The sequence below is a fragment of the Misgurnus anguillicaudatus genome, unplaced genomic scaffold, assembly GCF_027580225.2.
Source record: "Misgurnus anguillicaudatus unplaced genomic scaffold, ASM2758022v2 HiC_scaffold_33, whole genome shotgun sequence".
Classification (NCBI taxonomy): Eukaryota; Metazoa; Chordata; class Actinopteri; order Cypriniformes; family Cobitidae; genus Misgurnus; species Misgurnus anguillicaudatus.
The window spans coordinates 4,900,585-4,972,673 of record NW_027395283.1 but is presented as its reverse complement, the minus strand read 5'-3'; the positions used below and the strand labels follow the sequence as shown (position 1 = coordinate 4,972,673).

At 39.0% G+C, this 72,089-nt stretch overlaps 1 protein-coding gene, 2 long non-coding RNA genes and 1 other non-coding gene across 4 annotated transcripts; 1 reads left to right on the top strand and 3 right to left on the bottom strand.

Moving 5' to 3' along the window:
- Positions 1–11,150: 11,150 nt before the first annotated feature.
- On the bottom strand, positions 11,151–22,012 carry LOC141363159 (protein NLRC3-like). The gene is made up of 2 exons (XM_073865734.1): positions 21,951–22,012; positions 11,151–12,930 (listed from the first exon to the last, which is right to left on the bottom strand). Exons 1-2 carry the CDS (start codon positions 22,010–22,012, stop codon positions 11,151–11,153), a joined length of 1,842 nt encoding a protein of 613 aa, XP_073721835.1.
- An 11,379-nt stretch (positions 22,013–33,391) lies between these two features.
- On the bottom strand, positions 33,392–34,318 carry LOC129439019 (uncharacterized). Its single transcript, XR_012368643.1, has 3 exons — positions 34,220–34,318; positions 33,978–34,091; positions 33,392–33,707 (listed from the first exon to the last, which is right to left on the bottom strand). It is a non-coding gene; the product is annotated as an uncharacterized protein (transcript).
- A 12,705-nt stretch (positions 34,319–47,023) lies between these two features.
- Positions 47,024–48,018, top strand: LOC141363246 (uncharacterized). The gene is made up of 2 exons (XR_012368788.1): positions 47,024–47,694; positions 47,892–48,018. It is a non-coding gene; the product is annotated as an uncharacterized lncRNA (long non-coding RNA).
- Positions 48,019–52,619: 4,601 nt separating this feature from the next.
- On the bottom strand, positions 52,620–71,243 carry LOC141363237 (uncharacterized). Its single transcript, XR_012368768.1, has 2 exons — positions 70,429–71,243; positions 52,620–52,684 (listed from the first exon to the last, which is right to left on the bottom strand). It is a non-coding gene; the product is annotated as an uncharacterized lncRNA (long non-coding RNA).
- Between the last annotated feature and the right edge of the window lie 846 nt (positions 71,244–72,089).

The window sequence follows — 72,089 nt, the reverse complement described above, 5'->3', positions numbered from 1 at the left end:
GGGACAACAAGAAAATGGAATGCGGATTTAAATTCGCTCATCTGTACCTTGCGTCAAATCATATCATTGTCACCACCATGCGATCAATTAATCTATTCGGGACTTTGGAGTGTTTGCTCAGAGAAGAGCTGTCAGTCACTCAGAAGTATTAGAAGGAGGTGCGGGGTTAGTTCACATCAAGTGACAGCTTCCAATGACGACACCATATAGAGAGGGAGAACCGGAGATGTAATAAACACAAACTAAATTACTGGTGAGAAAAAATAGGCTTAAGCCATAAGGTGCCAAGGTTAGAAAAGAATAAAGATGAGAAGCAAAGATACAAGTATGTATGCTGCTGTGTCATTTGGTTATGAGTAATATGTATAATATTATTAAATGTCTAGTATCAAATCACTGATTCTTGAAACTTTGGCAAAAACATGTCCCACTAAGAAAAGTGCTGATTCTGTTGGAAATTAATATTATTTTCATGAAGAAAAAGAATCAATGTTATAATCAGGGGGTCCTTTGCACATATGTAAGGTTCTTTAATAGGTTTATTTTTTATTAAAATAAGTACATTGTAATATGTATTAAAACTACAAACAGTGAGTTTGAATAATATTTACTATTATTTGTGATTGCTCAAAATGTGTCCCACATATTCGTCACCACCGTCAGATATTTATAAAAAGCAATAAAATCAGACAACTACAGGGTCAACTGCATTCCTGAGGACCCCATTTTCAAACCTTCAGCTCTACTGCATGCTTCAAGATCACTCAAGCTCCTGTATGTTTGATATTTTCTCTTAAACTTCTTCATATTTTTGGACACTGCTACTGTGACAACCATAACATGTCAACACCGTCATCTTTGTATAAAAAATATTAGATTACATCATGAAATAAATGTATATTTTTTCACTATCTAGCTTGCTAACCAATTACAAGTAGATCAGTAATTTTTATTTTTCTTACAGTATGTAACATTAAATACTACAATTATTTTAGGGTCACGTTGACTTATATTTTCTCCACATATTACTACATATTACTATAATAGCTAATTGATTAAAACTATAGACTAACACAGATGGAACTACGAAAGTCAATACAATGACTGAATAAATCCATAATATATCAAAACAGAAACACAACCCGATGGCAAAAAATACTTAATAGTTTATAAATGTAAAATGAATAATTGTGCTTTTTAATGTTAAAATAGCTCTTCTTTGTCCCTTCTATGAGATGTCGATCTCAGAAATGTCCCCAAGCCTGTTTGAGACCCCTGCATTACAGCATTTATTACTGACTGACATTCAGGGTGCACTTATAATATTATTAAGCTGAGCCTGAAAGTTTGGTTTACTGGACAATGATATCACTTTTTTGTATGAAGGATAAACACGAATTAAAGGTGAACATTAATATATTTATCCCTTTTTTATTTTAAATATGATATAGTTTTATAGGAGAAGGTTTCATTGGCCAATTTTTTTTCAGAGGTTTGTTTTTGGTTCAGACATCCATTACAGACATTCTTGGCAGTTTTTTCTGAGGCTTTTTTAATATGCATACCGTTATTGGATTTATACCGTACCGACCGAAATGGAGAAGTATATCGTGCTAAAATTTTGGCCATATTGTCCAGCCATATGATAGAGAAACATTGCATTTTATTATTTTAAAATTTATAGGGGTGGTTTCCCAGACAGGGATTAGACTAGTCCTAGACTAAAGTAAATGTAATAGCTGTCCAAACTGAAAACAACTTGCACTGACATATTTTAAAATACATCAATGCCATTTGTTTTGCCTTAAAATGCACACAAGTAATGTTTTTAGTAAGGTGTGTTTGTTAAAACAATTTATTTTTCATAATTAAACTAAGGCCTAGTCCTGGCTTAAGCTAATCCCTATCTGGGAAACCACCCAGGGTCCGAAATTAACACCCGCCAAGCACCAAATGCGGGTAGATTTTACGTTTGGCGACTAAATTCAGAAAGCTATCCGCCACGCTGGCGGGTGATTATAATACCAAAATAGTAATGCAATATAATGTGATTGCCAGTAACTAATCTGGGGACGAGGTGAGCTAGACAGACATTATTTACACTCCAAATCTCGCGAGACTGTGTCGGGGCGGATACGGGAAGGTAAACAGTGCCGCGCCGCGCGCCGCGAGACATGAAGCACTAGAGACGGTCTGTTGCACTAGTAAGTTACTGCAGCTAACTTGCGGTCTGCAGCTATTCGCTATCAGCTGATATGTGGCGACATTTACCAGGAGTGAGCCAACCGTTAAAACGAAAACTCGCAGACAAAAAGGGGGATGAGTTAAATAAAAAAAGAAAGTTTTGTGAGAAATGGAGGTATGGAGATGATGGAGTTTCAAGAGGCTGGCTAAAATATGATTCTGATGCTGCCGTGATGAGTTGTTCGGTGTGTCGCCAGTATGCTAGAGATAAAAACAGAAACAACTCATTTGTCATCGGAAATAAAACGATGAAACTTGAAAACATTCGTGACCATGAACACAGCAAATGTCACATTGCCTGCATGTCTGTGTCCCTGGCTCAATCGGAACCTTTACTCTCGCAAACTTCTGTGAAAGTACTAACGGCAATGTCAACGCAGACCAGCAAGAAGATGAAGCTACTGTTTAGGACTGTACATGCCATTGGCAAGAAGGCCAGGCCACTTTCTGACTTCGAGTGGATGTGTGAGTAAGTGAATTTTTTTCCTCCCGTAGCTAGAGTAGTGTTTTTGTCGGTAGTTTTTAAAGAGTAACTAAACCCAGACCAACTTTTTTTTTAGTTAATTATCTGTAAGAATGATGCTTTATTAGTGCTGTTCATTGATTTCAGTACATTTTTTGACATTTGGGTATAAAGTGTTGCAATACTACAATATATGGTGTAAAAACGTCTGAGTGCTGCCCTCTTCAGGTTGAACGGTGGCTACTGCAATTGAATTTTCCTATTGGATGTTGGGTCCAGATTCAAGCTCGCCACGCCCTTGTTACGATCTCACCACACACTAGTTCGTCCCCTGTATCTTTGTTGGGATCTGCCCACTTTTTTTGCATTTTTTAAACATTGCCAGTGGGAGTCACGCTCTGACCAGGGGTTTAGTTATGCTTTAAAGATTATTTAGCAGACGTGGGCTAGTATTGGTTATTTCTCTGATTTTGTAAAGCTTTGATTTACCTCAAAATAATTATGTAAATGCAGTAAAATAATAAGCCTGCAGATGCTGACATTGAGAGCTCTATGCTTTTCTATGGCTCTGTAACATTAGGTTAATGTCCCTTACGAAAATTAACCATGGTTTTACTGCAGTTAAAACCAAAAAAACATGGTTACTGCAGTTAAACCATGGTTACCACAAAATAACCATGGTTTTGACAACCATGCTTTTCAAAAATCATAGTTACACCATGGTTACTGTAGTAAATCCATGGTTTTGCTGATAGTAGTCAATACACAATAAAAACATGGTTACTACACTTTTACCACAAAAAAACATGGTTAATTTTCGTAAGGGGTTTGTCTCTAGATACTGTTTAAATTCTAAAGCAATGTGACACAATTTACTTATCGGACTTATAGTGTTGACCCTGAAATAAACTAAGGTTAGGAGGCTGTTTTCACAATCAACTAATTGGATAACATGATTGTAATTATTATTAATTTGGATGCTTACATTTTTGCAGTTTGGATGAAAAAAAAGGATTTGCTGTGGGGTCAACATACAGAAATGAGAAGCAGGCCAAAGAGTTCATGCATTATATTGCAGAGGTGGAGAGAAACGAGATTAGATTTTTAGAAAATCTAAAAAACACAAAATTTCTCTCCATCATGTCAGATGGCTCCACGGATAGTTCTGTGAAAGAGGAGGAGTTAGTGCATGTCAGATTCTGTCACAAGGGCAAGATCGAGTCTAAGTTTGTTGGAATTAATGCAGTGGAGAAGGCAGATGCTGCAAATATAAGTAAAGCCATCAGCGGCATCATGGAGGGAGTGTGTGATGAGTGGAAGAGCAAATTGGTCACTCTGGGATCTGATGGAGCAGCGGTTATGATTGGAGCCAAGAGTGGTGTGGTCAGCCGGCTGAAAGGGGACAGGGCCTACATCATCGGCATCCACTGTATGGCACACCGCCTTGAACTGGCCTTTTCTGATGCCATCCGTTCCAACGTGATGTTTCAGAAAATAGAAGACCTCCTCAGTGGGCTCTACACATTCTACCACACCAGTCCACTGAATAGGGCAAACCTAATAAACAGCTTCCAGGCTCTTGGCCACACACCCCTGGTGCCCACCAGAATTGGCGGGACCCGATGGGTAGGACACCTATTGCATGCACTGGATCACTTCCTGCGAGGTTATCAGGGGCTTGTCCAGCACCTGGAACAGGTATTGGTCTAGAATGCTATTGTATATTATGTACTCCAAAAGTCATCATCAATATGTGATATTAATAATGTGAAGTAAATAACAAGAAATAATGTATATAACAATTGGCCAATGCTTTATACAATAATACAACATGTCATCATAATTTTTTAACAGCAAATAATTTTCTATTTGTATGTCTTTATTCTTTATGCATTTTAGATTCAGTCTGCTGATGCCCAAAATGTCAGAGTTGTCCAGCAAGCCAAGGCCAGGAAGTACTATAGTACTGTGAGGGAGGCTGTTGTTGTCCGCTTCTGTGGCTTCCTGCATGACACACTAACCCACCTGAGCAACCTGTCTGCAGAGGTCCACAATAACCATAGCAGAAGCCCACAGCTCCTTGTGCTCAACACAGGCAGTACTTAAGACATATAAAACCAAGTATGTTAATTTAAGCTGCAATAAGAAATACTTAAAGAGAATTAAGAGAAAGTATTACTTCAACAAGAGAGGGAAAATGTGAAAGAGTATGTGAGAATGTGAAAGAGTATGTGAGAATGTGAAAGAGTATGTGAGAAGGTGAAAGAGTATGTGAGAATGTGAGAGTATGAGCCTTTTATCATCAGAAAAGGGCTCATGATGAAGGCCACAATGGCCAACAGATATGAGGGAGTTTCGCTGACCGGAGGTGACAGCAAGACCCTCTGCTTCATCGTCTCACAGGACAAAATGCTTGACAGTCTAGTGGAGAGTATGACTGACAGGTTCCAGGATGCCAGTGTAGGGGTTCTGTGTGCAACCAAACTGGTCAGCTTCACCAACTGGCCAGAGTCAGGAGATGCAGCAGCAGGTTACTTTATGTTTTGTATTGCAGGCAGTCAGGTTAGGTTCAGGTTCATGATCATATTTTTATAGTTTGAGAAGTAAAACAGCATGCATGTTGTAATGCTTGTTGTAATGTTGTATAACATTATTCTAGATTTTGGTGACCCTGAGCTGGAAACCTTGGTGGACCACTTTAAGCCTGTCCTTGAGGCCTCTGGCATCTATGTTGAAAGAATCCCTGACCAGTCGACAGTCCTAAAGGTGCTGATATACCACGAGCCCCAGTCCCTGGAGAAGATATCCTGGTTCCATGTCAACAGGAGCCATCAGCATTCCTGCCCTGATTTGCTGGCTTTGGTTGACCTAGTCCTGTCCTTACCTGCCTCCACAGCTAAATGTGAAAGAGGTTTTAGTACCATGAAACAGGTGAAAACCGATTGCCGCTCCAACCTGAAGTCTGATACATTGTCAGATCTCCTTATGGTCCAGCTGTCCTCTCCAGAGATCAAGGAGTATGATCCAAGCAAAGCTGTGATGTTGTGGCACCAAGACTCTGTCAGGAGTAGGAGGCCAGAATTCATGGACCATGCAAAAGGGGTAATTGCGGTAGAGAGTGACCAGGGGGATGAGTTTCTCAACTCAACTCAACTCAACTCAACTTTTATTTATAAAGCACTTTCAAAACCATAAAAATGGACCAAAGTGCTGTCCATAAGTGTAAAACAGCTTTAAAATTACACATAAATTCTAATAATTCTAAAAAACAAACAATAAAACAAAACATCATCACATGACACCACAAATCAAACACATAATCACTCACAGTTCCCAGACCCTATCAAATACTGAACGCTTTATAAAATAGGTACGTCTTCAAACCTTTTTTAAAAGTCTCCATGCTTGGCAGGGATTTCAGTGGTAGCGGCAACTCATTCCAAAGTGCAGGGGCCGCAACAGAGAAGGCTCGATCTCCACTACGCCTCAGTCGAGATCGAGGTACGGTTAGCAGCATATTCTGAGAAGAGCGTAATTGGCATTGAGACCGATATGGGACTAACATATCGTTTATGTATGTAGGAGCTTGGTTGTGTAATGCTTTAAAAACAAACGTTAACACCTTGTATTGGATTCTGAATTTAACCGGTAGCCAGTGAAGGTTTATCAATACAGGTGTTATGTGATCACGTTTTCTTGTATTTGTTAAAAATCTCGCTGCAGCATTTTGAACATACTGAAGACGAGTAACCAGTGAATCACTTATGCCTAAATAAAGAGCATTACAATAATCTAACCGGGTTGATAAAAAGGCATGCAGAACAATCTCCAAATCATTGTATAAAAGGATGGGTTTTAATTTGGTCAATTTCCTCAACTGAAAAAAAGATGATTTCACGACGCTATTAACTTGACGATCAAAGCGCATTTCAGAATCAAAAATTACACCGAGATTCCTTACATGACTACACATATTATTGGTCAGTAGTCCACAATTTCCAGCCGAACTATTCCCAGGTTGTTTATTCCCAAACATAATAAACTCAGTCTTATCATCATTTAATTGTAAAAAATTATTTGCTAGCCATCCCTTTACCTCAGTCAAGCACCTATGAAATTTACTTAGTGATATACCACCATCACACTCCAATGGAAAATACAGTTGTAAGTCATCAGCATACAGGTGATAATTGATGTTATATTGCTTAAAAATGGAACCAAGGGGTGTCATGTATAATGAAAACAAAGTCGGACCAAGAATTGATCCCTGAGGAACGCCCCAAGAAATAGTCGCTGATGCAGAGACATGGTTCCCAATTTTTACCGAACATGTCCTTTCATGCAAATACGATGAAAACCACTTAAGGGCCACGCCATTGATCCCTACATAATCTCTGAGGCGCTCTATTAGAATTGTATGATCCAGGGTATCAAAGGCTGCACTTAAATCCAACATCATTAAGGCAACATTTTTTCCAGAGTCTATACCTAACAAAATATCATTAGTCACCTTCAATAATGCTGATTCTGTGCTATGTTTGGTCCTAAATCCAGACTGAAAAACATCCATTATATTATTTTCCATCAAAAAATCTGTTAGTTGATTATGGACAACTTTCTCTAAAATCTTATTCATAAAAGGCAATTTTGATATAGGTCTAAAATTTTTAAAATTCTGTGGGTCCAAACTCATTTTCTTTAAGACTGGTTCAATGACAGCATGCTTAAGGGCCAATCCCATTTCTCTGTCTTACCCCTTCCCCTTCCCCTACCACTTCGTCTTACCCCTAGCCCTTGTCCCTCAAAACCAAGTGTTAAGCGCTAGGGGTGAAAACATACCCCTATGAAATGAGACACCGCTTGGTTACGGTTACGTCATCATACATCGTCGTTTGCTGGCTGCCAGTTAAAACTGTAGACAAGAATGCAGTCCATTCATGGCTAGTTAGAGAAATATGGGAATGTTGTGCAAATACGGGAATGTTGTGCAAATCAGCAACGTAACGTTAGCGTAGCAAACTAGCGAAATTTTAAAACATTTAAATTAAGAACATAATTCAAATATATATGAACAGGACTGTGTAGAGCACAAAACAAGACGTTAGTAATTTTTAAATTAATTATTAAGCCGAAAATACTTACATTTATGGGACTCTCTGGACGCTCTGGCCGCCATTTTTGCCGGTTGCGCAGTGTATTCTGGGTACCCCTTGGTTTCAAGTAAGCTCGCGGAAATTCTTGGTTTTAAGGGGTATCTACCACTTGCCCTTAGCCCTACCCCTTGATCAAAACGAGAATTGGGATAGCCCTTACTCTCACGTGAACGTGCAAAACTAAGGGGTAGGGGTAAGGGGAAGGGGTAAGACAGAGAAATGGGATTGGCCCTAAATCCTGTTGGTACAATTCCTTGAGATAAACTACTATTGATAATCAATAGTACACTAGGACCAATAGTGTCTACAACTTATTTAAACAACCGCGACGGGAGAACGTCATTAAGTGAGGTAGTCGGTTTTAGGTGGAGTATTATCTTTCCCAACTGCGCTAATGTAATCGAATCAAATTTACTTAAACAATGAGATGACTTAATTATATGAATTATATCACTACCAACAGGCCTAATATTCAATCGGATGAGAGCAACTTTATCAATAAAATATTTTAAAAAACTGTCACACAGGTCCCTAGACGGGGTCGGGAAAATATTAAAAGACGGCCTCAGTACCTTATCTATGGTTGAAAATAATACCTTTGGATTGTGTGCATTATGTGCTATAATTCGTGCAAAATATGAAGATCTAGCGGCTTTAACAGCGTTTTGATAATTAGATAGAGACTCTCTAAGAATATCATAAGATACTTGCAATTTATCTTTCAGCCACTTACGCTCTGCATGCCGACAAATCCGCCTCAGATTCCGCGTCACATCATTTAACCACGGTTCTTTTTTAACTTTTTGACTTCTCTTATTAAAAGGTGCAACATTATCCAAGATCTCTGAACAAACACGATTAAAAGAATTGACCAATTCATCAGGCCCCACAATGGGCAAAGATGTAGGCTCAATTTGAAAGGCCAAATCAGAAAAAGCAGTAGAGAATGCACTGGGTGTAGAAGTAGTAATAACCCTGGACATAATTGATGAAGATGGATTACATGATCCATTTGTTGCAGAAGTAAGATGAAACCTAATAGGCATATGATCAGAAATAGTACATTCTTCAACACAAATATTATCTATCGTTATCCCCAAAGAAAACACCAAATCAAGTGTATGTCCATGATCGTGAGTTGGACCAGAGACCCATTGAGATAAGTTAAAAGAATCTACTAAGTTCATAAATTCTTTAGTCATAGGTTTATCAGGACAACAAACATGAATATTAAAATCTCCCATAATCAAAATCCTCTCCGCTGATGGAACAATCATAGATAAAAACTCATAAAATTCATTCATAAAATCCTTATTATAACCAGGAGGCCTATATATCAAAGCACAAATCACTGGTGAGGACAAGTCAATCTTCATCAATTGCACTTCAAAACTCATGTAACTATCAACAGGCAATACCTTGCACTTCATTGTGCTCTTAAAAATAACAGCTAAGCCTCCACCCCGACGATTATTCCTCGGAGTGCTTAAATAGTTACATCCATTAGGTAAAAGTTCAGCAAGAGGGCTCGTATCCGCTTCATTTAACCATGTTTCAGTAACAAAAAGAAAGTCCAGCCCCTTTGTTACATAATAGTCATTCAAGATGAATGTTTTGTTAACAACTGAACGTGCATTTATCACAGCCATAAGCACCATTGTTGATTCAACGGGCCGATTAAGAGAAGGACCCGCACTTAGGTTCGTTGTCCCAGCTCGTTTCACAGGGCGCAAATTATCTCCTTCTGTGTAATCCAGCGCAATGGGGATGACATAAAAGGCTGAACATATATCAGATAAGAAGGCTGCAACTCTGCCGTTGGTTTGACTCCACTGTTCAGGATCCTCTGTTTCCTAAGTTTTACTAAAACTCCAGCCCGTATGCCTCGTCTTCTACGGCGCCTTCTTTTCCAGCACACGCAGCCAGTTACCTGACAGACTTTCATTGGCGGCTGGAACGTGCATGGCTGTTCGGCGTAGAATTTCAAGTTCAAGTTCAAATCACGACTGCACATATCCAAAGCCGTAGATCGCAGGCTTAGCAACGTCAGGCGGTCATAGATTAGCTGTGAGCAATCCAAGCGATTGATAAAACATACAAAAACAAACAAACAAAAAACAAATATCCTAAATGTGGAGCGACGGCAAGCCAACACACAACCTGGCGCCATCTTGAAATAAAGACAGAAAAAGGTGCCTTTTAAGTGCCTTTTAAGTTTTAAGTTAATTAGATTAAGCATCTGATAGTTTTACAAAACCTTCAAATGTACTGTTATGAGCACTACTTTCATGTTCACGTCTTCATGGTGTGCCTACTTGTATGACATTTTTGCACTCTGTACAAAACATTTGGTCATCTACAGTTTCTGTAAGTGCTTTACAAATAAAGTGATAACATTTTGATCAATATGTAGATGTTTTTATTATACATTTCAAATTTTGCTCTGGACATTTTTTTATGTTAGTGTTCAAAATAATACCTTATTATCTCGACTTAATGTACTAAAAATTAATGTATATGTGACAAAAAAGGCTGTTTATTATTCTGGCCGGTAAAAAATATGCTTGGCTGGTGGATTTTTTCATCTACCAGTCCCCGTGGAAGGTGAGCCAAAAAGTTAATTTCGGACCCTGAAACCACCCCATAAAACATTATTTCTGAATGTTCTGTAAAAATATTGCTGTAGAAAACACAATTCACTTATTAGGTTTAGATGTTGATGATTTGTTTCATTTAAAGTCACAATGGTGTTGATCAGTGTTTGTTTTAGTTGGACTCTTGACCCTTGACTTTTTGTTTGCTAGTTATTCCCTGGTTGTGTTAACTTTGTGTATATAAAACACATTTGTTATGGTAATGTAAAGTTAGTGTAATTCTGTAGCAGTTGGTAGATAAGTTGTTGTTTTAAACATTGTGTGAAAATTAAAACATGAAATTGTCATAACGTTTGAAAATGGTAGAATGTAACATTCATCTAACGTTCAGACAACACAGAAACGTTCTTAGAACGTCAAGAAAACTGAACACTTTTTATATTGGCAAAACATTGGGAACTTTTTTTAGATTGACTGCTAATTTATTTACAACATTAAGAAAATGACTTTTGTTAGAAAAGATTCTTCCAAAGTAAGAGTTCAAAATAAAACCATAAAATAATTAAATTAATTGTATGAAAGCAACACAATTGCACTGTTGCACTTTTCAACCTCATGTGGGAGCCGTAAGCCAATCTAACACTACATAGTGTTGCTTTAATATGTAAATAGTCATGTGATTGTTGTTAGTTTTACTTACTTGAGTTTTTTGGTTTCTTTAATCACAAGCTGCAGTCTCACAATAACTTCATCTGCTGTATTTTTATCTCCAATAAATGATTTTAGATCAAGTTCATCCAAATGCTGCTCAGACATCAACAACACAAAAACTAAAGCTGCCCACTGTGAAGAGGAGAGTTTGGTCTTTCCTACTGATGAAGATCTCACATAACGTTGAATCTCCTGCAGCAGTGAATCATCATCCAGTTCATTCAGACAGTGAATCAGATTGATAGACTTCTCTGTAGACAGATTCTCATTCATCTTCTCTTTAATGTACTTAACAGTTTTCTCTTTCTTGTAGGAGCATCTTCTCATCTGTGTCAGTAGATCCTGTAAGAGAATCTGATTGGACTCCCGTGAAAGACCCAGAAGAAAACGCAGGAAAAGATCCAGATGTCCATTCTTACTCTGCAAAGATTCATATACAGCTCGATGATGTAACTCAAATAATGAATCCTGTTTTAAAGTTATAGAAAACCAAACTGATTTAAACACATTTGTGGTGTTGTTTGTGAAGGAGATGTGAGCATAAAGAGCTGCTAGATGTTCCTGGATGCTGAGATGAACAAAGCAGTAAACTTTCCCCTGATACAAACCAAACTCCTCTCTGAAGATCTGAGTACACAATCCTGAGTACACTGATGCTTCTGCTACATCAATGCCACACTCTCTCAGGTCTTCATCGTAGAAGATCAGATTGCCTTTCACAAGCTGCTCAAAAGCCAGTTTACCCAGTTTGAAGATCATATCTTCATCTTTCTTCTCATAGTCCTTCTGATGTTTGATGTTTGTCTGAATGATCAGGAAGTGTGTGTACATTTGAGTGAGAGTCTTGGGGATCTCTCTTCTCTCTGCTTCACTCAACATTCTCTCTAGAACAGTGACTGAAATCCAGCAGAAGACTGGGATGTGACACATGATGTAGAGACTCCTGGATGACTTCAGGTGTGAGATGATTTGGTCAGACAGACTCTCATCACTGATTCTCTTCCTGAAGTATTCCTCCTTCTGTGGATCAGTGAAGCCTCGTACCTCTGTGACTCGATCAACACACTCAGAGGGGATGAGATCAGCTGCTGCTGGTCTGGAGGTGATCCAGATGAGAGCAGAGGGAAACAGATTCCCCTTGATGAGGTTTGTCAGCATCACGTCCACTGAGGTTGATTCACTTACATCACACAACCTCACACTGCTGTGAAAATCCAGAGACAGACGACACTCATCCAAACCATCAAAGATGAACAACACTTTATATTCATCACTGAAGATTTCCATTTCTTTTGTTTGTGGGAAGAAAAGATGAAGAAGATCTAAAAGACTGAGTGTTTTGTTCTTCATCAAATTGATCTCTCTGAAAGGAAGTGGAAATATGAGGTGGACGTCCTGATTCTCTTTCTCTTCAGCCCAGTCCAGAATGAACTTCTGTACAGAGACTGTTTTTCCAATGCCAGCGACTCCCTTTGTCAGCACACTTCTGATGTGTTTGTCTTGTTCAGGTAAAGGTTTAAAGATGTCATTACATTTGATTGGTGTCTCCTCTGTTGTTGTTCTTCTGGATTGTGTCTCAATCTGTCTCACCTCATGTTCATTACTGATCTCTCCACTTTCACTCTCTGTGATGTAGAGCTCTGTGTAGATCTCATTCAGTAGTGTTGGGTTTCTCTCATTTGATGTTACCTCATACAAACACTCAAACTTCTTCCTCAGATTTGATCTGAATGTGTTCAGGACTTCAGTAAGATTAAAGTCATGACTGTAAATAAAAAATTAATATATCAGATTATTACACAAATACCTGTAAAAGTAAAAATGTACAGAATAAAATGTAATTTTCCATCATAAGACACAGGACATATTAATGGTGTGTAAAATGTTTCATTTAGGCAAAATAAAATCTACTACTGCGCATCTACTACTAATCAAAATAAAATACAAAATAAAATATTGTTTAATCATTCATTCATTTATCATTACCATTTAACCCTTGTGTGGTGTTCGGGTCTGTGGGACCCGTTTTTAATGTTTAAAAGAAAAATATGCAATTAATTGATGTTTCAACCTCAGATTCATTGGCCTTGGCTCATTTTCTATGAAGAACATTAAAATAAACAATGTTGTAATTACTGCACACTGTGTACCCCCCCTACACATTTATATTACATATGTGGTGTTTGGAGGTAATAAGAGAGTGAAAATTGAATGTGCTATGTAACTTTACTCTGTTTTTCTCTTATCTGGGACTCCTGTGAGTGCATGAGTGTGTTTGTATTTATGTCTGTACGTATGTGATGGATGCATGTCAGAGTTTTGACTTTCTGCTCTTGCTGTAACGGTGCAAAGATACAACATAATGGGCCCTATTTTAACAATCTAAGGGCACTGTCTAAAGCGCACAGCGCAACGTCTAAATGGGCGTGTCCGAATCCACTTTTGCTATTTTAGCGATGGGAAAAATAGTTTCTGCGCCGAGCGCATGGTCGAAAAGGGTTGGTCCTATTATAATGGGAGTATTTTGGGCGTAACGTGCAGTAAACCAATGAGAGTCTCAGCTCTCATCCCCTTTAAAAGCCTGTTGCTCTGGCGCCATGTTTAATCCATATTTAGATGACGGACTTTGTAAACTGAAAAACTAAGAGGAGGAAGAAGATCCCCAGTTTAAGATTAATGTTAAATAATTGTGTTGTTTTTCACTTGTATTGAAATTGTTCCTTTTTTTATTAAAATCTTTTCTTTTAGTCATGGAAGTAAAAAGGCTTTTCATTGCTTTAAATGTATGGCTATCCAATATCATCAAAAATAATTTACAAGTATATAAGAAAAGGTTTGTACTGTAAAAATACTTTATTTGTAACACAAACAGGAATTTACAAACAGCTCTCCTCACGTTTCAGCACTATGGACAGCGTTTTTTTTTTAGCATAACTTAAAAATGTTTCTCATCTCACCATATCCACAGGTACAAAGTCATCATATACAATAAATCTGTGAAGTAGCATTAAAAAAAAAACATTTAAAAACAGATGCATTTGTTTAAAGCAGCATTTATTTACTTACCCGGTTACAGGTGAAGCAGCTCTTTACCCCTTCTAACGTCTCATAATTGGTCCTCATTTATGTCCAAGAGACTCAATAATAATCTTTTACATTCAATCCTTTAATCTTCCATATTTAAAAGCATTTATTTTTGGGCTGCTGCGCATTCATGTACTTTGTGATAAGCAAACCCGCGTTGTCCTCCCGTTTATAGGCGCATATTACTAATGCGCTCTTTAAATAACATAAAAGATATTGTGCCATTGACTTTAGACTTTAGACCAGGTTTTTGTTGGTCAATGATGTAGTCTATTTTAGTTGCCTCAAAATAGCAACGCGCCAACAATGCGCCTGAACACACCTCGTTTTCAGATCAGAACGCCCATGGGCGCAAAAGGGGGCGCAAATGCATTTGCTATTTAAACAACGTGGCGCTAAAAGTGAAAATTATAATTGCGCAGGGTCGAAATTAGCGAAAGACACTTGCGTCGCGCATCGCGCTGCATTGCGCCGGGTGTAAGATAGAGCCCAATATATATCAAGCATGAACACTTGTCTGTACCCACTGTCCCAAACACTTTACCTTCTGTCTAACAGGAACCATTCTACATTTTACCATTATCTCTCTTACAAAAAATAATTTACCACAAAACCTATGGTGTGTGTGTGTGTGTGTCTGTGTAAAAGTATTTTCATCATTTTAGGTTGTAACCAATAGCAACACATTGTACTGCAGTGTGTGTGTGGACATAAGATAGATTTCAGACTAAGTTAAAAAAAAATAAACATCAAAAGAAATGAAAAACTTATTTGAGATGAAAAAGTGATGAAAATACTTATTTAAGATAAACATGTTTCCCCCAATATCTGGGGTAGAATAGAATTTTCTCTTATTTCATATTATCACAAAAACGAATATCACTTTAATCTATATCTAGTCCTCTAAATGACAAATATTAACCATAAATTATGTCTATATTACTTGCAATAAGGCTAAAGTAAACATCTGTAAACAGTTATACATAAATGTGTTTGACTGCATTGGTTTAAGATACGAATAATGCAGTGAGTCCACTAGACCCACAAACATTGTCAATCCTAAACCGCGTACTACCATACTATATAGTAGGCAAAAAGCAGTAGGTGAACGAATAGTATGTCCAAAACCTCAGTATACGTAAAAGGGTAGGCGAGAATTACCGGGATTTTGTACTATTTCTCGTGAGATTCAGAGGCACGTGTACTTAAGTATCATCCGAAACCGCCTACTTTCCTAAAATATAGTAGGGGAAACAGTACGTGAAGTAGTATGTCCGAATCCTCAGTATTCATTAAATTAGTAGTAGAGAAATCCCCGGATACCCTACTGAGTCCGCCCAGATTCTGAAGCAATCATCGGATGGACACTTCTATCCCAGCTTTCCCATGACGCCACAGGAAAGCGAAGCAATCGACCGGAGACCAGCCAATCGGGTGATACGTTACACAGGTCTGTTCCTCAGCACCCTGACTTCACGCACAGACCGGCCAGGATATACCACAAAGTGCTCAGCTGATTCATGAAAATAAAGCTGGTGAATTATCAGCTGTGTTGAGATGAAATATATGATAGTTTGTTAGAAAATTACATTTGAATAAAGTTTTGTTTCATATGGGATTCACTTCTATACGTTTTCATTTATTGTTCATTCATTTTTTATTCATGTTTCCTGTTGTTTTAAGTAAATAAAAGAGCATCATTGCTTCAGTAAAGTGTATATAATCACATTGCCTGCATTGTCTAGTTTGTATTCAAGCACAGCTGTCATCTGACAATAGATATTAAATTACAGTCTGCTTGTTTTACTTATTTTTGTCCAGTATAAAATAATGTGTAATATAATATCTGTAACACTGACAGAGACCGTAGTAGAGTTGTCAAGTTACTGATGCAAACAGGTGTTAGTGCACCTGTCCCTCATACACGCGCATACGTTTTCATGTCTTTTATTAGGTTTGTTTGAGTTCATGCACCGCTGTAAATATCAAGAGGTGGATGACATCAAAGTACCGTGAGAGCAGTGGCGGCTCCAGAGATTTTCTGATGCAGGTGCTATGGGGATGCTCAACACTTGAGGTGCTTTAAACTTTGGGGCGTTTAATGAAGGAGGTCGCATCGGACCACCCTTTATATACGCGTACACGCCCGCATTACCTAGTAGCCTTGTTCCACTACTATGTAAAAGTATTCAACACAAAGGCTATAGATAAAACATACATAAGCCTGCCAATGTAAACCTCTGAAAATAATATTTCACAGTTTTGTCACAGTCTAGCCCTGAATACAACCAGTGCCGGTCCTAGATGCTGGGGGGCCCTAAGCAAAGCTTTGTGAGGGGCCCTCTGTCAGTGCATTCAGACCCTGATAGCACACATGCATCTTGAAGACGTCTATTTGATGTCTGCGTTTACATCTGCAAGATGTCTTATTTAGATTGTTTTCTCATCTGCAATACGTCTGTGAGACGTCTCCTAAAAGATGTCATATAGACATATTGAAGATGTCTGCAAGACGTTTTTGATTTAGAATGTATGTAAAGCAGCTCTTTTCCTTTATAAGATGTTTTTACACACCAGATGTATTCCAGATCTCCAGATCTTTACCAGACATCTTACAGACGTACCTGTGCTATCTGGGTAAAACCCAGTCAATGTTGCTGTTAGTTAGTTGTTAACCACATAGTGTATTATCTTATAGCTGTATATTATTCCCATATGCACATTACTTTGAAACCCTGACTGATCAACTTGCTGATTATAACATGAAACATGTATTTGCTGATAAGTTGTTTTGATTTAAAATGTGTTGTGAGAAGCACTAAAAAATTAACCTGATCTAAATGAATGTAATGAATCAAATTAAATTAAATATAAATACATACTGTTAATACACAGGGGTTAAATTGGGATTTGTTATGTGGGGGGGGGGGCTCTGTGGGGAGGGGTACTTCGAGGGGTAACATGTTTAATACTGATGACAGCAAAGCCACTGGTGTGTTTCAATGACATTCTGGACCTCTGATAGGATTTGATAAGTTTCAGCTTTAAAAGAGCATTTCACCTGTAGAAACATTCATCTTTATTGAAAGTGTTATATTTGTAGTCGAAATGTAACAGGGGTTTTTGTAGTCTCACTCCCTCAACAAAGATATTGCACTTCCTTCTTTCAATGATGCAAAATGATGAAGTGTCCCTTTAAAGCTGTCATAGAGGTTGACCCCAAATATTTTAAAAATAGTTTCTGATTTTAAATATTGCAAATCTATGAGTTTGACACCCTATATCCATTTGTTGCACATGTCATTATGCACAATTGATGCTTTAAAGGAAGTTAAAAGAATCAATCTCCTTGAATAATTCTAGGCATAAGATGCCCAAAAGACTCAATTAACAAGATAAGGTACAACACACGGTACTGTATCAGCAACATGTATTATAAATTAGCCATAGAGATTCCCTATGCTGGTCAGCAGCTGAAAACAATTATATAGTTAGGTTTGATTTGTGTAATCAAAATACATTATTTTATTAAACTATACAATGAGTTATATCCAGTGTTATCCAGTTATTAAACGAGTGACATATACTTTAATCCTTTACAAATTTCAAGTCTTCTAATAAGTTTTCTCGACGTGGGCACCATTCTTACCTCTCTCTCTCTCTCTCTCTCTCTCTCTCTCTCTCTCTCTCTCTCTCTCTCTCTCTCTCTCTCTCTCTCTCTCATGATGTCAAATTATCCTGCGCGAGAGCGCGTTCTTGAAGTTCAAAGGGAAAAGCGCGTGTTTTCGCGGCAATTGCGTCACCCAATTCGCGTCATTTGCATCGCCCCATGCTAGGACGCGTGTGGATGCGTCTTTGCATTGACTATATATGTAATATGCTCGCGCAAATCCTTTATCTTGTTCCCTTGCTTCACGTTTTTTCCCCTTTATTCTGCCCCAGACGGATAGCTTTGTTTTAAATCAATGGTGGGCATATAATATGCGCATCGTTACCAAATCACTCTTCTGCGTCATCCACGCGGCCGTTTCTAAATTTGAAGGCTGCAACCTCCGGATGTCGCATATGCGCGCTGCATACGTCATCAAGCCTGATTTATTTAAGTTAAATGAGCATTTCATTTGCAAGTCATAAACATAATATAACAATTAACCATTAACTAAGAATAATAGTCAACATTATAATTGTTAATATTCTGAAATACGTTTTTATGACGCATATGCAGCCTACAAATGTGACCTCTGAAGGCTGCAGCCTTCGGATTGAGAAACTGCCTGCATGTTGTCCGAGTATATCACTGATTTAAGAAATCATTAAGTATTTTTAAAAACCCGCATAAATTCGGAAGTTTGCAAATTATTTAAATTATAGCGTCTTGTTTTCATTAAACATAATAATAATTTTTCTTTGATATAATGGTTTTAAATAATTCTGAGATCAAGGGGGCCCTCTAGTGGTGCGGGGCCCTATGCAAATTGCGTAGTTTGCGTATAGGAAAGACCGGCACTGAATACAACGGAGCAGCAAACGCAGCAACAGACACTGTGCACGCTTCAGCTTAAAATGCTCAGATCACGAAATCACACAGCCAGTTACCAACACTAGTGATGAATCAGCATTGTTTCTATTGTTGGAGTATCATAGGGTGACCATACAGATGTGGCCCTTAAAAATGCGCGTCTCTGAGAGCAGAATGCAGGCTTTTTTGGCAAACCTTTTGTTGGCGAAGTTTTCTTTGCCAGTTACATAAACAGTGACATATTCTTCATAAAATTTCGACTCAAACGCGCATCATTTGTCTTATTTTTTTCCGTGTACTTACAGTAGAAGAGACGTGATATATGATAACTGTCTTATAACAAAATAACTTGCGAAGACCTTTGAAGAGACCGAGCGCATTTACGCAATATCATTAACTAATTTATCTAATTTTACATTTAGTTCATTTTTGCATCTGAACGTTTAATAGCTTTAACATGGTTGTGTTGCGCTTTTCTGCATTACTGAACAGTAGGAATATAAGTAGAAATATAAGAAAATATAAGTTAAGCGTGTTGTGTGTATTTCCTAATTATAAGCCTTTGGGAAATTGCACCAAATCTAAACGTGCATAAAAACATGAACATGTCATTTAAATAAGCGAAAAATCTTTTTTATGAGCTCAAAATTTTGAATATAATGTGCTATTGCAAAAAATTGCCCATCTCTAATGCGAATATTCATCTTTAAAGTTGAAGAAACCAAAAAGTAATGTACTGATAAGCATTCGTCAAACATAAATAAATAAATATATATATTAGGGATGTGCCCGAAGCAGAATACGTTATTCGCAAGGGCACGGATAATGGCTTTAAAACGAATAACGAATTCATCCGAATAACAGAAAAAATATTCGGCCAGACATCATAACGTGTTTACTGGAACAGCTAAATTATAAAGCCCTTAAAGCACGTATAATATGTGTGTGAAGTGAATGAGTGTAATCTATAAAATTACATGAATGACATTTTCTGCGCGTCCCTTATTTAGAAACGCGAGATGTTTTGGAATTAGTTTTAAAACGCTGCTAATATCAAACGTCTTTTAATCCAACTGTTAAAAACTACCCTTTTAGTTTATTTTATTTTATTTAATTACACAAGACCAGAAACCCTTGATAAAATGCTGCACTCTGATAATAAAATATTCGTTAATAACTCCATGTCTCTATGACTTCGGTCCTCTTTTAATTACTTCAAGTTAAAGCCAGCTTCATTGTCAAGGTGAATATAAAATTAACAAGTAAATAGATAAAAATATGAAAATGTAACATTTTAAAAGCAAAATTTATACTGAAGATTATTATGACATGAATTGCAATTAACCTAAAAAGTTAGATAAATTCTAATTGTAAATAACAACTGAAACATTTATATTACATCCTTCTAATTACCTTATTGTTTAAAATCATTTTGCTTGTTTTGAACTAAGTCAAAACTGACTTTAAATAATAGAGCTGTTATTTGAAATTATAAACGAATATCTGATTATTTATTAATTTAGATGAAGATTAATGAGAAAGTTTTTTTAAACAACTCGTTCTGTTCGCGCAAACGCTGTAGGCTATGGACATATTTAATAATGAGCTTAACAAGTTTGTTGTAATGCTTAATATGCTTTCGTAAATTCTTTCCAAAACAGATGTTTTTTTACTATTCTGTCAGTGCAGGTACTTGCGTGTCTGTGCGTTGCGTTTCGGATCTGTCAGTCAGCGCGAGTCTTGTTGATCTTAATAACTTTTTAACATAAATCAGTCCCGAACTTTATCTCTGTTAATAACTATTTAAACATCAAGCAAGTCCTGCATTTTATTTTCAAATTCCTGCATGTTTTTAAACCGAAACCAAGATGTCAGACATGACACGCATCTTAGTATTAATAATTTCACTCTCAGAAAACGTATTAGATGTTTAATTAATAGAGTACTTGAAAACATCCCACTCATTTAGACAGAATGGGTCATATATGTAATGTGCTGAAAGACACAATAAACGCTTAAAGCGCTCTCAAATTCAATGCACATAGGCACAAGCTGTATGAGGCTTTGAAAATGAGAAGTTTGTTTTCCATGGCTATTATTAATGAGAATCAAGTTATTTGTCTTTTTGATAAAAAAAATTTAATATTATTTTTAATAAATATTTACAGTTATTTAAGTTATAATTATAATAAAAGCAAAAATTCATTTAAAATTGTAAAACAAACTTAATGCTAACTTTACTTACAAATTCAGAAAATATTTTTACAGTGAATAAATAAAACGAAATGAAGGAAGTTAATTCCAAAATGTAATTATTGCACATGGTTAAGCTGCTAGTTTTAGCAGCTACCAGTGACAATTAAAAACCACCCACCCCCAGGTCTGCCAATTCTTTGCCAACCCCCAATGCTATAACAAAGGAACTGCAAGAGAATCAAAAGAAAACCGGTTTTTCAAGTATTCACCAGCGTGTGGCGTTTTATTTCCCACCCTTGCAGTTCCTTTGTTTAAATGCAAATCTAGGCCTACTACATGCGCTGTAAGTTATTTTAAATGAATGTTTATAACTTATAAAATTAAGTGGATATCGGGTAACGTAATTTGATATATGTTGATATAACCTGGGCTCTCAAGTCCCACGCATTCGCCATGAGACACGCGCATTTCTGTGAGTTCACGGTCACACACCAAACCGTGTAAGCTATTTCTCACGCTGAGAAGTAAAATAGAACTTTTCCTAATAAAGGATGTGCTGGTATACACAGAGCATTCCTGTCGAGTTTAGCAGTACGGTTCTTAGGTGTGGTCAACTTTACGCAGCGCCGCAAGAGCCGACAAGCAGATGACATCAGAATACCGCGAGAAATAAGGCAGAGGAGGTTGGTTTCAATCGCTCTCGCGGCACTCTGATGTCATCCACTCATGTTTGAGTCTGTATCAGATAAAAATACAGATTTTGAGGAACAAGTTATTGTTTGGAGATTGTCAATGGACGTTTCTTAGTGGTAAGTTTGTTTTTTCAGTATGGACCAAAACGCCAAATGCATAAAATAAAAATGAAGTAATATTGTAATGTCTTGGCATGATATGTTTTCTAAAATGTTTAAAAATGAACAAATCAGTTGTGCGAAACTACACAGATATATATATTTTTAATGAAACATATTCAGTGGTTTCAGTGCCTCATGGTGGGGTTGAACCGCTGGTTCAGTTTACCCCATTCACTTTGCCCCACAGCCACCATTTTGGGAAAACTGCCTAGTTTAGTAATTCAGGCTAATCTTTAGCTAAATCATTCACATGATTTTATACATTAGCTTATCACCAATATTTATGGTATAAATAATTAGACCTGAAAAAATTTACTTTGACATAACGACCTGGTATGTATACATTTTACTTTGATAGGATTTTTTGTAAAAAAAATCACTTTAATCATAACTCTTTAATTTTTCCTTCTCTTTAACATAGCCAAACAGAAATTATGGTTGCTACCTGTATTTGTGGTCACACGGCTACAAATCTGGTTGCCTAGATAAAGGGGGTGGGTTAACTTACCCACTGGCTAATTTTGACCCACTCTCCCCTACTTGGTTTGAGAAACGGCCATTGTTTACAGAAGCCGGAGCGCGAGCTACAAACTACAGAGCGAGTGCGCGGATGCACAATGGTGAAAGAGCAACACACGATGTAAATAACTAAACCAGTGTTCGCAGTACAGACACTTTATATTTTAGCGTACTGCGTACCTTCACTTTCTTTTGCGTGCCACCACTTCTCATGTTGCTGGTACTCTGCTGTAAAGAGTCAAAGGCCGTTTCTATGTGGCGCTGCGCAGACAGTTCGGCACCGAAGACATCAAAGTACCGCGAGAGCAAGTCGAAATGTTACAAATGGTCCGACTTTACCTTTGCTCTCGCAGTACTCTGATGTCATAAGCCATTTAAAGTCGAACACACAAAGCGTCAAGGTCTGGGCCCGGTTTCCCAAAAGCATCGTAAGGCTAAGTAGATCGTAAAAACGATTGTACGAATCATCTTAGAATTACGGACCGTTTCGCAAAAGCTTCATAACTTAGCACTTGAAAATCAGTGCTAATCCGGAGTAGTCGTTAATAGAGTTACAAGGTCACCTGCAGGACAACCAACAAATTGCACTCCAGCAATGACGATAATGTAATGTTTTAAATGTATATTTATTTATTTATTGGGTTCTTCATTGTTTATTTGTTTAAATTACTTTAATATAATATATTTAAAATTAAAATGAGAAATCAAATTTAAATGACTAAACATAAATTAATAAAGAAGTAAAACATATTTGGTAAATTTTGGTAAAAGTTTGTACTAGCAAATTGATAAATGGTTCCTACCAATTTGCTTCTATAATTAATCTAGAGTAAAAATAATTGTTTTGAAGTGAAATGGCATCTGATTAAGGAAACCAAATAATATGTACGGTACAATGCAATAATCCCTAATAATAAAAAACATAGATAATAAAAACAAATAATAATAATAATCTAAACTATTTCATAAAATGCAGAATGCATTTCGCAGTGGGAGAAGTCCTAACTAAATACGGAAAAGAATATTTCATTAGGCACAAATTTTTAAAACATTTAAATAATTTTAAACCAATAATTGTTTAATGACTAAACTTAACTAATATTTACTCATTAAACAATAATGGAAAATATTATAAAAAAACATTAGTGCACATCGGCTGAAGATCATTAGCCTAAACAAGCTTCTGCTACAAATTCGAGTCATTCTATAGGTGACATTTCAGCACTTGACAAACGGATAGCGACTCGTTAGTAGCACTTAAAACTCAGCTGCGAGCGATCGTTTAACGTGCATCTTTGGGAAACGTACGTACATGAACAACGAATGTTCGTTAAGTAGCTCGTAGAAACCGCTCTTAAGTGCTAAGTTCAATCGTTATCGGGAAACCCAGCTCTGGAGGAAAAGCATATGCCCGGAACCCACGCACGCAGATACCCTCAGAAAACGGCAGATTCATTAACCCTCACCCACGTGTGCATGTTTGTAAGTAGTAGAAGCCAGCGTGATGTTTGCTTTGACAGTTTTTAATAAAATATTTTAAAAAATCAATTGATATTTGACGTCTATTAACAATAATATATTTATATACTATATACTTATATGACTTGCACATTGTGTGTTGCTTTAGTTTACTATAAAGTGCTCATTTGGTTTGGTGTATTTTGAGTGTAGCAGTCATCGCTTCTCCTATTTCTTAGTAGGTGAACTGAATCTAATCTGCTGTCATCTGCACTTATATTTACAGAGACCAGTATTCATTAGATTTTAAAAACTTTTTTTGCCACTTTTAAAACTGTAAAACTAAATAAAAAATATCATATGATATGCCGAATGAGCATATAAACATATGTTTTCTTGTTCGCTCCACGGGTTTAAACGCCGTTTTTTTCCTAAAGAATAATGTTAAAACTTTATTGGTGGTGGTTGAGAATAATTTATATGGCAGAATAATTTATATTGCATTTTAGCGCAATATAAATGTATCATATTGTTATTCTTAATATAAGATAATACTCATATATTTTTACAACACTTTTAACTTTAAAACATACATATAAAGATGCTTAGTACAATAGCTTTGCTTCTGACAACAAGTTTCTGTAATAAATCAGTAAATCAATCACAAAATGTTTTGACAGTGCCGAATAAAATGCTTGTCAATTCAAACAAAGCTGAAAGGTGTATAAAACCGCTTGAATTAACAATATCTGAACTGTGCTCTTTTGCATACCTCTACTTTGCTCTTGTCTTTCTTTATACCACATTTATCTCTTTAAAATATTGCTACTTTTAGAAATAATTTGTTTGCATTTTGTGTATACTGCACACTTTATTTACATCATCTATACCCATAATAACATTTTCTACGTTTTTCTTTCAATAAAGATAAACACATTTATTATTGTCTTAACTTAAAACTTTGTTTTTTTAATTTATAAATTAGATTATATATAAATAAGTTTTAAAAACGAATGTCTGAGATAAGATATCTGGAAGGAGACGCAGCGTGTTTGTCTATATAGCCACATGTTATTAAATGTATTATTTTACTCACACATTTCACAAAGTATACAAATTCTAGGTGTAAATATTCATAAACTCAACACTTCGGAGGTGTTTTCCGTCCGTAAAAGCTGTTCGCTATTTTATTAGATGTAGCATACGCTTATAATATAATATACATTTTAAATTAAAATGTCTGTTCTATTTCTAATCATTTATTTTGGTTTGACCAAATAAAAATACATAAGTGACATTAGGAGATTTTATTAAGTTAATTGATACACTTTTTATATAAATAAGTTTTGAAAAGTGTTGAATACGATTGTCTGAGATAAGGTATCTGTTATGATTTCGGTCTTATTGGCTGCTTTGTCTTTGTTTCACTATGTGTTGTGTTTTTGTTTTGACAGCTCCACACGTGCGCGTCTTCCACCTGGTGATCTCATTACCTCTGACTTCTCTCACCTGCGACCCGCACCTGATTCTCATTATTGTCCAATCCGGTTTGATTTAAATTCCCCTCGTTTCCTTTGTTCTTTGCAAGTTCGTCTTTGTGTGGGCTACGACCGTGTGGGATGCCCGCGATCCTTGCTGTCGGTCGTTTCATGAGTTTCGTGAGGAGATGGAGAAGCTCTTCGACCGTTCGGTGCGTGGGGACGCCGCTGCGGCTCGGTTGGCACATCTGGTTCAGGGAAGACACTCAGTCACCGAGTACGCCATTGACTTTAAGACATTAGCGGCTGCCTGCCAATGGAATGAAGCGGCTCTCCGAGCGCAGTTTGTCGAGGGGTTGTCAGATGATCTCCAGGACGAGATCGCTGTCCATGATCTTCCTCCCTCACTTGATGCCATCATTGACCTCGCTCTTCGGATCGAAGCCCGGAGATTGCTTCGCGATCAGCGGCGCTCCATTCGCCAGCGAGCGTTTTCGGACAAGACCACCACTTTTCCCTCTTCATCATCTTTACCCTCTGCCGTGCCTGAGTCCATGCAGTTGGGACGCATGCGCCTGTCACAGAGAGAGAGAGAGAGACGCTTGCAGAAGGCTTTGTGTTTGTATTGCGGGAGATCCGGACATTTTGCTAAGACCTGCCCGTTAAAAGGCCGCTGTCTATCTGTGAATACGGGAGTCCTGGTGGGCGCCACGTCCTCTAAGCTCTCCTCTGTTTCCAGTACCCAACTCCCCGTCGTGTTGTCCTTCGCTGGGCGTGATCATCCGTCCACCGCCCTTCTCGACTCTGGCGCGGAGGGCAACTTCATTGATGAAGCGCTGGTTCGCGCCTGGGGTATCCCGGTTGTCCCTCTCCAATCCCCTTTGGATGTCTGGTCCCTTAAGGGGCAGCAGATGGCGCGGATTACACACTGCACTTCTCCTGTGAGTCTCTCTGTGTCTGGTAATCATCGTGAGGAGATTGTGTTGCATATCCTTCATGCATCTCTATCTCCTATTATTTTAGGGCATGGATGGTTAGCGCAGCACAATCCTCACGTTGATTGGCAGCATAGTATTATCTTGTCTTGGTCTCAGTCTTGTCATGTGTCATGTCTTGGTTCTGCTGTTTCTGGTTCTGTTCTTTCTCTTCCTCAGGTTCCGGCAGTCGATTTGACCGGGGTCCCAGCGGAGTATGCGGATATCGCTCAGGTGTTTAGTAAAGCCCGGGCCACCTCCCTTCCTCCTCACCGGCCATATGATTGCGCTATTGATCTCCTCCCCGGCACTTCTCTGCCTAAAGGTAGACTTTATTCTCTGTCAAGTCCTGAGAGAGAGGCTATGGACCAGTATATTAATGATGCCCTGCGTGCCGGTCTCATCCGTCCCTCCACCTCGCCCGCAGGGGCGGGGTTTTTCTTTGTTGAAAAGAAAGACGGCTCCCTGCGTCCTTGTATTGATTATAGGGGATTGAATGACATTACTGTTAAGAATAGGTACCCCCTTCCTTTAATGTCTACTGCGTTTGAGCTTTTGCAGGGAGCGCAGGTCTTTACTAAACTAGATTTACGCAATGCTTATCATTTGGTGCGTATAAGAGAGGGAGATGAGTGGAAGACAGCATTTAATACCCCTACTGGACACTTTGAGTACTGCGTTTTGCCTTTCGGGCTTTGTAACGCTCCCTCAGTCTTCCAAACTCTGGTCAATGATGTGCTGAGAGACATGATTAACAAGTTTGTCTTTGTGTACATAGATGATATTCTCATCTTTTCCCCCTCTATGCAGGAACACACTCAGCATGTCCGCCGAGTCTTACGCCGGTTGTTAGAGAATAAATTGTATGTTAAGGCGGAGAAGTGCGAATTCCATCGTAAGTCAGTTTCGTTCTTGGGTTTTGTTGTCGCCCCAGGTGAGATCTGTCCTGATCCAGCCAAGATCAAAGCGGTTGCCGAATGGCCAGTCCCCGAGTCCCGTAAGGATTTATTAAGGTTTCTGGGTTTCGCCAATTTTTACCGGCGATTTATCAGAAATTATGGTCAGGTTGCTCAGCCTCTTACTGCTCTCACTTCCACTAAGGAGAGGTTTGTCTGGAATTCTAGTGCTCAGGAGGCCTTTGATAATTTAAAGTCCCGGTTTATCTCTGCTCCTGTTCTCTCTATTCCAGATCCGGCTGCTCAATTTATTGTGGAGGTGGATGCTTCGGATGTCGGGGTAGGCGCCGTTTTGTCTCAGCGGTCTGTTAAGGATGGCAAGGTGCATCCCTGTGCCTTTTTCTCCCATCGGTTAAACCCAGCAGAGCGAAATTATGACATAGGTAATCGGGAGCTGCTGGCGGTCAGACTGGCTTTGGGTGAGTGGCGTCACTGGTTGGAGGGGACCTCGGAGCCCTTCCTGGTCTGGACGGATCATAAGAATCTCGAATACATCCGTTCAGCCAGGAGGTTATCTTCTCGTCAGGCTCGTTGGGCACTCTTCTTTGACAGATTTAACTTCACCCTCTCGTACCGGCCCGGTTCAAAGAATACCAAGCCCGACGCTCTCTCTCGTTTGTTCGAAAGTCCCGGTTCTGATGGGGACGAAACCATCCTCCCTGAGGGGCGGGTGGTGGGTGCCCTGCGCTGGGGAATAGAACAGCGGGTGAGACGGGCCGGCTGGGAGGGGGAAGTGCCAGAGGGGTGCCCAGCGGGTCGATTGTGGGTGCCGAATGCGCTTCGCTCCGAGGTCATCCGGTGGGGTCACGAGTCCAAGTGTGTTTGCCATCCGGGGGTTCGGAGAACGTTGGCTACCGTACGTCAGCGTTTCTGGTGGCCCTCTATGGGTCCTGATGTCAGACAGTTTGTGTTAGCCTGTCAGGTTTGTGCCCGCAATAAGGCCTCTCATCAAGCCCCTATTGGTCTGCTTAAACCGTTACCCATCCCCTCTCGTCCTTGGTCACATATCGCCATCGATTTTGTAACCAATTTGCCTAGTTCTAAGGGAAACACTGTTGTTTTGACCATTGTGGACCGCTTCTCCAAGGCGGTTCATTTTGTCCCTTTGCCCAAATTACCCACTGCCAAGGAAACTGCCCAGGTGATGATCGAACACGTCTTTCGCTTACATGGTCTGCCCACAGACGTTGTTTCAGATAGGGGTCCTCAGTTTATTTCTCGTTTCTGGCAGAAATTTTGTAGACAAATAGGCTCCACAGCTAGCTTGTCTTCAGGGTATCATCCTCAGACCAACGGGCAATGTGAACGGGCTAACCAAGATTTAGGTAGAGCTCTCCGCTGTCTGACATCGCAATATCCGAGCTCCTGGTGCCAACAGTTACCTTGGGTTGAATACGCCCATAATTCTCTCCCTGTTTCTTCCCTTAACATGTCCCCATTTGAAGCGTCCATGGGGTTTCAGCCCCCTTTATTCCCGTCACAAGAACCTGATGCGGTGGTTCCGTCTGCACTAGCTTTTGTCCGTCGTTGCAAACGCACCTGGAGAAAGGCTAGATTTACGTTACGTCAGGTTTCCAGACGAACCAAAGCCGCGGCCGATCGTCACCGTAGAACCGGGCCCCGCTTTATCTGTGGGCAGAAAGTATGGCTTTCGTCCAAGGATTTACCTCTCCGTGAGCCTTCTCGCAAGCTGGCTCCACGATTCCTTGGGCCATACAGCATTGTTAAGGTCATTAATCCCGTGACGGTCAGGCTCAGATTGCCCCCAGCACTCGGTCGGGTTCACCCAGTTTTTCATGTGTCTAAACTGAAGCCTGTGTATTTTTCCCACCTTAATCCTGTTCCCTCTGCCCCCACCCCTCCCACCCCTCAGCTTATAGATGGTGCCCCTGTGTATTCAGTCAAGTCTTTACTGGATGTGCGTCGCCGGGGTAGGGGATTTCAATATCTCGTAGACTGGGAAGGATATGGTCCGGAGGAGAGGTGTTGGGTACCGGCCCGGGACATTCTGGACCCTGGGCTGATAGAGGATCTCCGCCGGCGACGGGGTGAGCCTCCTCATGGACCGCCCGGTGGCGGTCGTGGGGGGGGGAGTCCTGTTATGATTTCGGTCTTATTGGCTGCTTTGTCTTTGTTTCACTATGTGTTGTGTTTTTGTTTTGACAGCTCCACACGTGCGCGTCTTCCACCTGGTGATCTCATTACCTCTGACTTCTCTCACCTGCGACCCGCACCTGATTCTCATTATTGTCCAATCCGGTTTGATTTAAATTCCCCTCGTTTCCTTTGTTCTTTGCAAGTTCGTCTTTGTGTGTTCCTGCCCGCTAGCTCTGTCTAGTTCTTGTCGAGTCTAGTTCTTATTGTGTCTTAGTTCTTTCAAGTTTATTTTCACCGTGCTCTCTGCTGCCTTTGCCCCGTTAGATTTCCTGCCCTGCTGTCAGTCTTCCCGATTGGTGTGGCATCTGTCAAGTCGGATACTCCCGGTCAGAGGACACTCTTAGCGATTATCTACTCCTTACGCTGTCCAGCCGCAGTGCGCTCATGAGCGCGTAATTCTGCTGAAGACGCTGACAGCCGCAGTGCGCTCTTGCGCGTAATTCTGCTCGGCTCCCTGACTACCGCCGTGCGCTGTCCAGCGCGCGCTCTGCTGAAGATTCTGACCTCTCTCTCTCTCCCATCAGGATTCCCTCTCTGTGCCCTGTGAGGATTTCAGCAAGTGATTGTCAAGTGGATGTCCTACAGTGTTTCCCACTTTGAGACTTTTGCATTTACACATACACATACACACTAATACATGAAGACATTGACTGTTTTTTGATTATACATACCCACTGATTTTTCTTCATTAAAAACCCTCTGCATTGGGATCCTTGAGTTGTGTCGTTCCTAACAGTATCTGGAAGGAGACTCGGCGTGTTTGTTTATAAAGCCACATGTTATTAAATTGATTATTTTACACACACATTTCACAAAGTACATATTGTAAGTGTAAATATTCATAAACTCAACACTTCGGGGGTGTTTTTTGTATGTAAAAGGCGTAGTTTCTCTATTTCGATAATTTATTAGATGCAGTATAGTTTCCATATAAAGTCAATTTTAAATAAAAATTTCTGTTCTATGTCTAGTCATTTCTTTTGGTTTGACCAACTAAAAAATACATAAGTGACATTAAGAGATTTTATAAAGTTATTTTAATCCATTATTTTAATGATATTTACAAAGCCACTGTATATTTTTACAGATATGAATTACGGCTGAAAGGATTTTTTAAAATCACAACACATATGCGCAAAAAAGGTATTATTAAAGGTATTATAAATATAAATATGTAAAACTAAAGATATCATATGCCAACTGTACAGTATGTAAGCATAGGCCTATGTTTTCTTGTTCGCTCTGCGTGGGTTTAAACACTGTTTTTCTAACGAATAATTTTTAAACTTTATTGGTGGTGGTTGAGAAGAATTCCTCTTTCCATATGTACACTCTAAAAAACAAACGGTGCTACATAGCACCAAAACAGTTGCTTTGGATCGTAACGATAGAAGAACCATTTTTAGTGCCATATAGCACCGGTGAAGAACCAGTGAAGCACCAGTGAAGCACCTGTGTAGAACCATATAGTGCTATGTAGAACCATATGTGGTGCTATATGGCCCCTATATGGTTCTACACAGGTGCTTCACTGGTGCTTCACTGGTTCTTCACCGGTGCTATATGGCACTAAAATGGTTCTTCTATCGTTACGATCCAAAGCAATTGTTTTGGTGCTATATAGCACCGTTTGTTTTTTTAGAGTGTAAAGCATTTTAGCGCAATATACATGTGTCATATTATTGTTCTTAATATATAAGAATACTAATATATTTTTACAACACTTTTAACTGTAAAACATGTATTTTTTATACCACATTAATCTCTTTAAAATATTGATACTTTTAGAAAAACGGACATAATTATAAATATTATGAACAAACAATGAAACGAAGTCAAAATTCGACAACACAAATAATTAAGATATTCATTGTAAATAGAGTTAAGTGTATTAGGCTCACACTAAATTCTCCGTTGCACTAAGTATAAATGCATTGTACATACAGTCATTGTTGTATGCACTGTTATGCTGGCAAAAAGGTGTTGACGTCACTTTGCTGTTTTAATAGCAATGTTAAATATACGGCAATGCCCTTATTAACTTCTGGAAACAACCGCAATGACAATGCATATAAAAAAAATGTAAGAGTTTTTTTATGCGCCACCTGGTGGATTTTCTGTGAAGCGAAAAACATTAGGGGAAAAGGCAAAGTAGCCCCCCCCCGAAAACACTTGCAGAATTCTGCGTGACTCCGCGAGACGATTTGGCGAATGCCGCGGGAGAAAACGCGCATTTTTAAAGGCCACATCTGTACGTGCCATTCTTCCCGGACCCGGACGCGTCCTGTCCAGGATTTTGGGTGCGTCTTCTGGAAGTCGTATTTCTCGACCGCATACGTCATAGAGGATTATTATTATTATTACAGAGAAGCAACCGTTACATTTTAAGGTAAGAATGAAACTATCAGGGGCGTCGGACTGGGGGTAAAACCAGTACTGATTACCAGGGCCCCAAAGGAAGACAGGGCCCTTGAAAAGTCTGGAATATATTATGGGGGTGGGGCATGGGGGCCCATGAGGACTGCTTATGCATAGGGCCCGAGATCTTGCGCAACGCCCCTGGAAACTATGAGTGTATATCTTATGTTTTTAACTGAATGGCGTATGCGGTCAACAAAAACGACTTCCGGAAGATGCACCGAATTCCTCTACAGGACACGTCCGGGAAGAATGGCACGTATGGTCTCCCTATAGATGTAACAAAGCAGAGCCAAGATTTGTGCTTTAACCACCCAACCCAATATCACGCAAATACGTGACTATTTCACGTATGGACCAACGTGAAAATGTCACGTTTTGCCGCGTTTGAACGTGAGCATGTCACGTTTTCTGTTTGTGTCACTGTCACGTATTGGTTACTCAACTTTTTTGTCCTAATTTCTTACCATCGTCGCTTCGGTTTAGGGTTAGATTTACATAAAATGACATCCTTACTTAAACAAACTCTAACCCCAACGTCAGGCGACAATTGGTTAAAGTTTAGAAAATATTAAAGAATAAGTCTTGTATCTTTTTTTTATAAACCAATACTTAAAGTGACAAATACTTAAAGTGACATATAACACAAGCACCAAATCTAACCCTAAACCGAAGCGAAAATGGTTTGAAAATAGGACAAAAAAGTTGAGTAACCAAAACGTGACAGTGACACAAACAGAAAAGCGTGACATGCTCACGTTCAAACGCGGCAAAACGTGACATTTTCACATTGGTCCATACGTGAGCTAGTCACGTATTTGCGTGATATAGGGTTGCAACACCAAATTAATTCAATTTGTAATAGCCAACAGAGGGGAAACTTATCATAGACGTCTTCACAACAAAACAGCATAATCAATGATGTTGACCCAGTAAAGGGTCCTCGTTCTCTCCGTATTTATAGCCAAAAGTGCCAGATTACTGGTCCTAGTGTCTTTACAGCCGTTCCTCGGGTAGTTTTTGGTGTATTCATTTTGGTGTATTTTACTTGGTTAAATTTCCAAACTCACTATCAAAAACAAACTGCCTTGCTTTAAGGTCAAAGGTTCACCGGGCCTGCACCCATTGGCCAAAGAAGATCACATGTTTGGGCCTCATGATATTTTAGACTAAAATATTTATTTTTAAATTATTATTTAATTCCCTTTTTTAACAACATGAAAAGACTATTCAAACATGACATTAAAATATAAATATAAAAATTACAGACATTTCTTGGGGGTGCTGGGCGGGTGCTATGAATATTATAGCCGGAGCTTCAGCACCACCTAGCTCCTCCCTGGCGCCGCCACTGCGTGAGAGCAATTACAGAAATCATACGGAGAAGTCTGATTTCGAGTCACACTTGCAGTATTGTGTATGTCATCCTCCTGTTGGTTCTTGTGTTTCTGTATGAACTCGAACAAGTCTACTATGTCATTGGTCACATGATAACGTCAACATGTCAGATGCTGTCCATACTAACGCGAACGTATGTATTGTCTTTGCACACGTTAAGTAGTTAAATTCAGTACTTAGTAAGTATGCGATTTCAGATTCAGTCTAAGTAACAAAAATATGACCACCACACGAGGGTTAACCATTATCACCTGTTTTTTTAATCATTGTAATCCCACTCACCTGTGTTTGTTAGTATATTTTGCTCTTGTGTGTATTAATCTTTGTCGATCTTTGTTGTTTGTTCTTAAGTGTAATCCTTCTTCAGCGTCTGCATTATAAATATTCCTGTTTTTGTAATCTTGTGTCCTCGTCCTTTGTGAAGTTAGAGAGTTTGTAAGACGAGGATTCATGTTTTCATTGAAGTCTTGTAGTTGATTCTCAGATTGTTCAATCTTCCTCCTCTGACAGTCTGATTCTGTTCTGATTCGTCTGAACGGCAAGAATGAGAATCAAGAATCACTTTACACTTTAATATTAGTGAGATTTTTCACATGACTTTATTAACTCTACAGTTTTTACACAGCTGTGAATGTAACTTACTAATAAAACTTTCATATGATCTTTTCATTTTTACTTTTTTAATACAAAGACTGTAAATTTAAATGGGTGCTTTCACAGATGTGTTCTCTCTTTTACAAAATACACGATTGTAAAAAAATAATGTCAAATTACAATAATAGTAGTAAAGATATTTTATACCTGTGTGCGGGTCTTGTCTCTTCATTATTAAACTTTAATGGATGACCCATAGACGCATCACTCTTCATAGACACACAGCTGAACTCTGAATCTGATCTCTTCTGATGATCTGAACTATAACACACAACAGATTTAATTTACATTACATTGCTAATATTTTTTTCAATGATTGTGATAAAAACAACACTGAAATATTTCCCTATACTATAAATGTTATTTAATAAAGTGTTTCTATAAAGTACCTGCATCCTGGAGAAAAATCTTCATGTGTTGATGTTTGTGTTTGATCCATGATGGAGCTGTAGAGGTGAATCTGATCAATCTGATCTCCACAACTGATACTGAATGAAAATAACATTCAGACACAAAATAAACTTAAAATCAAAGTGAATAAACAGATATTATAATTCAGATAAATCAATCCTGAGTGTTGAAAAAAACAACAACTGCGTCATCAACACAACTACACAACATTACCTCACATTAACACAATATTAACAATAATTAAATTAAGAGTTATGTTTAGAAAACATTCAATAAATAACACCAATATTTAGATAAGAAACAATAAAATATAAATGAATAAATCTTTAAAGGAACAGTATGTAAGAAATGTATATAAATTAATCATAAAATCAGGGGCGTCATGCACCAATTTTTTAAGGGGGCACAGTGTGCACAGTTCACAGAAATTTGTGCATACACAAACGAAATATAGAGCTTTCAGTCTTTTCCATGGCACCAGTCGCGTAGCTATGGGTGGGCCTGGGTCCACCCACCTGTCAGCTAGGCCCACCCACCTGCCTATCCAGTAAGCCTATTAGTTATCCTAAAGAGTAAATTATGTTGCATTTATCACTATACCTGACCTATAAAATAAATCTTTTTTTAAATTCTTGTTTGCTATTATAATAAGGAATAAGTTCATTTTGTAAATAGTAGTGCAATAAATAGCGCATTTCGAACAGCCTCCTGGCCCCTCCTACACCCCACATCATAGAAATTAACACCCGGTTTAAGGCTGACACGTAAGGAATAATGAAAGCTAAGCTGCTTTATTGTCTTAGAATGAAGGTCACGAAGACCTTCGGTGAGAAGACTTTATTACAGCTTGATGGTGCAACCTTTAACATTACCGTTGAGGTTTCTGAACCTGAGGTGTTGGTTCAGCAGCTAAAAAAAGAAAAGTCTTTGAGGATAACATTTGCGCCCATGAGCCTCCTGGTCTGAAAACGACATGTGTTCAGGCGCATAGTTGGTGCTTTGCTATTTTGAGGCAAATAAAATAGACTAGCCTACGCCACTGACCAACTAAAACCTGCCAATGGAGAAATATTGCTTTTGTTATTTAATGAGCGCATACGCGCCTATAAACGGCAACGCGCATTTGCGCCTATAAACGGCAACGTGCATTTGCTTATCACATGGATGCGCAGCAGCACACAAACGTTTAAAATATGAAAAATCAAAGGATTAAAATGTTAAAATGTTTTAAAGATTATTATTGTGTGTCTTGGACATAAATGAGGACCGATTATGAGATGTTAGAAGGCGTAAAAACCTGCTTCACCTGTAGCCTGGTAAGTAATTAAATGTTTTGCTTTAAACAAATGCAAATATTGCATTTATTTAGAATTTTTTAATGCTACCCCAAAGATTTATTATATATGATGACTTTGTATGTGGATATGATGAGATGAGAACCGTTTTTATGTTATGCTTAAATTTCAAAACACCCACAGCGCTGTTCTAGTGCTGAAATTGCGTTTATAAATTATTTATTGTTACAAATAAACTATTTTTAAAGTACAAACCTTTTCTTGCATATTTGTAAATTATTCTTTGAGATTACTGATCATGTAGGCTATCCATTCATTTACAATAATTAAGCCTGCTATTTTTACTTCCATGACAGAAAGAAAACGACTTTTAAAGGTTTAAATGAAGAATTTCGTTGCAAAACGAGAGAACTCCGTTTTTAACATTTTTGTCAAATTATTATTATGTTATCATGTTATTATTTTGTTTTATGGTGCTACTTAGCTGTATTTTTTAAGTTATGAAGGTTTAAATCAAAACAAACCAACCGCAGTTGAATTGATATTAATTGGAATGCACAACCAAAAAACGAGATTTCTTTTGCAACTAAATTTTTTAAATACCAACAAATTAAGCTACTATTTAAAGTATTTTTAAAGTAGGCCTAAAGCTTTTCTTGCATATTTGTAAACTATTCTTTGAGATAACACGGATCATCTGGGCTATCAATACATTTACAGCAATTAAAAGCCTGCTATTTTTACTTGAATGATCATGACTGAAAGAAAACGACTTTTAAAGGTTTTAATACCAAAGAATAACAATTTCATTACCAGTGTTGGGGGTAACGCATTACAAGTAACTTGAGTTACGTAATAATATTACTTTTCTGAAGTAACGAGTAAAGTAACGCATTACTTTTTAAAAGTACACATTATTATTTGAGTTACTTTTTCAAAAAAGTAACTCAAGTTACTTTTTTAGTTTAATTAATTTGATTAAAAAATATGTACTGAATTAAACTAAACGTATGCACTCTCTGTGCCTGTGTGGAAACAGTTTGAGTCAGAAACTGAGATGGCAGGCCAGAGCTAAACATTTTTGTGATGAAATATGCAATTTCTGAATGCAGAACTTTTCAGTCATAAAAACACCTGCAAGGCCTGAAAGAGATCAAGCTTTAGCCAAGAAAAAGTAACGCAAAAGTAACTAAAAGTAACTTAAGCATTACTTTCTATGAAAAGTAACTAAGTAATGCAATTAGTTACTTTTTTTGGGAGTAACTTAATATTGTAACGCATTACTTTTAAAAGTAACTTTCCCCAACACTGTTCATTACAAATAAAAACAACGCAATTTTTTAATATCAATCTTAAACTGGTGGTCTTCTTCCTCTGCTCAGTTTTGTAGTTTACAAATTCTGCCAAAATATGGAATCGGGATTGCGCAAGCGCAACTGGCTTGTAAAGGAGATGAGACTCTTATTGGTTTATTGCACATTGCACTTAGATTGTTAAAATAGGGCCCATACAGGCTTTTGTTCTTATTAAACGGTGATATATTGAAACTGGTTGTGTGTTTGTATATTTTGATAACAGATGCTTTTTTGGTTAAGGCCCACCTGATTTTCTCTGGGCCCACCCACATTGTGAATCCTGGCTACGCTAGTGCATGACACATACATTTCTAACAATCTAATCGCCCCTGCCTTCATGCAAAAACCTCCAAAATGAAAGTGTTGAGTAACTTGCATATCAAACACTATTCAATCGGAATAATGACATATTAGTATCATATTTACATCAGAAACGCCAGGTTTTGTTTATTTACGTTTTGTTTAATGACTTGTTTAATTGTGTCATTACTGCATTTTGCACAACAACTGCATTATCCTATAAAATTAATGTAATTTTAAATCCATAAAGTATATAAACAACGAAAATGACATAAGCTATAGCCACGTGATTGATTTTAATGTTCAATAACGATTTAAAAAAATATGTTTAGATAAAATGATTGGAGGAACGGATTTTTGCATTAAATTTTACCTCATATGTGAGCACGCGTGATTCCGCGCCGCAGTGAACTCTGGCGAACTTTGCCGTTGTGCCAAGAAGATGAATCTAAAAATCTCTACTAATATAACGTCGAGACGGTCACATTTTAAACCATACATTTTCTTCACAGAGGAGGTTAACTGCACATTACCGTACTGGGGTTTGAAAATGTTGTGAGCATTTCGTGCACGTTTTAATTCCTCTGATAGCCAAATGCAGCAGCGGCAACATGAAAGCTCGTGAGTGCGCTCAGACGCTGACGTCTGCGACTGAGCTGTGTGCAGCGCCTGCCGCCAGAAGTAATGTAACACGATCAAAACGGCAAAAATCTCTGAAAAGTGACAAGGATGCAGCACTGAATTGATAATATTGTGCATATTAAACAGATTAACAGACAAGTAACAGATTGATGGATGCTTGTTTGATTTTGAGGTTGCATGCAAAATCCATTTGGCTCAAAAAATCAAGGGGGCACGTGCCCCCTCAGTTTGAATGGGCATGACGCCTCTGCATAAAATGGCCCTGATATGTCACTAGACATTAAGAAATCATTTTCATTTCAAATACTTATATCACTGACAACAGTGGTCTGGCCAGGATATTGTCATTTAAAAAGTGGAGTTGCAGACCTCAACTGATGTTTATGTTGTCATTTTGTGTATTGGCCACCAGTTGTGTGATTGCAGTACCAGTTTTGGCCACAATCCTACCAAACTGGTATTGCAAGTTTCCTTTAAAGAAACTATGAAGGAGGAAGTGAAAAGCGTCGGATCTCACCTGAACAACAATATAAAATACTGAGCTTATAGCAAGAAACATGAAAGATGTCATTAATAATCTGAGTTATTCATCAAATATTCATCTTTAAACTCTTCCTGAAATACAAGTGAAAACATTACTATTGTGTTGTTTAAAAATCAATCTCATCTTGATTTCTTTGTCTTTAAAAACATTACATTTTTTGTTATTTTGAACATTTTGTTTAAATTGTCTGCAAGTAAATGCTTAACATTATTGAAACATAACATAATGATAATTTTACTTAAACACAAACTTATAAACAGTAAAGAAAACTGAAAATAATGTTGGAGTCTCTTGTTTTCCTCGACTGTAAATATTGATAGATCAACTTGTTGACAGTAATTTTAAGACAAGAAATGATTGAATTTAAAGAGTGAATCTGTCCTTTAAAGAAACTATGAATGAGGAAGTGAAAAGCGTCTCATCTCACCTGAACACACCTGAACACTCGCTGTCATCACAATCTGACTGGATTCACTTTCTGAAAATACTACAACTTTTACATCAACTACACACACAAAAATACATGTAAAGCTGTTTATACATGTTATATTAATCACTTTGATCATCGATATGTTAAGAAATCAACTCTACCTGTTTAAAATGGCGGAAGATAAACACGAAACAATTTACTTTCACTTTCATCTGTGACGTCACTATTGTATGAGGAAGTGTTTGAGGTGTTTCTCCCTCTGCTGACAGTAAACAAACATTAAACATCTTATTACAAATAATTTAACACATTTAATTTATAAACGAGACTTAATCATTAATGTGAGTCAATATGTTTTACGTTCACTGCATGAAACAAAGAGCACATCAGCATTAACAATAATTAAACTCAAATCAAAATTACTCCTCTTTTGTTTAACTTAATGTAAGCCTAATAAAGTCATATGAGTTTAATATAATGTAGACCAAGTGATATTTTTTTATTTCTCTGAACTACATTTACATTCATGTATTTATCATAGTGTGAACTTTATCAAGTTTTTTATCTTAAAAAACACACACTTTTAGTTTAAAAGATAAAATATAATTGTGCTAACATAAACATTTCATTGAATAAAAATACTAAATATCAAGATTATTATAAAACATTAAACATTAAGGGGCGGTTTCCTGGACAGGGATTAGACTAGTCTTAGACTAAAACATTTTTAAGAGCTGTCCAAACTGAATACAACTTGCGCTGACATATCTTAAAATACATCAGGGCCCTTTGTTTTGCCTCAAAATGCACACAGGTAATGTTTTTAGTAAGGCATGTTTGTTAAAACTAGTTATATTTCCTAATTAAACTAAGGCCTAGTACTGGATTAAGCTAATCCCTGTCCGGGAAACCGCCCCTAAAAGATGTAAAGAAAACTCCGCCTCCACTGCCACCTACAGGACATTTGTGTTATTACAGTTATTCTGCAGTGTGTCATAGACAATAGAAACATTATTCACAGTTTCTTTATTTTCTCCACTGAAATCTAAAGTGTGTGTTGAATGTGCAGATGAATGAAATGTATAAGATAACTGATGGTGCTGTTCTCAGATCAGATGCAGGGACACTGAGAAACATCAGCACCAGCACATCCGGCCTGTATCAGTGCACTGCGTCAAACATCATAGGAAAGAGCACCTGTGTCCTTAACCTGCAGGTTGTAGCACATAAGTGTCTAAGGAGAGACATTACAGACACAAAGACTGTCACATGATCAGATATGAGGTCTGATCACAGCTCTGTCTCGTATCACAGCTCAGACACAGAGTGTGGGTCTGATCACCGGCCGGCACCATCGACACGAGCGTTCTGGCTGTGATCATCTGATGTCTGCTGGTCACACATGTGGATTATACAGGACCCTTGAGAAAGATTTTGGTAGATTCTCGTTCCAAATGTTTGGAAATTTATCCCGTAACAACTTCACAAACTACCATCATGAAAATGAGACAGTGTTTTAGCACACATGGGTTGACTAAAATGATAGTGACCCCCGTTTCAAATCTCGACCTTTCCTTGATGACACCACCCATGACACAATTGTTCACAGACTGTTCAGGTATTTGATTGTTTTAATATTAATATAATGAAATAAAGTGCTGTGTGAATCAGTTAGGCCTATTTAATTAAAGTCAGTATTTACTATAGTATAAAGTTTGTGTTTGTCCACTAGATGGCGCAGTTTGACTCTGTCGTTCAGAAAGCGTCTGACAGATAATCAACAGCGATAGATCAAAGCTGAAATGTCAAGTTAATCATTTTATTAAACTTTATGTATTAAAACTGTAAATTATGCTCATTTCATCTTTACGGTCATCAGTAGGACTGTAATCAGGACGACATACAACTGATGTCTGCACAATTAATATCAGTAAAGTTTAGATTATTGAATATGTTTATTTCATGTCACAGAGAGAGAGAGATTGAGAGAAAGATGAAAGAGAGACAGTGAATGACTCGACCTGTTTCACACATAAATTCTGACACCTTGTGTTTACTCTTAGTTTTACATCAACACTAACAGAAATGTTTTACATCAGCAGGGGTAAAATCATCAGTTTATAAATGTATTAAATAATACTTTTGAGATCGGGTTTGGTCCAGAATGACTCTTTTGATGCAATACAATCAAAGTCCACGAGATGTCGCTGGTGTGCAGACTGTACTGACATGAATGAGTAAAGAATGAAAGCACCATGAGATGTAATGCACATGAGATGAATTGTCCTTAAGAAAATCAAGCATGACTTAACTATAGTTAGTGTGGGCGGAGGCTAAACACCCCTAATAGAATATTTCTCTATAAATGCCCTAAATACAGGTTTCCAAACAAATGGAAAGGACAAGCAGAGATGTGTACAATCTTTATTTAGTATCAGAAAATGTTAAAATATAATAATTCACCCCAAAAACAATTTTTGGGGAAAAATACACAATTTATAAAACAACAACAACATTCACACACACACAAACAGACTCTTAATGTCATACAATAGTAACTTGTAAAATCGGATCTCGGACCAATATCAATATCCCATTGGATAAATTAGCATTTGGGGAGGAGAAATGAAAGAGAGAGAAAAAAATAGGAATTCAAATAAATTAAATCCAACTTCAGTTCACACCCTCATGCAATTGTATAACCAAAATCACAATCCACACAATAACCAAACCAAAATATAAAGTAAAAATAAAATTAAATCCTCCTGCACCCAGCAACCAAATACCCTTTATAAGTGGATTGATAATAGATAAAAGCAGTGCTAATAACCACTCACAGTACTCGACACGATTGACAAGCAACCCACAATCAAACAAAAATGAAATAAAAAGACAAATACAAATACCGTTTGGCAATATACCAAAAACAACATATTCAATAACAAATACTCACAATATTCCACACAATTGACAAAACAAAAAGAAACAAAACGAAAGAAAATAACATTAATGTTGAAAAAGTAACAATAATAGATTACTCAAAAACCACTCTCACCATACACAGATAATATAGTCACTCAAACGCACACACAATGTAATCACCCAACCACGCACAATATCGTCACTCCAGCACACACAACGTAGTCATTCAAACACACTCTCGCCCTAGCTCACGCTCGCATAAAACTCATTCACATGAAGCTCAGCGAACATAAACATGCGTTTTAAAGTAGTCAATGGGACTGGAGCGCGCACTCTCCAATCTCCAGCGCGCAGCCCACGGATCACAGTAACACGCCGCCCCACAGCAGCAAAGCAACAGCGGGCAGATTCTATAAAATATTCACCCAATTTGATCATTAACCACAGAGGAAAATTACATCTTTAGTTAGCAAACAATTTAAAAGAGTCACAAACTTACCTGCAGCACAATTGACTGACCCTCGGTAAGCACGGTGAACAAACCACCAATACTGCCTTGATCACACTATATAAATAAATCATCATTAAACGGCACTACTAAAAAAACCCATGCAGCACCATATCAGTATAATAATGCACCTTAATTTATGCAGTTGCACTTCCACAGGCCCAAGCCGAGAGGCAGAGGCGATTCTAGGGTTAGAGTTTTAGGGGTGCTGAGCACCCAATGAGCTCCGCTGCCACCACCCGCTCTTTTTTCCTACAGAAACCAATAATATGTATATTGTAAAATAGCTTTCATTTTAACATTGGTTCAACTAACCCCAAAATAAAGATTTTTTGGAGACCTTTCAGGCATGAAAATGGGTCAGGGGTGAAAAAGATGAGAAAATTATTACCCCTAGGGTCCGGGAGCATGCTCCCCGTTAGAATTTTTTTTAAATTACATATTTTAAAGCATCAATCTGGTGAGTTTTCAGATGCATTTTTTGCCAACCTTTTTATTTCTAATTAATGGTGAGCTAGCACATTTTTGCCATTAATGCCATATTAAAGTCTCAGGACAAAAGGTGGGCTACACCAGCAGTGTGGGTATGGCTTTATGTGAATATACAGTGTATCGTTTGCCTTTGTCAAAATGACAAATCTCCTAATTTATAACTTTTATGCCTACAACATATGGTAGGTTTATTAATAGTTTGTTAATTTGCAGCTTTTCTTTTAACAGTCCTTTAATTGAACCATTACTATATGTCTAAAACAAAACACTTGTGACTCCTGCACTAAGGGTTAAAGACGTTATCACCTTCATATTAGTCTACATGTGACAAACTAAAAAAATATTTATTGTCTAGTTTGATAGTCAGACAGTTAGTGATTTCACACATAACTTACCGGTAGCCTACTGGTGGTATACAGTGATATGTAGTTTGTTTTCACTCTGTTCCAAACGCCATGTTTTCATGACGACTGACCAGAAAAGACGCCCGTGATGTCATGTTTACATGACTCCCGATTGTTAAAATAAGTCTCAAATTAACGATAAATCATACAATAAACTTTAACAACGGAGACACACGTATGCAACTACCCACTGAGACGCACTGCATGCGTCTTGCGGAAGAACATTGTAACCGGCGCTACTTCTCTCCGTTTAAGTCTATGGACGAGTCACCCAGGTACTGTGCTACTCCGCAGCGCGCGGGTACCCGCCGGACTTAAATAATCCGAAAATAAACACTTATTATACGTGTACCATGGTGATTCATTATAAGACAAAAACACGACTTGAAAGATTGATTCGTGATGTACTCGCTCATTATAAACATAACGTAAACATTTTGTAAGATTTGAACAAAAAAGTTGCATCACAACACTATCTGATTCTCACTCTGCGCGTGTTTCACGCTGAATGACGGACGGGCTAGATGCAGGTACAGAGTAGAAGAGGATGACACCATTTGCTAAGCGGGGAGGTTTTCATTTTCTACCTTATTATATATTTTAAACCACAAACTACGGAGTATGTTTTGGACATTATTTAACCTGGTCAAAGACGAACGAACATTTTAGAATAATTAAATTTCTTGCCCCAAGTTTTAGGGGTGCTGAGCTCCTTTTTAGGGGTGCTGAAGCACCCCTAAAAAGGGGCTAGCCTCGCCCATGCCGAGAGGTAAAGGGAATTTCCCCCTTATGCAGGTCTACGCCACTGAATCAGCACTCAATGCTTAACGCATAATAAATAATTATTGCGACACAAAGGAACGCAACCCGCATACCATGCCAGAGGATAAACGGAAATGGAAGGAAAACTCAGCGGTTTTAAAGGGGCCGTGAGCTTAACTTCCACCCCAACTCCATCCACCAAGAACGAAAAAGAAAACTCCAATAATAAAAAGGGTCACCCCATTACATTCGCATAGTTTTATGTTTGTTTTATTTGTAGTAGGTCTTTGTTATCAGTGCTCACATCAAAAGTCTTCATCTCTGTTGGTATGGAGGAGGATTAGCGTCTAAATGAGCAGCTTTCACATCTGGAAAGACCTCATCAATACTGAAAGAGCAACATCTGCTTTAATCTGTCTTTGTCTATTTCAGTAAGACATTGATAAACTTCATACTGCATCTATTACAACAGCATGAGTTTATAGTAGAAGAGTCCTGAACACAGTCCAGATCTGAAAACCATCTGACAAACATTTGAAGTGAAAAATACAACAAAGAAAACTCTTAAACAGCTAGAATCCAGTATCAGACATGAATGGGACAACATTCCTCTCCTAAAAGTTCATCAACGGCTCTCCTCAGTTCCCAGATGTATACAGACTGTTGTTAAAAGAAGAGGAGATAAACATGACCCTGTCACAACTTTATTCACACATCTTCATACCAATGTAAGATTTAAAAATGATTGCATTGTGATTTTATTTACATTTCATTCAGTGTTTCAACTTTTTTGTAATTGATCACATAATCATCAAAAAGTCCTGCAGTCAGATCCTGAAGAACACAAAAGCAAAGACGTCCAATATTTGGATTTAGAGATAAATGAGCTGCGAGTCTTCAATGTTGTGCTGAACTTGAACACATTTCATTTTAAGATGAAGTTAAAAACCCCAACAGTGTAGAAGAAGAGGAATCTTGTCAGTATTTACTTCAGTTTATGATCCTATGAGATTTCTTGCTCCTCTTACACTGACTGATAAATCGCTCTTATAGGAAATGTGTAGACAGAAGCTGAGTTAGGATGAAGATTTACCTCCAACACTTCAAAGTCAGTTTTAGATAAAGTCACAGATCAGATCCTGTACTGAATAATCAACTCATACGGTTAAGAGGAAGTGATGTCACTATTGTGTCCTCTTATTCACCATCAGATCATACTGAAGATCAGACAGACATCTTTACATCGTTACCATCATCTGTGCATGAATCCTGAATAAAAATGAAAGAGAAAGTCAATCAGATATGAGATCATCATCAGTGTCAGATGAAGAGATAGAAAAACAAACTATTAGTGCTGTCAGTCAGTGATAGAAATGAAATCTTCAACATAATAAACATGTCAACAATCTGTTTATCACATACACATGAGCTACAACAATACAAAAACACATTTAATCTATTTCCTCTGAATATTTGATGTCAATGTAAGAGATGTATAGTATAATATAATGACACACTGACAGTTTTATGAGTTCACACACAAACAGTAAGAAAATGAAGGTGATGCTTTATTTTAAAAGTCCTGGAGGTTGACAGTCGTGTAAATAAAGAGAAACAGCATCAATGTCAAAGCTCGACAGAGAGTTGTGTGAAGTGTCCATCAGATTTTAAGAGTTGACTTTCTCTTCTTTTTTCAATTCTTCATCTCTATCATTTATCATCTGTACTTTGTGTTTATCTGTTGTGTATATATTGTGTTTGTGTTGTTATTTCTGTCTGTATTCTGATGATTTGATAAATAATGCTTAAAACATGAAATAAAAACTTGTTATAAAAAGAGTTAAAGATGAACATCTAGTCAAGTGTGCATAACTATAGAGGTGTCGGCCTATCAAACAAACCCCATTAACAAACATCATATATAATGTGTAAGAAGAGTAAGATCACAGTATTAAATCCTGCAGTGAACAAACTCAACATCACAGTTAGTAAGCAGACTCAGACATTGGATTGAATTCTTATTGTGTTGATCTGACAAAGCATCAAGTGTTGTTCATGTACACTTCATATTTCTGTTTGTTGGGTTTAAGGGATACACAGCCTATAACAGCAGCAGATCAATTTACATTTATTTCTTATATTTATATTCTAGGATTTAAATTACACTGCATGAGTTTACTTTAAACATTTATTTAAATGAGCTCTACTCACCGTACTGTCTGTAGTTTATAATGTGGATCATCTTTTAGTTTAGAGATCAGCTTCACTCCTGAAACTGTGAGTTTATTAACAGCTAGATTTAGTTCTCTCAGGTGTGATGGGTTTGATCTCAGAGCTGAAGTCAGAGCAACACAACCTTCATCTGTGATATCACAACTATACAACCTGTAGAGAACAGAGACTTTATGTGAATGATGCAAAACTACAAAGTTTGTTCATAAATCTCTAACCTCCATCTCTTCATGTAATGTTCCTCTTTCAATCCGTCAGTAACTGAGACACTGTGTGTTTAAATGTCAAATAAATCCATCACACACATGACTATTAGTGTTAGATGTCCTAAACCACATGAACATTTCTTCATAAATCTGTATTGAGTTTATGACTCACAATTGTAATTCTCATCAGGTATTTGATGTAAAAATCTTCCTCTATTACAGGAGGAATATCAGCTGGAGATAACATAACTCTGATCTTACATTTAAAGATGTTACAGTGTTTAAAGATCAATTTCACTCAATCTATAAAAACATTATTAATGTGTGTGTCAGTGTCAATGATGGATCAATGTTTTTAATCATCTTTATAAAAACAACACGACGAGGAGAAAAACTCTTCATACACAATAATATCAGCAAAGATTTCATCAAAGAAACACCAAACTACATTTTCTGACATTTTAACAGAGGAGTTTTGGGTAACACTTTATTTTACGACCCGCAAAGTACGGCGTAATTAAACCGAATTTACAGCGTACCTATTTGTAACAACAGGGTACCTCTACAGTACGTACTTGTAGGTATAAGGGAATATTATTTTAAGTTTGGGGTAATAAGGGGGTAAGAATATGAAGTATTATAAATTAATTATACTCTAAGTATTTTATAACTACAGGGTACCTATTGTAATATTACGTGGTATGTATGAGTTAGTCAAGTCTATGGGGAAATTACGTTTTATTATTTTATTTTATTGTGAATTTTCATATTGACTACTGAATGTTGTATACAGTCGATGTCTACGAGCCACATCGGCAAATAAATATACCAGCACATAACTTTTATTTTAGTAGCCTATATTACTTGCTTTTAATAACAAAAGTCCAGCTGATTTAATGTGGTTATCTTTTTTTTAAGGTAAGTAAATAAAAATAGCAACTTATTCCCTATTTACCAGAAAACTCTCACATTTGCGTACATATCTGAAGTGGTGCTTTGCAATTTATTTACTTTTTTCAAATGACACAATAATGACCACAAAGCAGCACGCTATTTGTTTATTTTTAATAGGTGTTATCATTGGTAGAATAAAACTTTGCAACATGTGTAAACACAAGTATTTTAGCCAAATATAATTTATGCAATGGCAAACCAGAATGAAACAACGGCAGATATCAGCTCCCGCTAAAGCAAAAGACGACATGCGTACAGTACCGCGCAGGCGTAGAGCGCGCGGCCGTCTGCAGGAGGTTTGCTGGAACGCGATCCTGAGGTGAAATTTATTTAAGAGGGTTTAAAAACTTTCTACACTGTGGAGTACGGCTGCGAGTGATGTGAGCAGGATCCGCATGCTGGATAAGGTGACTGGTTTTGTTAATACATGACTCACGCATTTCAAACAATGTTTTTTCAAGAAAGTTGCCAGCTAACGCAGCAGGTTAGCTAGCACATACGTTAGCCTAAAGTTATTAACTGGCTCAGAAAACTCTGTTTCTGTCAAGGCACAGTGAAGAAATATTTACTTAAGGCTTTCATTTATGTTTTTTATGTAATGCAGAACAGCATTTGTGAGACGAAATCAACTCATCATCCGAGTGGACAAGACCAACAGAGGAAACCAGCCGCAAAAACAACGAAAAATTGTCATGACTTTTTATTTGAAATAAAAGTTATGTGATAATAAACATTAAGTGTTGGCTTAATTATAGTGTTTTAAAGATGTTTTGAAATAAGTTGTTTAAAAAAAAATAACAATATTCTGTATGTTTATGGTATTTACCCTATAACATTTATAACAAGAGGTGAACAAAGCACCACTTTAGTTTACAGCCCGCAAATATGAGAGTTACCTGGTACATACACAGTACAAGCGGGGAATAAGCCCCACTTTAATTTACAGCCCGCCAATATAAGAGTTACCTGGTAACTCCTGTATACATATACAGATCAAAGAGGTACAAGTTGCTATTATTTTTATTGTGTGTTATATTTTATTTGCCGACGTGGCTTGTAGACATCAACTGTAGGCTATACAATACACTTCATCAGGTAAGTAGCATATATGAAAAAAAACATATTACACATAGACCATATTACCCATAGACCAAGTCATACATACCACGTAATATTACAATAGGTACCCTATAGGTATGAAATACTTAGAGAATAATTTCCCATATATTCTTACCCCCTTATTACCCCAAACTTAAAATATTATTCCCTTATAACTACAAGTACGTACTGTAGAGGTACTCTGTTGTTACAAATAGGTACGCTGTAAATTCGGTTTAATTACGCGGTACTTTGCGGGTCGTAAAATAAAGTGTTACCGAGTTTTGTTGCACGTTGTGAAGGAAATTGAAATGAATCATAACTAATTATAACTAACATGTCTCTTTTCATTACAGCTGTCACGGTACGAATACGGATAGAACCCAAACGCAGACAAACGTAAAAATAAACTGAAGGTTTATTTAAATCACAAAACACAAAAACCCACGAGGTGGTAAAACAGGTGATAAATAACACTGTGGATAACAAAACCAGGAAATAACACTAAATACAAAAATAACAAAGACTCTGAGGATAAGATTCAGGAAACACGAAGGACATGAACTAATACACTGAATCTAGACGAACGAACGAGCACAAGACAGAGAACGAGAGGGCATTATAAAGACAGCAACACAAATGGGGAACAGGTGCAAATCATTACATAATCAGGACAAGAGCACATAACGGAGTGGGGTAAAAGTGACAAGACATTGGGAACATGTGGCCAAAGCATACAATGATACTCCACATGTCCCCACACAAAACACAGTACTGCCATGATCTTGCCCTATGAAATCAGACCTGAATCTAACACAGAGGTCTGACAAGACCATGACAGCGACAAGACACTGGGAACATGTGGAAGCCACACACACAATATGACTCCACGTGTCCCCACACAGAACATAGTACTGTCATGGTCTATATGAACTCAGACCCGAATCTAGCACAAAGGTCTGGCAAGACCACGACAACAGGTTTGAACATTTGTACTGTATGCTTTTGACAACAAAATGTGTTGAAATAGAGGAAGTACGTGTGGTTAACCAACCCAGTCTCACCCCATGTCGTCAATATTTGACGACACTTGACCATTCGTCAATATGTGACGCGGAGGGTATACCTTTCGCGTCATTTTTTGACGAACTGGGGACTTCAATACTATTACGTCCGTTGCATTCTCTTCTCCTATTTTCTTACCATTTTCGCGTCGGTTTAGGGTTAGATTTACATAATGACATCCCTACCCAAACCTAACTCTAACCCCAACGCCAGGTGACAACTGTTTAATTTCGTGTACACTGTTTAATTTCGCGTACACTGTTTAATTTTGCGTAATCTAACCCTAAACCGACGCGAAAATGGTAAGAAAATAGGAGAAGAGAATGCAACGGACGTAATAGTATTGAAGTCCCCAGTTCGTCAAAAAATGACGCGAAAGGTATACCCTCTGCGTCAACATATTGACGAATGGTCAAGTGTCGTCAAATATTGACGACATGGGGTGAGACTGTGTTAGGTTAACTGATTTTAATTTAAAACCCCATGACTTTGTCTGCATGATAACAGAGAGGAGTTTCTGAATTGCAGATATGAATAATAAATCATATTAGAGATAAATGATGTGACTTTGTCATGTATCTATCTTATATAAACTCTTGTATTCTTTCTGATGGGGAGGATTCATTCGTGATTAAATCATATTCAAAGACACTGACTGGAGTCTGTCAGGTTGAACACATGATCTTATTTCCTCAAGTGTTTGTGTTCATTAGGGGTGGGAATCGTTTGGACCCTCATGAATCGATTCAGAATCTACATATATAATTAATATGTTAACCGGCATATCGATATGTAACTGTAACTGACATATCGTCTAATCATCATCATTATACACAGTGATTTTGGCAGTATTACTGTATTTATCTAATGCAGCGCACCCAGCGCCTCCGTCTGAATAACAAATTATGTGCATATTTTTACAGAAGTATATTCATGTTCTTATCTATATCTAAACATTTAGCAGCAGGTTTTTGGAAACGCTGTTAGCACATCAGATGAGTCTGTAAATGAAAGGTGCTGTTTCTTCCTGACGCTCACTGAACAGAGAAAAGGCAGATGAAGATCATCCCAACATGTATTTTGTTTTCTTGCAGTCAAATAGGGCTAGATGTATTTGTTTTTTCTTTCTCTTCTGCTCGTGTAAGCTCCGCTGTGGGTGCTCGTGCGGTGCGCTCTTTCAAGCTGTCCGTGTGCAGCACCCCTCCCGCAGTTGAGTTACGCCTTTTGGTTCTGATAACGTCATGTTATTATGTTGTACAATAACTTTTAAGAATCAATTCTTGACATTTGTGAATTGATTTAGAATCGTGCACATCATGATGCAGTGTTCATAATGGACAACATGTTGTGTGACTCTTTGTCTTCTGTGGACACCCGGTCAGGATAAATGTCTTGTGTGTGTTGTCTACACGGTTATGTAACTTAAGTCAGTCAGGTGTGTAGGGGAAATCTAACAACACAACAACATAATTATTCATGAGACTGCTGATGTATCTGCTTACTGATCAGGGCCCAGTTCCCCAAAATGTTGTTATCACTAAGTGGTTCTTAAAAATAGTAGTTAAAAAAAGTAGTTAAAAAATTCTGGCAAAACATTACGGACTCACTATCCAACCTTATGGGATGTCACATCCCGCTGTCTCCATCCCTCTGCATGGGCGCGGGAAGTGGGGGTGCTGCAGGACAGTGCTGCAGCACCCCCTGGTGGCAAAGATTTAAAACTGCAATGACCATAAAATGATAGCTTATAAATGTCTCTGATTGTTGTTTGTTACTGTTCCAATACATTTAGTATGTAATCATGTTTGGGCTGTGTGATGAAGAGAGAATGATTTATTTAGTAATTTTAAAATTATTTAATTTATTTCAGTGTGTATTAGCCAATCAGATTTGTTTTGACAACGTGAATGCGATTTAAGAATAAGCTGCGTATACGTATAAGCATAACACACAAGCACGCACACTCACAGCCACATAGAACGAATTACTAGGCTATCTGTAGCCTATCTGTCAGCTTCGCAATGTCTCAGAACATTTTTTTTCAAAAACACAGCCCAAAAGTCCTAAGAACTAGCGTTATTTGTCCAAATGACTCACATATCAGAAAAAGGTAATCTTTTCAAAAACTTTTTTAAAAATATAGCCAAATTGTGTTTAACGCACATGTAAATGTAAAAGAACATTTAAAGTAAACATTTAAAGTAAAAAAGAAGTAAATTATTAAAACGACATGAAAGGGACTAAATTGTAAAGCCTCAATGTACAATAAGGAACATGCGCATTTAAAAGTGGTGGGTATTTTAAAAATTAATATAAATTATTCCCATGCATCGATTTTAATGTTAAACATCTATAAATCCAAATTAATACATATGGAATATATTCCAACAATTTAGGATATGATGTTTGAATTTTAAAGTCTAAAAATATCTTATTTTTACACCGCCGTGCAGGAGGCATGGCAAACTGAAACAAAACTTAAGACAAAATATTACTTTAAAAAATAGAATTAAATGAAACCCGTGAATTGAAAGGTCCACTAAATCGCCTTAACTCGAGTGATGTCAATAAAGTTTCTATGTTAAAATTTATACATATTACAAACTTAAGCAAAGGAAAACAAAGAAGGCGTAGGCTACTGGCACGAGTGAGAATGTATAACTGGTTCGCTGGAAACTCCATGTTGCACTTAAGCTACATCATACAGAATAGCAGACCCGGCGCGTGATGGGTGCCAGAGGAGACCCCGCACATGACTCGTGTTGCATTTTGAAACTTTTACAAATCATTTTGTAGTTTGTGTAACTTTTTGGACACATTGTTACTTTGGCCTAAATATAGTCTATAATAGGGATGTGCCCGAAGGCGAATACGTTATTCGGAAGGGCACGGATAATAGCTTCAAAACGAATAACGAATTCATTCGAATAACAGAGAAATATTCGATCAGACATAATCACGTGTTTACTGGAACAGCTCTAAATTATAAACCCCTTAAAGCACGAATAATATATGTGTGAAGGGAATGAGTGCAATCTATAAAATGAAATTTTCGGCGCAAGCCTTATTTAGAAACGCGAGCTGTTTTGGAATTAGTTTAAAATCTTAAAAACGCCGCTATTGTTTCATTCTGTTCTGTTTATCAACTATACAGAATGGACGATTAAAGCAGTATCCTTGCTTACTTTATTTGTCACATGTGCATAACAACATTACAAGTGTCAGAACCTAGTTCTCTGTCTGTACGACACTCACTTCCGTTCGTGCCTCACTCAAATCTGTCCCCTTGGGAACAAGACAGGAAAACTAACAATCCACTTGTTACATCCTTTCTCTTTTTTTTCTTTTTTTTTCTAAACAAAATTAACATTTTCTTTGTACCTTCAGATGTAAACATTAACTCAAAATTAACATTTTCTTTGTACCTTCAGATGTAACCATTAACTCAAAATTAACATTTTCTTTGTAAACACAATTAACATAACTGCTTCAGAAAATGCCTGTAATTATCCTTTCCTATATTCAAAACCAAAGTTATATAATGTCCTCTTATTACATTGACTTCAAGTGCTTAATTTGTGGACTTATTAAAACATTAATTTCCTTACAAATTAGCCATCACTTATTCATTTACTTTTTTTCCCCCTCTTTTTTACAGTGCAACTGCTACTTAGAAAATGACAAAACATGTCAACTAATAATCTCACACAGTATAATCCCTCAAATAGGTAGGCATTTTAACCTGACGACCCGACCTCGTAGTAACAGTGCTTTGATCACTACCCTGACCACATTCAGCAGCCACAGTTTGTGTGTTTGTTAACACCCTTGCTTGTGCCGATGTTGAGGGTGGGCAGTAGTTGCGCCTGAGATGGCGACGGTTTCTCCTCAAGACACTGCCCGACTTCAACTCAACCTCATAAGATCTGGGACTCACTGGTCTAATCACTCTAGCTGTTTTCCAAGTTTTAGAAGGCTCAAATGGTTGGACTCGAACACTGTCCCCTGATGTGAGATAGTCCAAGTCTTTTGCTGTGCGGTTGTAGTATTTCTCCAGTCTTTGGCTGTTTGCAATCAGTCCCTGTTTGTTGTTTGACACTTTAGGCTCCAATAATGTATCTTTAGTAGGAAGAAGGGTCCGGGTCCTCCTGCTGAGAAGTCTCTGCGCTGGACTGGTGTTGAGACCTTGGCTTGGTGTGTTGCGATGGTCCAGTAGGGCTAAGTATGGATCCTGTCCAGCAGCCGCAGCTTTCTGCATAAGACGTTTTGCTGTTTTAACAGCTGACTCCGCCTTCCCATTGCTTTGTGGGTACCCGGGTGACGATGTTCTGTGCACAAATTCCCACTTTTCGCTGAACTTTTTAAAGTCCTGCGACGAGTACTGCGGTCCGTTATCCGAGATGAGCACATCTGGAATCCCCTGACGAGCAAAGTGTGCTTTCAATTTGTGAATCACTGTGGTACTTTTGGTGTCCGGTAAGTAATCAACCTCCCAAAAATTTGAATAATAGTCCACGGCTACTAGGTAGTTTTTTCCATGCCAAGAAAACAAATCAGTTCCTACCTTAGCCCAGGGTCTGTAAGCAATGTCATGGGGATGTAATGTCTCTTTTTGTTGCTTGGGATCTACTGACCTGCAGATGTCACATTTGGAAATAAACGTCTTTATTTGCTCCGTCATCCCTTGCCAGTACACGCACTCGCGTGCTCGTCTGAGGCAACCTTCCACTCCCAGATGTGTAGAGTGTATGCGGCTGGTCAGGTCTGCTCTTAGTGTGTCAGGAATAACTGCTCTTTCTCCCCTAAACACTATGCCATTCTGAAAGCTCAGCTCATCCTGAAAAGCAAAATAGTGTTGAATGTTTTGCTCAATGTCTTTTTTGTTCTTTGGCCATCCTGTAAGAATCAACTTAATCACTTCTTGCAACTTTGTGTCTTCCCTTGTTGCCTCGCGAATAGCTGACAGTCTTTGGCTGAATCCGAAATCGCATACTGCCATACTATATAGTAGGCAAAAAGCAGTAGGCGAACGAATAGTATGTCCGAAACCTCAGTATACGTAAAAGGGTAGGCGAGAATTAGCGGGATTTTGGACTATTTCTCGCGAGATTCAGAGGCACGTGTACTTAAGTATTGTCCGAAACCGCCTACTTACTGAAAATGTAGTAGGGGAAACAGCACGTGAACAGAGTAGTACGTCCGAATCCTCAGTATCCATAAAATCAGTAGGCGAGAAATCCCCGGATGCCCTACTGAGTCCGCCCCTATTCTGAAGCGTGCATCGGATGGCCACTTCTATCCCAGCTTTCCCATGATGCCACGGGAAAACAAAGCAATCGACCGGAGACCAACCAATCGGGTGATTTTGATACATACGTTACACAGGGCTGTCCCTCAGCACCCTGACTTCACGCACAGACCCAGGATATACCACAATTAAAGTGCTCAGCTGATTCATGAAAATAAAGCTGTAGAATTGTTACAGCTGTGTTGAGCTGACAGTAAATATGTGATGGTTTGTTAGAAAAATACATTTGAATAAACTTTTGTTTCATATGGGAAAGTTTATTGTGATGGTTTTATTCATTCATTTTTTATTCATGTTTCCTGTCGTTTTAAGTAAATACAAGAGATTGCTTCACTAAAATGTATATAATCACATAGGCTGCATTGTCTAGTTTGTATTCAAGCACAGCTGTCATCTGACAATAGATATTAAATTACAATCTGCTTGTTTTACTTATTTTGTCCCCTACAAAATAATGTGTAATATATCTGTAACACTGTTACAGATCAAGTTACTGATGCAATCAGGCGTTAGTGCACCTGTCCCTCATACACACGCATACGTTTTCATGTCTGTTATTAGGTTTGTTCGAGTTTATGCACCGCTGTAAGAACCAACAGCTGGATGACATCAAAGTACCGTGAGAGCGATTCCAGAAATCACACGGAGAACTCTGATTTCGAGTTGCTCTCGCGGTATTGTGATGTCAACCTCCTGTCGGTTCTTGTGGTTCCGCATGAACTCGAACAAGTCTACTACGTCATATGTCACATGATAACGTCAACATGGCGAACGCTGTACATACTTAACGCGAACGTACATACTGCCTTAGCGCACGTTAAGTAGGTACCCAATGAAATTCAGTACCTACACAGTAAGTATGCGATTTCGGATTCAGCCTTTCTGTAGAGATTTGTAAGTAGGTAATCATGTTGACAGTTTCTAGATCTGCCTCTGTGGTTCCCTGATTGCTGTCAGGTAAATAAGCTCTGCTTAGTGTGTCCGCTAGTAGCATGTCTCGGCCCGGCACATAGATCACGTTAATGTCATATTTCTGCAGCCTGAGTAACATTCTCTGTAGTCTCTTTGGTGCACTAAGTAGCGGTTTTCTCACAATATTCTCCAGTGGCTTATGATCACTTTGAACAGTCACTTTTCTACCATAAGTATATTGATGAAACTTTTCCATTCCGAACACTATGGCCAAACACTCTTTTTCTATCTGTGCATAACCCCTTTCTGTGGGTGTTAGCGCTCTGCTCGCAAATGCCACAGGTTTACCTTTCTGTGTCAGGGCAGCTCCTAGTCCTGTCTCTGAAGCATCACATTGTAGGGTTAACTCCTCATGTTGGTCATAGTACTTGAGAAGTGGTGCGTTTGTTATTTTGTCTTTTAATCTTTTACAGCTGTCTCGTGCACCTCCGTCCATTCCCACATGTTCTCCTTGTGAGTTAGTTGTCTCAAAACTTCACAGTCATCAGAAAGATGATCACAGAACTTTGAAAGGTAGTTAAGCATACCTACAAGCCTCTGTACCCCCTTAATATCCGTAGGCCTCGGCAACTCCCGCACTGCCCGCACTTTCTCCGGGTCAATGCGGAGGCCTTCTGCTGTCAGTAAGTGTCCAATGTAGGGAACAGACTCTCTTCTTAGTTTAAACTTGTCTACATTGAGTTTAATGTCTCTTTGTCTGCACCTCATTAGAAAACATCTCAGGTTTTTCTCATGATCTTTGTCTGCGTCCTCTTGTGTGTCACCTTCCCCCGTGACCAGTATATCATCCGCAATGATATACAAACCTGGTAAGCCCTCTAGTGCTTGCATGAGTTTCTTTTGGAAAACCTCCGGCGCTGGGCTTATGCCCATTGGCATCCTGAGCCAAAGATACCGTCCGAATGGTGTTGCAAATGTGGTGAGGTAACTGGACTCTTCATCTAGTTTTACATGCCAAAATCCATGCTTTTGTAGCAGAGTAAGGAAGGTTATCTGCTCATTAGGTCACGTGATGTGTGAATCATTATATAAAGGCATGTATTTGGTTACCTGGCTATGCGTCATCCTTGTCACCGCCCTCTTGTGGGACCTCATTCATGTTTTCTCCAGGTATGTGCGTTAGCAGCGTGTAACCTTCCGGCAAACTTTATGTGCGTTTGTTTACGTTACTTTGTTTAACACTACAGGATAATTTGACTACTGTTGTTGGCGTGGGCTGTCTGCTATCCCAGGTATGTGCGCTCTATTTGTTGGACTATGGGAACTGGTGTACTGAAACTTACATGCGGCACCATTTCAGCGTGCTTTGGCGTCTGGTTTGTGAACAGTGAACAACGTTCATTCTAGCGAAGACGCTTTCGGTTAGTGAGTTACGACCGCTAATCTTTGGTACGTATTAGTTTGTTTCTATTTGCGCTGGTTTGTCCATTTCTAACCTTTTAAAATAATAATATCCTGTTATATGCTCGGCAGGTTGATCTGGTCTTCCGACCACTTTCTGGGGAACAAGAGGGTTATTTTCGAGGGTTTGACTGCGCTGCTGTTTTGCCTTTGAAACTGTATGGGTCACTTTTGAATCCGATTTAAGGCAACGGGGCTTCACTCGGTATGCCGGTATTTGTGTCAGCGACTTTGTGTTTATTCACATGAACTTCTTGTGTCCATGGTTCACTGATAAGTGGCTTAGTTAATGTGGGTTTAGTGTTTTACTACATTTATTTGGTTTTTTTCTTGTGTAATTGAGATTTTTTTGAATTATTTTGCTTGTTTTCTTATTTTGTATGTGGTTTAATACCACTCTTTCTTTCTTTGGTCCTGTTTGGGAGTCTGCTGTGTATTAGTCTGGGCCTAACTATTATAGTCTGATGTTACGGCCCAGTTTCCCTGTAAACCTTTAATGCCTGCCTGTGCATCAGTCTAGGCCTAACTATTATAATCTGATGTTACTGTCCAGTTTCCCTGTAAATCATGAATGCCTGCTTGTGTATTAGTCTGGGCCTAACTATTACAAATTGAGGTTATTGCCCAGTTTTCATGTAAACCTTCAACGCCTGCCGGTGTATCCGTCTGGGCCTAACTATTATAAATTGAGGTTATTGCCCAGTTTCCTTGTAAATCTCTAATGCCTGCATGTGTATTAGTCTGGGCCTAACTATTATAAGTTGAGGTTATTGCCCAGTTTCCCTGTAAACCTTTAACGCCTGCATGTGTATTAGTCTGGGCCTAACTATTATAAGTTGAGGTTATTGCCCAGTCTTCCTGTAAATCTCTCTCTAATGCCTGCATGTGTATTAGTCTGGGTCTAACTATTATAAGTTGAGGTTATTGCCCACCAGTCTTCCTGTAAATCTCTCTAATGCCTGCACGTGTATCAGTCTGGGCCTTATTATTACTACCCTATAAGGCTTGTGTTTCTTATTGGTAGACTATAACCTCCACGTGTGCATCAGAGCTGGCTTGATGATTTGTAAGTACTACTATAGGTGAGTTTACTGTCAGTTTGTGCCATCAAGTCCGCTGGTGGCGTTTGACTCACAGCATATGTAAAGGTACTGCCTCTTTTGAACGTGGGCTATTTAATTTTCTTTTTCATTTGTGTCAGTGTTTAGTAGTTTTTGTTGTTTTTGTTTTGTGATTTATATTTAATATTGGTTTATGTTGTGTAACTAATTGTGGGTTTGTTTTCTTTGTATTTTTGTTTGTAGATTTGTTTGTTTTGACGATTGTGTGGGGTGGGTCATTCTTTTGGATGGGAGGAGATAATTTTGTATTTTTCTTTTTGAGTGATTTTTACACAGTGTGCTGTGCTGAATCTATACCTTTCACACGTGTGCCGTGTGTGTGCGTGGTGTTGGGGTGATTCCATGTGTAACCGGGGGTTGTTATCTTCTCTTGTTTGAGTTGAGACCCAGCCAATGTTAAGTGTTTTGTATGTATTGTGCTGATTTTATAAGTGACTGAAGACCAGTGTTTGATACTCTTTTTTTTAGCTAATATAAAATAAAGGTGTATATTTTTCATTATTCTCGTGCCCTTGTCTCTTGCTCACTCCTAAGGTAACGAACCTGTGTCCTTTTTGGACTGTTCCCCCGGTATATTTGGGGGTGGCGTAGTCGAAAGCTGTGCCCTTTTTGGGCCTTGTTGGTATTTCATAATCTTCCAATAGAGAAATTATATTTCAACCTGACCGCTCTGCTACATTTTGGCGTAGTCGGCAGGGTACCTGTGCTGAGCAGAGACAGGGGTATTAGAATATTTCTTTTTTGTATTCTGTGGTGTTTGTGTGTGTTTGTTCGTGTGTCGTGTTTTTTTTTTTTCTCTAAGAGGCAAAACAGCAGCGTTTGTCATTTCGTGTTCCATTGGTTCATCTTCTCCAGAGTGCTTCTCTCTACTAGTGGTGAGTAGTTGTGTGTTTTTTTTCTCGATATGGAGGAAGAATTGTCAGAGTTGCGAGAATTAGTGGCCCAGTTGAAGGCTGATAATGAGAAACTACGTCAGGAACGCACCCTTGTATTGCCCAGTTCTCAGGTATTGTCTCCCAGCATTGCTGGGACATCTACTGCTACTGCTACACCTCCAACCCAGGGTACCGGTGCCACTCTGCCTGAAAGGCTGGTTTTTGTACCGCGGGATAGGAAATGTCCAAGGTTTAATGGTAAGACTGGCATCGGTATTGAAGAGTGGGTTGAAGAGGTACAAGCATGTATGCAGCTTCGTCACCTTTCTACCATCGATCAATCATTGTTTTTATTTGACCACTTAGAGGGGGAGGCACGGGAGGAGATTCGTTACCGCTCCGATGTCGAAAGGGGTGATCCAGCTAAAATTATCTCTGCATTGCGTGATTTATATGGTTGCTCTCAGTCATATGTATCCTTACAAGAGGCTTTCTTTTCTAGAAAGCAGCAGGAAGGGGAGACCCTTTTGGAGTTCTCCCTTGCCCTGATGTATCTCTTGGAGCGTGTTAAACAACAGTCACCATATCCGATGTTAAATTCTGAGATCGTTTTGCGTGATCAATTTGTCGAGCATGTTGCAGATAGCTCTTTGCGTCGGGAACTTAAACAGTTAGTACGACGTCATCCTACTTTTCAGTTGTTGGAGGTCCGTAAGGAAGCGATCAGGTGGGAACAGGAGGGACTGCCGGGGGGCGCACGTGGTCGTAGCCAGTCTGTTCCTTTAACTCCGGTAATTCAGTATGGGGTTCAAGGTGGGGCCGTACCAGATAACGGGGGTCCATTGCAGAAATCTGAATTGAGTGAGTTGAGGGAAATGTTTCAAGCACAGCAGGTGCAACTGAACCAGCTTACTCAAAGTCTTTCTTTGTTACGGGGTCCTGTTGCTTATCAGTCCCCACGTTCACATAGTCCAGTACCGCGCTCGCATAGTCCCTCACCGCACTCACGTGGTCATTCGTCGTATTTGAGTAACCCCTCTCGTGGTGGTTCCGTTATATGCAGACGATGTCAACAACCTGGCAATTTTGCCAGGGAGTGCGACGGGGAACGCGTTCCCCCTCGTACTCAAACCTCTTTGCTTACGCACCCTTCTGTGGCGGGAGGTAGACAGCCTGGTGTTCAACAGCAGTCGGAAAACTAATTCCCACCGTGTTGCAGAGTCACAGCTCGGTTGGGAAGGATATTGGCTCTAGTGTTTTTCAGAGTTCTAGTTCCGTGTCCCGGTTAATGTCGTCATGTCCACATTTGGATGTCCTTATTGGTGGAGTAGAGATACCCTGCTTGATTGACACTGGTTCAATGGTGTCTACGATTCGGGAGAGCTGTTTTGTTCGCCATTTTGGGTTAGGGGGTCAGGATCGTTTGCGGTCATGTCAATGGCTGCAGCTTAAAGCCGCTAATGGGTTGGACATCCCTTACCTTGGATACATAGAGTTAGATGTGGAGCTCTGTGGCAGGTTGGTACCAAATTGTGGGGTGCTGATTGTCAAAGATCCTCCTGGTGGCCTGTGTTCTCAGGTGCCAGGTGTCCTGGGTATGAATGTTCTCAGTCGGTGCTACCAGGAGTTCTTTGGACAGCATGGCCCCTCTTTCTTTAAGTTGCCTTCTATAGCACAGGCGCCTAGCTGTGTAATTCAAGCCTTTCAGCATTGCCACTCTGTGAGTACTCAGTCTCGTTTCAATCGTCTGGGTTTAGCTCGGGTCAGGGGGCGGCAAGTGTGGCGCATTCCAGGTGGTACATTACGGTTTGTGACAGCAACTTGCGCAGAGCAGTTTTCATGTGATCCAGTTCTTTTTGAGCCCTCTGAGTCTGGCCTACCTGCTGGACTGTTAGTTTCACCTTCATTGGTGCAGGTAAGTCGAGGAACAGTTTTTGTTCCTGTGGTAAATGTGGGTACTACTGATGTTTTGTTGCATCCTAGGACGCCTTTGGGAACTCTAACAGGGGTGCTCGTTGTTAGCTTGCCAGCTGGAGTTAGTGAGGTTAGTCCTGTGGTCGCCACCGTTAGTTCTCAGGAAGTGTCCGGCACAGAAGAACAGATTAGTTCCATTGATTTGTCAGGGTTGTCATTAGAAGATCAAGATCAGGCTAGGGCTTTACTACGGAGGTATCAGTCGGTCTTCTCAGCTCATGAGGGAGACTTGGGGTGTACTAATCTTTTGTCACATGACATCCCTTTGTTGGATGACATCCCAGTACGGCAGCGCTATCGCCGTATACCCCCTTCTGAGTACGAAGTAGTTAAAGCTCATATTAATACCTTGTTAGAGGCTCAAGTTATAAGAGAGAGTTGCAGTCCGTATGCGTCCCCGATAGTCTTGGTGAAAAAGAAGGACGGTAGTCTACGCATGTGCGTGGACTACCGTCAATTGAATTCCAAGACTAGGAAAGATGCATTCCCTCGGCCTCGAATCGAGGAGTCTTTGGATGCGCTCACTGGGGCCCGCTGGTTTTCCACTATGGATCTAGCCAGCGGGTACAATCAGGTTCCTGTCAGTGAAGCAGATAAACCAAAGACTGCCTTTTGTAAACCGTTTGGCCTTTTTGAATGGAACCGTATGCCCTTTGGGCTTTGCAATGCCCCTGGGACATTCCAGCGTTTAATGCAGCGGTTGTTCGGTGACCAACAGTGCCAGTCACTATTGTTGTACCTTGATGACATTGTCATTTTTTCCTCTTCCGTAACACAGCATTTGCAGCGTTTAGAAGTGGTTCTGAGCAGGTTGAAGCGTGAGGGTCTTAAGGCCAAGTTGGAGAAGTGCTACTTTTTCCAGTCTGAGGTAGCATATCTGGGGCATGTAATATCAGCTGAGGGCGTCGCGACTGATGCACGGAAGATAGAGGCAGTGGCACGGTGGCCCCGACCTACTAGCGTTACGGAGCTGCGCTCCTTCCTGGGCTTCGCTAGTTATTATCGCCGGTTTGTGGAGGGGTTTGCTAAGTTGGCGGCCCCTCTGCACAGACTGGTTGCAGAATGTGGACATATGAAGCCCAAGGTACGAGCGGAGCAGAGTTTTGCCAGTGCTTGGTCGGATCAGTGCCAGAAGGGCTTTGAAGACCTGAAGGAGCGTCTTACTACGGCCCCGGTTCTTGCATACGCAGATTTCTCCCTCCCTTTCATCCTGGAGGTGGACGCTAGCCTGAGTGGGCTAGGCGCTGTTCTCTCCCAAGAACAAGGCGGAAAGGTGAGACCTATAGCCTTTGCAAGTCGTGGTCTTAGACCCCCAGAGCGGAATATGTTAAACTATAGCTCCATGAAGTTAGAGTTTTTGGCCCTCAAGTGGGCAATGTCAGAGAAGTTCAGGGAGTATTTGTTGGGTAATAAATGTGTTGTCTTTACTGACAATAACCCGCTCAGCCATCTAAATTCGGCCAAGCTTGGGGCTACTGAGCAACGGTGGGCGGCACAGCTTGCTTGTTTTGACTTTGACATTAAGTACCGCTCTGGGCACAGCAATAAAAATGCTGATGCCTTGTCTAGGCAAAATCCATCTGCCTCAGGGGTGGCACATGGCTGGCCTCCAGGTACTGTAGTTCCAGCTTCTGTGCAGCAAGCAGTAGGACTAACATCTGTCCCATTGGTAACTCAGGCTGTTGTGTCTGCCTTGCCTAGCCATTCTGCTATAGACCTGAGCATTTTGCAGGAGGCAGATCCAGTAATCAAAGAGGTTTTGTGTTTCTGGAGAAAAGGGAAACGCCCGGTGCCCGCTGAACGTCAGTCACTTTCTAAGGCCGCATTGATTTTACTACGGCAATGGGATCGCTTTGTGGAAAGGCAGGGGTTGCTTTATCGCCGGGTACTCCGTCCAGATGGGGGGGAAGAAATTCTCCAATTGGTTTTGCCATCAGTGTTACGAAGTGAGGTTTTGACTGGGTTACATCAAGATCACGGGCACCAGGGCGTTGAACGCACTACCGAACTAGTACGTCAACGTTGCTATTGGCCTGGCATGTCAGCTGAGGTGGCACAGTGGTGTCAGGAGTGTGACAGATGTCAGTCTGCCAAAGATATGCAGCCGGTGGCCTGTAGTTTTATGGGTCATTTATTGGCTTCTAGGCCAAATGAGATACTGGCCATTGATTTCACCCTGTTGGAGCCATCCCGTTCAGGGGTGGAAAATGTTCTTGTGATGACTGATGTCTTTACAAAGTACACTCTGGCCATTCCTACTCGAGACCAACGGGCAGAGACCGTCGCTCAAGTGTTGGTGATGGAATGGTTTTATAAGTTCGGGGTTCCTGGTCGAGTTCATTCCGACCAGGGCCGGAACTTTGAGTCACGGTTGATTCAACAACTCTGCATGTTATATGGGATTGAGAAATCCCGGACCACACCTTATCACCCAGCAGGCAATGGGCAGTGTGAGCGTTTTAACAGGACGCTCCACAATTTGTTACGCACACTGCCAGTCTCAAGGAAGCGGGACTGGGTGGCTTGTCTCCCACAATTGCTCTTTTCTTATAACACCACTCCACATCAGGCAACAGGGGAGACCCCATATTTTCTAATGTTTGGCCAGGAGCCTAGGCTCCCTGTCGACTTTTTGCTTGGAAGATTTTCTGAGCCCGCAGAGGGTAATGTGCATGAGTGGATCAGAGAGCATCAGGCTAGGTTGCAAGTAGCTTTCGAGGGAGCTTGTGATCGTTTAAGAACAGCAGCTGATCGTCGTAAGTTTTATTTCGATCAGCGAGTGCGAGACACCCCCCTTGAGGTTGGTCATCTTGTCTACTTGCGAAATTGTGATGTGAGGGGTCGTCACAAAATTCAGGATCTGTGGAGTTCAGTGCAGTATAGGGTGATGGAAGTGCCCAGATTGGGTGGCGCTGTGTACACTATCGCACCAGTTGATGATGTCAATAAGGTAAAGCGGGTCCACCGGTCGCTGCTAAAGCCCAGAATTCAGACAAACCTCACTTTGGATCCTGTGGATAGTCCAGGGGTAGATCGGGAGCGATGCCAGGAGGATAGTCTGGATGAGGGGGATTTATGGGCAGTAAGGTCTGAAACCCTTTTAACGGCTTCTAGCCCCGTTCAGCCAGGAGGTCCGAACCCACTTGAACCCATGCCTGAGTCGTTAAGTGGGCAAGGTCAACCCAGTGAGGTAGGGGAACCCATGCTTGACTTGTCAGGCAGGCGAGGACAATCAAATGTTGATGTCGGCTTGTCTTCATCAGGGGATGTCCCGTCAATGGAGGAGGCTCAGGCCCCCTTAGAGGTATCTGGACCTCCAGTTGTACTGCAAAGGCCAAGGCGGGCCACTGCTGGCCAGCACTCTAATCTTTACCACCTACCAAGGTCTGTAAGTGGCCCTGTAGGGGAAGAAGCTGCACCGGTTGAGTTAGTGTCTAATGCTGTTTTGGCTTATTTTCGGCCTTGGAGTTAACTTTTGGGTGTTTGGGTCCATCGTCGGGGCGCCGATGTGTGATGTGGGGGTGGATTGTAGCAGAGTAAGGAAGGTTATCTGCTCATTAGGTCACGTGATGTGTGAATCATTATATAAAGGCATGTATTTGGTTACCTGGCTATGCGTCATCCTTGTCACCGCCAGTGGTGTCAAAAGTATTCATATTCATTACTCAAGTAGAAGTATAGATACTAGGGTTTAAAAAGACTTTTGTAGAAGTTGAAGTATCAACTCAAGCTTTTTACTCAAGTAAAAGTGAAAAAGTACTGGTTTCAAAACTACTTAAAGTATAAAAGTAAAAGTAATGTAAGGAAAAAAATGTCATTAGAGAAAAAAGCCTAGGCCGCACCACAGGGGCCTTTTGGGCACTACCCTATCTCCTCTAAAAAATGTTTCTAAAGGCCATAATAACTATAGTGTTATTAAAATGTTAATGTTAAAAAATTTGGGATGCACTAGGGCCAGGGGTAGGCAACGTCAGTCCTGGAGTGTCGATGTCCTGCAGATTAGCTCCAACCCTTATAAAACCTTGGCTACCTGTAGTTTCAGGTGACTTTAACCTTTATTAGTTTGTTCAGGTCTGCTTGATTAGACCTGGAGCTAAACACTGCAGGACATCGGCACTCCATGTTGCCTACCCCTGCACTAGGCTATCTGTTTCAACCACATACGGTATATGCCCATTAAAAATGAACGCATTTCAATACAATGCAAACAAATACATTAAAGCTGTGGTCTCAAACTGGGGAGCGCGAGATGGTGCCAGGGGCCCCAGTTTTATAATATTTTATGAAATACATTACTTTATTATAAATTCTGTTTAATTAAACCTCAGAAAAATAAGGCTACTAAACAAAAGCAATAAATTGTATAATTTAAAATGTTTTGTTTAATTCAAATTTTAAGTTTTAGAATGTTTATGTCAATCCACTGTACACAAGGGAGGCCGCAAAAAATGTTTGATAACAACTGCATTAAAGAACCATATATGTGTACTACTGAGCATTAACATGTGTTCCATAGAGAGGAAGATATGATGACTAGTTGCCTATAAATATTGTAATGGTGCAAAAAGTCAAACTTCAGAGCAGTGCCGCTGGTGGCCAAACTTTTACAGTTGTGCCCTCTTTAGTTAAAAAACAACAAAATCACACACAACTATAGTATGTGTGAGAATAGAAATATGCTATTGTTATCATTTATAATTATATTTTGACAGCAACACAAACTACAAATGTGCAATTATATATTATAGCCTATATTTCTGCATCTGTACTTGTGTAGCTAATGGACTTTTGTATACTTTAGTCAGTATAAATCCAAGCAATTTTGGAGAATTACTAAATGTCTTTATTGTAAGTAAATTAAAAGTCAGGTTTAAGGAAACAGCTGATATCTATTAACAAAAGCAAAAGTTGGTATGTATGGTTATGTGTTTCATTGATTTAACACTCAAGCATTCAGCTAAGTACGTTTTGTTAATGCAAATAAAATTAACGGGAGTTATTAGCATATACAAAACAACAATGTCTTTAGCATAGATATCTTTGCCATGCTTCAAAACGCAACGCAGCACAATGTCATTTAAGTTGAACAACTGAAGTTACATGATATAAATTGGTATTGTTACACTATTTAAATCACACAGATGAGTTGGTGTCAGCAGCCAGCTATACATTTACACAGGCTTGTGAATGTGAACTGACCTGAAAGTGATGCGCGAGTTTTATTTCGTACTTTTCCATTTGAAGACAGAATGCCGCGTTCTGTTACTGTACAAACAGATGGCGGATGATATCAAAGCATCACTCTGCATGCTTTCTAATCGCTTTCGCGGTTCTTTTATGTTTCTCTTTGCAGCGCTATCGAACAAACTTTTGATCATCTGCAGTCAGCTGCGGGGCGGGGATTGCGTACAAACCAATAGGGAGTCGGAATGGTGTATGTTTATACCACAATCGCGTTCATCTGGATGATGCAATTTATCAAGATAGGTTTTTTTTAACGATGACAAGCCGGAATGTAAAAAAGAAAACAAGTTGTAATTAATAGAAGTAACGAGGCGATTTTTAAAATGTAAGGAGTAGAAAGTACAGATAATTGCGTGAAAATGTAAGGAGTAGAAGTAAAAAGTCGTCTGAAAAATAATTACTCAAGTAAAGTATAGATACCCAAAATATCTACTTAAGTAAGGTAACGAAGTATTTGTACTTCGTTACTTGACACCTCTGGTCACCGCCCTCTTGTGGGACCTCATTCATGTTTTCTCCAGGTATGTGCGTTAGCAGCGTGTAACCTTCCGGCAAACTTTATGTGCGTTTGTTTACGTTACTTTGTTTAACACTACAGGATAATTTGACTACTGTTGTTGGCGTGGGCTGTCTGCTATCCCAGGTATGTGCGCTCTATTTGTTGGACTATGGGAACTGGTGTACTGAAACTTACATGCGGCACCATTTCAGCGTGCTTTGGCGTCTGGTTTGTGAACAGTGAACAACGTTCATTCTAGCGAAGACGCTTTCGGTTAGTGAGTTACGACCGCTAATCTTTGGTACGTATTAGTTTGTTTCTATTTGCGCTGGTTTGTCCATTTCTAACCTTTTAAAATAATAATATCCTGTTATATGCTCGGCAGGTTGATCTGGTCTTCCGACCACTTTCTGGGGAACAAGAGGGTTATTTTCGAGGGTTTGACTGCGCTGCTGTTTTGCCTTTGAAACTGTATGGGTCACTTTTGAATCCGATTTAAGGCAACGGGGCTTCACTCGGTATGCCGGTATTTGTGTCAGCGACTTTGTGTTTATTCACATGAACTTCTTGTGTCCATGGTTCACTGATAAGTGGCTTAGTTAATGTGGGTTTAGTGTTTTACTACATTTATTTGGTTTTTTTCTTGTGTAATTGAGATTTTTTTGAATTATTTTGCTTGTTTTCTTATTTTGTATGTGGTTTAATACCACTCTTTCTTTCTTTGGTCCTGTTTGGGAGTCTGCTGTGTATTAGTCTGGGCCTAACTATTATAGTCTGATGTTACGGCCCAGTTTCCCTGTAAACCTTTAATGCCTGCCTGTGCATCAGTCTGGGCCTAACTATTATAATCTGATGTTACTGTCCAGTTTCCCTGTAAATCATGAATGCCTGCTTGTGTATTAGTCTGGGCCTAACTATTACAAATTGAGGTTATTGCCCAGTTTTCATGTAAACCTTCAACGCCTGCTGGTGTATCCGTCTGGGCCTAACTATTATAAATTGAGGTTATTGCCCAGTTTCCTTGTAAATCTCTAATGCCTGCATGTGTATTAGTCTGGGCCTAACTATTATAAGTTGAGGTTATTGCCCAGTTTCCCTGTAAACCTTTAACGCCTGCATGTGTATTAGTCTGGGCCTAACTATTATAAGTTGAGGTTATTGCCCAGTTTCCCTGTAAACCTTTAACGCCTGCATGTGTATTAGTCTGGGCCTAACTATTATAAGTTGAGGTTATTGCCCAGTCTTCCTGTAAATCTCTCTCTAATGCCTGCATGTGTATTAGTCTGGGTCTAACTATTATAAGTTGAGGTTATTGCCCACCAGTCTTCCTGTAAATCTCTCTAATGCCTGCACGTGTATCAGTCTGGGCCTTATTATTACTACCCTATAAGGCTTGTGTTTCTTATTGGTAGACTATAACCTCCACGTGTGCATCAGAGCTGGCTTGATGATTTGTAAGTACTACTATAGGTGAGTTTACTGTCAGTTTGTGCCATCAAGTCCGCTGGTGGCGTTTGACTCACAGCATATGTAAAGGTACTGCCTCTTTTGAACGTGGGCTATTTAATTTTCTTTTTCATTTGTGTCAGTGTTTAGTAGTTTTTGTTGTTTTTGTTTTGTGATTTATATTTAATATTGGTTTATGTTGTGTAACTAATTGTGGGTTTGTTTTCTTTGTATTTTTGTTTGTAGATTTGTTTGTTTTGACGATTGTGTGGGGTGGGTCATTCTTTTGGATGGGAGGAGATAATTTTGTATTTTTCTTTTTGAGTGATTTTTACACAGTGTGCTGTGCTGAATCTATACCTTTCACACGTGTGCCGTGTGTGTGCGTGGTGTTGGGGTGATTCCATGTGTAACCGGGGGTTGTTATCTTCTCTTGTTTGAGTTGAGACCCAGCCAATGTTAAGTGTTTTGTATGTATTGTGCTGATTTTATAAGTGACTGAAGACCAGTGTTTGATACTCTTTTTTTTAGCTAATATAAAATAAAGGTGTATATTTTTCATTATTCTCGTGCCCTTGTCTCTTGCTCACTCCTAAGGTAACGAACCTGTGTCCTTTTTGGACTGTTCCCCCGGTATATTTGGGGGTGGCGTAGTCGAAAGCTGTGCCCTTTTTGGGCCTTGTTGGTATTTCATAATCTTCCAATAGAGAAATTATATTTCAACCTGACCGCTCTGCTACACTTTACATCGCAAACAGTGAATACTTTGGCTTTTGAGAGTCCTGGCAGAACATCATCAATGGTCGGAAGAGGAAAATGGCTCCTTTTTAGTGCTCTATTCAGTGGTTTGGGGTCTATACAGATCCTTGGCTTTCCATTTGGTTTTGTCACTAAAACCATACTGCTTATCCAGTCAGTGCTGTTTTCCACGGGTGCTATGATTTCTTGTCTTTCAAGATTCTTTAGTTCCTCTTTGAGTGGGGTCATCATTGCAACAGGCACTCTGCGTTTAGGCAGTTTTACTGGTGGTACACTTTTGTCTATTTCAATGTTGTACTCCCCTTCTAGGCAGCCAACTCCTGTGAAAACATCACCGAACTCTGTTTTTATATTCTCCATATTAGTCAGCTGCCCACTGTTGTCCTTTGTTTTGTCTGTACATTGTGTTTTCACTATACTGTCAATCGCCAGTATGTTCTCATACTGCACTTTGATCAACTTCATGGCTTCGCTAGCTTTTCTTCCCAGTAGCGGGATCTTGTCCTCCTGGTCCACCACTTGAAACTCAAGTCTATATAGTTTATCATTTCTCGGATTTCGGAGTTTGACTTTACATTTTCCAAGTGGTCGTAATTTGCTTTTGTTGTACATGACAAGTATTTTCTCTGTGTTATCCAATTGTATATTTGGGTTTACCAGTTGCATTGGGATAACATTACAAGTAGCACCACAGTCTATCTGAAAGTTAACTAGCTTTTTGTCCAACAACATACCTGCATAAAGATGTTGACTTTTGCTATGTGCTTCTTTTACTTGATTTATTGTCTCTTGTCTTTCACTGATGTCTGTTATTGTCATGATGTCCTCACATGACTCACTTGATTCTGAAATTGTGTGTACCTGTCTGCCTTTCTTGTTTTTTTCAAACCTGGACTTGCATTTTGCAGCAAAGTGGTTCTCCTTTCCAGATTTTTTACACTTCTTTCCATAGGCTGGACACCTGTGTTTATTTTTCTCATGTATGTTGCCACAAAAGTTACAGTTAAAGGGATACTTCACCGATTTAGCATTCAGCTTTGTATCTGTAGAAACCCGGCAGTATTACTGAATGACCATGTTTCCCTCCCTCATTTCCCCCTGAGAGGAGAGATATCTGCATTTTGGTTCTGCAAAAAAGTCCTCCGATGATGTAATATGACGATTTTTGCATCATCGGAGGACTTTTTTGCAGAACCAAAATGCAGATATCTCTCTTCTCAGGGGGAAATGATGGAGGGAAACATGGTCATTCAGTAATACTGCCGGGTTTCTACAGATACAAAGCTGAATGCTAAATCGGTGAAGTATCCCTTTAATCTCCTCCTTTTTGTCTCTTCTAGGATTTTTCTTCATTGCATGTATCTCTTCCACCGTTTTACCTCTTTTGACAGTTCTGTAGCTCTGCATATTTGCATGCACTTATCCAGCGTTAAGTTTTCTTCCCTTAACAGTCTTTCCCTCATCGCAGGGCTCTGTGTGCCACACACAATGCGGTCTCTTATTAGCGAGTCCTTAATGTCACCAAAATTGCATGTGCTGGCCAATACCCTTAAATCTGTGACATATCTATCAATATTTTCGTCTTGTCCTTGGTCTCTAACAAAAAACTTATAACGCTCCACAGTCTCATTCAGTTGCGGATTGCAATGTTTATCAAACAGCGTCATCATTGTACTCACTGTCCTCCTCGCAGATGTATCACTACTTGTCAGCGTTGCTAAAAGTTCCCTCCCTCTCTCTCCAAGGAGGTAATTAAACAACTTAACTTTAGTTGTCTCTTCTGCTTCGGGCATAGTGAGGTCCGTATACAGCGTAAACTCCTCCTTCCAGCTTTTCCAAGTTTTCGCTAAGTTGGCTGAATCTAAACAAAGTATTGGAGGCGGCTTGAGACCCTCCATCGCGACGTTTGACGCTATTTTCTGCTCCGGCTTTAGGCTCCGTAAATACTTTGTAATCCCTTGCTCAAGCTTGCGGGCTAGGCTAACAACAACAAGCTAGCGGCACTTTCACTCTTTACGCCGCTCGATAGTCGCGTCGCCTCAGTTCACGACCGCTGCCACCATGTTTCATTCTGTTCTGTTTATCAACTATACAGAATGGACGATTAAAGCAGTATCCTTGCTTACTTTATATGTCACATGTGCATAACAACATTACAAGTGTCAGAACCTAGTTCTCTGTCTGTACGACACTCACTTCCGTTCGTGTCTCACTCAAATCTGTCCCCTTGGGAACAAGACAGGAAAACTAACAATCCACTTGTTACACTAATATCAAAATTCTTTTAACCCAACTTTAAAAATGACCCTTTTAGTTTTTTTCCGTTTTATTTAATTAGACCAGAAAACCTTGATAAAATGCTGCACTCTGATAATAAAATATTCGTTAATAACTCTGTATCTCTGTGGCACCGGTAGATGATATTTTAATTACTTCTAGTCGAAGCAAGCTTTATTGTCAATCTAGGTGAATATAAAATAAATAAGTAAATAGATAAAAATATGAAAATGTAACATTTTAAAAGCAAAATTTAAACTGAAGATTACTATGACATAAATTGCAATTAACATAAAAATAAAGTAAGCAAATAACAACTGAAACATTTGAATTAAATCTTTCTAATTACATTATTGTTTAAAATCATGTTGCTGGTTTTGAACTATAAGTCAAAACTGATTTTTAATAGAGCATACTGTTATTTGAAAATTTAAACGAATATCTGATTATTTATTTATTTAGATGAAGATGATTTAGATGATGATATAATATTTCTGATAATATGGCATAGTTTTCTCCCCACCCAATGAGGCTAATAAAGATCCGCCGCCGCCGCATCCACACCCCAGCACCCCCTACCCAGGGGCGAAAATTTCATCTAGATGTTGGTGGGGACAATAAACATAAAATTTTTCAAGAACAATTTTTGAAGGGGACACCAATAATACAGGCAAAATTGTACTTGCAAGGAAATGTGTACAGATAGAAAACGTTTCTCTTTCTCTATGAACGGACGCAAATTTAATTTTAATATACATGAATG

What these genes read in the sequence shown, in the direction of transcription:
- LOC141363159 (XM_073865734.1), bottom strand. Translation starts at nt 22,012, where the DNA reads ATGGTGGCTGTGGGGCAAAGTGAATGGGGTAAACTGAACCAGCGGTTC. An exon ending in CGGTTCAACCCCACCATGAG is followed by an intron (nt 12,931 to 21,950) that starts GCACTGAAACCA and finishes TTTTATTTACAG; the next exon opens with TCATGACTTTAATCTTACTG.